Consider the following 72,089-nt stretch of genomic DNA (forward strand, 5'->3'; position numbering starts at 1 on the left):
ACAAACACACGCCTCAAAGTTGTGTGGAATCAGAAGTGACCCTGTATTGCTAAGAATTGCTAAAAAGAGAAACAAAACTAGGAGAAACACGTTGCCTTATTTCAAGGTTTACTCTGAAGCAATGATCACCAAGAGAGCATGGGACTGGCATAAAAGCAGACCCATAGACCAGTCTAACACAGTAGACAGCTCAGATATGGACCATCAAATCTATGGACAAATAATCTTCAAGAAAGCAAGGAAAAATATACAGTGGAAAAAAGAGAGTCTTCAATAAATGGTGCAGGATAACTGGGCAGCTCTATGTAGAAGAATGAAACTCGACCATCCTCTTACACCACACACAAAGATAAACTCATAATAGGTAAAAGACCTCAATGTGAGATAGGAATCTATCAGATTCCTAAGGAGAACATAGGCAGTATTCTCCTCAAATTCAGCCACAGTGACTTCTTTCAAGATATGCCTCCAACCCAAAGGAAACAGAAGCCAAAATAAACTTCTGGAACTTCATCAAAATCAAACGCTTCTGCAGTGCATAGGAAACAGTCAAGAAAGCAAAGAGGCAACCCACAGAATGCAATAAGATATTTTCAAATGACAGGACAGACAAAAAGTTCATATCCAGGATTTATGAAGAACTCCTCAAACTCAACACACACAAAATAGATAATCATATCAAAAAATGGGTAGAAGATATGAACAGACACTTCTTCATGAATACAAATGGCTATCAGACAGCTGAAGAAATGTACATCATCACTAGGCATCAGGGAGATTCAAATGAAAACCATATTAATTGTCACCTTACAGTTAGAATGGCGTAAATTAATAAGACGGGAAACAACATGTTTGGGAGAGGATGTGGAGAAAGGGGAATCCTCTTACACTGTGGGTGGGAAAGCAAGTTGGTGCAGCCTGTTTAGAGAACAGTGTGGATATTCCTCAAGAAATTAAAAATAGAACTTCCCTATAACCCTGCAATTACACTGAAGGGTTTGAAGTGGCATGGGGGTGGGAGGTTGGGGTACCAGGTGGTGGGTATTATAGAGGGCACAGATTGCATGGAGCACAGGGTGTGGTGAAAAAAAATAATGAATACTGTTATTCAGAAAAGAAATAAATTTAATTTAAAAAATATATGCAACAGTAAAAAAATTATCTGAGACATTGAAAGAGAGGGGTTGGGATGTTGGGGAAACACGTGGTGTGTAATAGAGAGGGCACGGATTGATGGAGCACTGGGTGTGGTGCTAAAACAATGAATACGGTTACACTGAAAAGAATTTGGAAAAAGAACACAAGTATATGCCAATAGCTAAGCAACCTAGGTGAAATGGATGCATTCCTAGAAAACTGTAAATACCAAAATTGAACCAGGAAGGAATGTACAACCTAAATGGACCATTATCCAGTAACGAGATTAAAGCAGTGATCAAAACCCTCCCAAATCAAGACCCTATGACCCGAAGGATGTCTTAGCGAATTCTACCAAACTTTATGTAAGAACTAACACCTCTTCTCCTGAAGCTCTTTCCAAAATATGAAGCAGAAGGAAAACTTCCAGACACTTTCTATGAAGCCAGCATTACCCTGATCCACAAACCAGGCAAAGTCCTCATCAAACAGGAGAATTTCAAACCAATATCACTGACGAATATGGATGCTAAGATTCTCAACAAGATTCTAGCTCTTAGGAACCTACAGTACATTAAAAAGTCTATCCACCATGACTGAGTAGGATCTATCCCTGGGTTGCAAGGTTGGTTCGACATTCACAAATCAATCAATGTCATAGAACCAATTAAGAAGTGAAGAGAGAAGAACCACATGGTCCTCTCAATTGGTGAAGAAAAAGATTTGGACAAAATCCAGCATTCGCTCCTGACTAAAACGCTGCAAAGTATAGGGATAGAGGGAATATTCGTCAACTTCATAAAATGTTTCTATGAAAAACCCACAGTGTATACCATCCTCAAAAGGTAAAAGCTGACAGGCTTTGCTTTGAAATCAGGAACATGACAGGGATGCCCACTAAACCACTCTAGTTCAACATAGGCTGTGAAGTCCGGCAACAGCCATCAGACACAAAGAGAAATAAAAGTTCTCCAAATTAGCAACGAAGAAGTCAAACTCTCCCTCCTCACAGATGACATACTTGATATGGAAAACGCAAAAGACTCCGCCCCCAAACTACCAGAACTCATACAGCAAATCAATAATGTGGCAGGATACAAGATCATGGTAGAGAAATCAGTGGCTTTCTTCTACATTATCAATGAAAATCCAGAAAAGGAAATTAGAGAATCAATTCCATTTACTACAGCACCCAAAACCTAAGATACCTGGGAATAAACCAAACAAAGAGTTAAAGGATTTGTACTCGACAAACTAGAGAACACTAATGAAAAAATGCAAGAAAACGAAAAACATGGAAAACCATTGCATTCTCATGGATGAAAAGAATAAACTTTGTTAAAATGTCTATACTGCCTACAGCAATCGATCCATTTAAGGCCATTCCAATCAAAATTCAACCGGTATCTTTCAAAGAGCTGGAACAAACACACACCTCAAATTTCTGTGGAATCAGAAGTGACCCCGTATGCTAAGAATTGCTGAAAAGAGAAACAAAATTGGGAGCACCACGTTGCCTGATTTCAAGTGATATTATGAAGCTGTGCTCACCAAGAAAGCATGGGACTGGCATAAAAACAGACCCATAGACCAGTGGAACACAGTAGAGAGCTCAGATATGGACCATCAACTCTATGGACAAATAATCTTCAAGAAATCAGGGGAAAAATATACAGTGGAAAAAAGACAGTCTCTTCAATAACTGGTGCAGGGAAAACTGAGCAGCTCTATAAAGAGGAATGAAACTCGACCATTCTCTTACACCATACACAAAGATAAACTCATAATGGGTAAAAGACCTCAATGTGAGACAGGAATCCATCAGAATCCTAGCGGAGAAAATAGGCGGTAATCTCTTCGATATCAGCCACAGCGACTTCTTTCAAGATATGTCTCCATAGGCAAAGAAAACAAAAGCAAAAATAAACTTCAGGGACTTCATCAAATTCAGAAGCTTCTGCGCTGCATAGGAAACAGTCAAGAAAGCAAAGAGGCAACCCACAGAATGCAATAAGATATTTGCAAATGACAGGACAGACAAAAGTTTGATATCCAGGATCTAGGAATAACTCCAAAACTCAATACGCAAAATACAGATAATCATATCAAAACATGGGCAGAAGATATGAACAGACACTTCTCCAATGAAGACATACAAATGGCTATCAGACACCTGAAAAAATGTTCATCATCAATAGGCATCAGGGAGATTCAAATGAAAACCACATTAAGATGTCACCTTGCACCAGTTAGGATGGCCTAAATTAGCAAGACGAGAAACAACATGTGTTGGAGAGGATGTGGAGAAAGAGGAAATCTCTTACACTGTTGGAGGGAATGCAAGTTGGTGCAGCCTCTTTGGAGAACAGTGGGGAGATTCCTAAAGAAATTAAAAATAGAACTTCCCTATAACCCTGCAATTGCACTTCTAGGTATTTACCCCAAATATAGAGATGGCGTGAAAGAAGGGCCATCTGTAATCCAATGTTTAGAGCATCAATGGCCATGGTTGCCAAACTGTGGAAAGAACCAAGATGCCCTTCAACGGAAGAATGGATAAGGAAGGTCCATATACACTATAGAGTATTATGCCTCCATCCAGAAAGGATGAGTACCCAACTTTGGTAGTAACATGGACAGGACTAGAAGAGATTCTGCTGAGTGAAATAAATCAAGCAGTGAGTGGCTATTATGATATGGTTTCATTTACATGTGGTGTGTAACAAACTGCATGGAGGACAAGGGGAGATGGAGAGAAGAAGGGAGTGGAGGGACATCGGAAGGGGAGAAAAACCATGAGAGACAATGGACTCTGAAAAATAACCTGAGGGCTTTGAAAGAGCGGGGGTGGGAGGTTGCGGAAACACCTGGTGGGTAATAGAGAGCACGGATTGCATGGAGGACTGGGTGTGGTGGTAAAACAATGAATACAGTTACACTGAAAAGAAATTGGGGGAAAAAACAATATATGCCAATTAGGAAAGCAACTTAGGTGAAATGGATGCATTCCTACAAAACTGTAAAATCCCAAAATTGAACCAGGAAGAAATGTACAACCTGAATGGACAATTATCCAGTAATGAGATAAATGCAGTGATCTAAAACCTCCCAAAAGACAAGATCCCGCAACCTGAAGGATGCCTTAGCGAATTATACCAATCTTTAAGAAAAGAACTAACACCTCTTCTCCTGAAGCGCTTTCCGAAATTTGTAGCAGAAGGAAAACTTTCAGACACTTTTTATGAAGCCAGCATTACCTGATCCACAAACCAGGCAAAGACATCAACAAAAAGAAGAATTTCAAGGCAATATCACTGATGAATATAGATGCTAAGAACTCAATAAGATTCTAGCTCCTAGGAACCTACTGTACATTAAACAGTCATTCCACCAAGACTGAGTAGGATCTATCCCTGGGTTGCAAGGTTGGTTCGACATTCACAAATCAATGTCATAGAACCTATTAAGAAGTGAAGAGAGAAGAACCACATGGTCCTCTCAATTGGTGAATAAAAAGCATTTGACAAAATCCAGCATCTGCTCCTGACTAAAACGCTGCAAAGTATAGGGATAGAGGAAATATTTGTCAACTTCGTAAAATGTTTCTACGAAAAACACACAGTGAATACAATCCTCAAATGGTAAAAGATCCCAGCCTTTGCTTTGAAATCAGGAACATGACAAGGACACCCACTCTCACAACCCTTGTTCAACATAGGCTGTGAAGTTCGGCAACAGCAATCAGACAGCAAAGAGAAATAAAAGGTATCCAAGTTGGCAACGAAGAAATCAAACTTTCTCTCCTCAAGCATGACATAATCGTTATGGAAATCCCAAAAGACTCCACCCCCAATCTATCAGACCTCAAATAGCAATTCAAGAATGTGGCAGGATACAAAATCATGATACAGAAATCAGTGGCTTTCTTCTACATTATCAATGAAAATACAGAAAGGGAAATTAGAGAATCAATGCCATTTATTACAGCACCCAAACCATAAGATACCTGGGAATAAACCAAATCAAAGAGGTAAAGGATTTATACTCGAGGAACTAGAGAACACTCATGACAGAAATGCAAGAAAACCAATGAGACGGAAAACCATTGATTTCTCATGGATCAGAAGAACAAACATTCTTAAAATGTGTATACTGCTTAGAGCAATTGATCCATTTAATGCCATTGCAATAAAAATTCCACCGATATCTTTCAAAGAGATGGAACAAGCACAAGCCTAAAATTTGTGTGGAATAGAAGCGACCCCGTATTGCTAAGAATTGCTGAAAAGAGAAACAAAAGGGGAGCACCACGTTGCCTGATTTCAAGGGTTATTATGAAGCTGTGATCACCAAGACAGCATGGTACTGGCATAAAAACAGACCCCTAGACCAGTGGAACACAATAGAGAGCTCAGATATGGACTATCAAATCTATGGACAAATAATCTTCAAGAAGGCAGGAAAAAATATACAGTGGGAAAAAGGCAGTCTCTTCAATAAATGGTGCAGGGAAAATTGGGCAGCTCTATGTAGAAGAAGGAAACTCGACCATCCTCTTACACCATACACAAAGAGGAAATCATAATGGATAAAAAGATTCCTGTCTCAAGGTGAGACAGGAATCCATCAGAATCCTAGAGGAGAACACAGGCAGTAATCTTTTGATGTCAACCACAGCGAATTCTTTCAAGATATGTCTTCAAGGGCAAAGGAAACAAAAGCCAAAATAAACTTCGGGGACTTCGTCAAAATCAGATATTTACAAATGACAGTACAGACAAAAGGTTGATATACAGGATCTATGAAGAACTCCTCAAAATCAACACACACAAAACAGATAATTATATCAAAAAATAGGCAGAAGTTATGAACAGACACTTCTCCAATGAAGACATACAAATGGCTGTCAGACACTTGAAAAAAATGTTCATCGTCACTAGGCATCAGTGAGATTCAATTTAAGATCATATTAAGATGTCACTTTACACCAGTTAGAATGACCTAAATTAGCAAGACGAGAAATAATATGTTTTAGAGAGGATGTGGAGAAAGGGGAATCCTCTTATACTGTGGGTGGGAATGCAAGGGGTGCAGCCTCTTTAGAGAATGGTGTGGAGATTCCTCAATAAATTAAAAATGGAACTTCCCTATAATCCTGCAATTACATTCCTAGGTATTTAACCCAAAGATACAGATGGCGTGAAAAGAAGGGCCATCTGTAACCCAAATTTATAGCAGCAATGGCCACGCTTTCCAAACTGTGGGAAGAACCAAGATGCCCTTGGAAGAATGGATAAAGAAGATGTGGTCCATATACACTATGAAGTATTATGCTTCCATTCAGAAAGGATGAATACCCAACTTTTGCAGCAACCTGGACGGGACTGGAAGAGATTCTGCTGAGTGAAATAAATCCATCAGAGAGAGTCAATTATCATAGGGTTTCACTTATGTGTGGAGTATAACAAATAGCATGGAGGGCAAGGGGAGATGGAGAGGAGAAGGGAGTGGAGGGAAATTGGAAGGGGAGGGGAACCATGAGAGACTATGGACTCTGAAAAAGAATCTAAGAGAGCATTGAAAGAGCAAGGGTGGGAGGTTGGGGAAATACCTGGTGGGTAATAGAGAGGGGACGGATTGCATGGAGCACTGGGTGTGGTGCTAAAACAATGAATATGGTTAAACTGAAAAGAAATTGGGAAAAAAGTATATGCAAATAAGCTAAGCAACCTAGGTGAAATGGATGCATTTCTAGAAAACTGTTAAATCCCAAAATTGAACAAGGAAGAAATGTACAACCCGAATAGACCGTTATCCAGTAACGGGTTTAAACAGTGATCAAAAGCCTACCAAACGACAAGACCCCAGGTCCTGAAGGATGTCCTAGCGAATTGCACCAAACTTTAAAAAAAGAACTAACACCTCTTCTCCTGAAGCTCTTTCCAAAATTTGAAACAGAAGGAATACATCCAGACACTTTTTTTGAGGCCAGCATTACCCTGATCCACACACCAGGCAAAGTCCTCATCAAGAAGGAGAATTTCAAACCAATATAATTGATGAATATGGATGCTACTATTCTCAGCAAGATCCTAGCTAATAGAATCCAACAGTACATTAAAAAGATTATCTGCCATGATCGGGTGAGATCTATGCCTAGGTTGCAAGGGTGGTTCAACATTTGCAAATCAATGTCATAGAACAAATTAATAAGAGAGGTGAGGGAACGACATGGTCCTCTCAATTGATGACGAAAAAGCATTTGGCAGCATCCATTCCTGATTAAAACGCTTCGAAGTATAGGGATAGAGGAAATATTTGTCAACCTCTTAAAATGTTTATATGAAAAATTCACAGTAAATATCCTCCTCAATGGGTAAAAGCTGACAGCCTTCCCTTTGAGATCAGGAACATGAGAAGGATGCCCACTCTCACCACTCTTGTTCAACATAGTATTTGAAGTCCTCACATCAGCAAACAGACAATAAAAAGAAATAAAATGTATCCAAATTGGCAATGAAGTCATCTCTCTCTTCACATTTGATATACTTTATATGGAATACCCAAAAGCCTCCACCCCCAAACTACTAGAATTCATTCAGCAATCCAATGATGTGGCAGGATACAAAATCATTGTACAGGAATCATTGGCTTTCTTACATTACCAATGAAAATACAGAAAGGGAAATTAGAGAATTGATTCCGTTAGCTACAACACCCAAACAAGAACATACCTGGGAATAAACAAAACCAAAGAGGTAAAGGATCTGTAAGTGAGGAACTATACAACACTCATGAAAGAAATTGAAGAAAACAAAAATGACAGAAGCCCATTGCATGCTTATGGATCAGAAGGATAAACATTGCTAAAATGTCTAGACATTTAATGTTAAGGGACTGCCTAGAGCAATTGATCCTTTTAATGCCATTCCAAAAAAATTCCACCGGTATGTTTTAAAGTGCTGGAGCCAACACAAGCCTAAAATTTGTGTAGAATCAGAGAGACACTGTATTGCTAAGGAAATGCCGAAAAGAAAAACAAAACTGGGAGCATCATGTTGTCTGATTTCCAGTGTTATACAAAGCTCTGATCACCAATACAGCATGGGACTCACACAAAAACAGAACCATAGACCAGTAGAACTGAGTAGAGAGCAATATGGGCAATAAACTCTACAGTCAAATAATCTTCAACAAAGTAGGAAAAATATACAGTGGAATAAAGGCAGTCTCTTCAATAAATGGTGCTGGGAAAATTGGGACAGCTATGTGTAGATGAATGAAACTCGACCATTCTCTTACACCAAACACAGAGAACTCGAAATGGATAAAAGACCTAAACTTGAGGTAGGAATCCATGAGAATCATAGAGGGGAACATAGGTAGGAACCTTTTCAACACTGGCCACAACAACTTCTTTCAAGATATGTCTCCAAAAACAAAGCGAACAAAAGCAAAGGTGAATTTTTGGACTTCATCAATTCAAAAGCTTCTGCACAGCAAAGGAAACAGTCAACAAAACACAGAGGCAACCCAGGGAATGGGAGAAGATATTTGCAAATGATAGTACAGACAACATGTTGATATCCAGGATCTATAAAGAACTCCTCAAACTGAACACACACAAAGCAGACAATCATATAAAAACATGGGCAGAATATAGGAACAGACATTTCTCCAATGAAGACATACAAATGGCTATCAGACACATGAAAAAATGTTCATCATCACTAGCCCTCATGGAGACTCAAATTAAAACACATTGAGATAGCACCTGACACCAGTTAGAACGGCCCAAATCAGCAAGATAGGAATCAACATGTGTTGGAGAGGACGTGGAGAAAGCGGAACCTGTATCTCAACTCTGCTCCAGGAATGCTCCTCTGCACTGGTGCCCCCAGGTGGGTCGCCTCATTTGTCACATTTTCCAGGTGTCCGTGACAAGTCCCAGGCAAGTAAGGGCCCAGGGCCACGGGGAGCAGGGTGAACCCCAAGGCTGCCCAATGCGAGCCAATTCTCAGGAGCGTTCTGCCCAACCGATCCTGGTTTGGGCAGCACGCTCCTGAGAATAGGCCGGAAAATAGGCCGAATTCGCTTCCAACGCCGCACGTCTGAAGGGCCGCAACCCCCTGCCCACCAGCCTGGCCCAGCATCGCGAGGGCTCGCGCCAGAACACGGTCAGGAAGCCCTCTGCGAGGCAGACTGTGTTGAGGCCGACTACTCCTGCTTCATGGCCTGCAGGGGTCCCCTTCCTGGCGCTGTCCCATGGGGCCGGGCCCACCACCAAGCCCATGCTCGAGCCATCGCCTGCATCCCCAGCCTTCTGCTTCCAGGGTCCTGTCCCTCGTGGCCTCCATATCGGGAACCCTGTGTCCCGCAGCCACACATCTCCCTACCACACCGGTGCCAACGGTGCCTTTCAGCACTTCGGACAACCCTCGGAGCGAGATAACCTGCCTGCCCACAATGAGGTCAGCCCCATCCTTGGGCGCCCCATCAGGCCGAAAAGACGGAGGCGAACGCCAGGCCGCCACCTGTCCTTCAAATTTGCTCTGGGAATGCTCCCCTGCACCAGGGCCCTCGGGCGGGCCACGTCATTTCCACGGTTTTTCCGGGCGGCCGGCCCATGCAACGGGCGAGAAAGGGCCCTGGGCCACGGAGAGCAGGGCGGTCCGCAGTGCTACCCAATGCCGGCCAATTCTCATATGTGTTCTGCCCAGACCAATCCCGGTTTGGGCAGAACGCTCGGGAGAATTGGTCGGACAACAACCAGCGAACTCGCTTCGGGTGAAGCACGTCTGCAGCCTTCCCCCACCGGGCCTGGCCTGGCATCGCGAGCACTCGAGCCGGAAACCGGCCAGGAAGCCCTCCATGAGGCAGGATGTGGTGAGGCCGAAGCCTGTTGATCCTCGGCCTGGGGTGGTTCCTTCCCTGGTGCTGTCCCATGGGGCCGGGCGTGGCACGAAGCCCGGACTCCAACCCTCGCCTGCTTCCCGAGCCTTCTGCTTCCGGTGTCCTACCTTCGTGGCCTCAGTATGGGGAACCCTGAGTCCCGCGGCCACTCATCTCCCTACCACCCCGGCGCCAAAGGTGCCTTTCGGCGCTTTGGACAAGCCTCAGAGTGAGAGAAACCTGCATGCCCCAACTGAGGTCAGACCCAATCTTGCGCGCCCCATCCGCCTGAAAGACGGAGGCGCACGCCCTACCGCCACCGGTCCTTCAACTCTGCTCTGGAAACGCTCCCATGCCCCGGGGACCCCTCATGGGCCACGTCCTTTCCGTGCCTTTTCTGGGCGGCTGCCCCATGCCCGGGCGAGAAAGGGCCCTGGGCCACGGAGAGCAGGGTGGTCCGCAGGGCTGCCCAATGCCGACCAATTCTCAAGAGCGTTCTGCCCAAACTGATCCCAGTTTGGGCAGAACGCTCCTGAAAACTGGCCGGAAAACGTCCAGCGAACTCGCTTTGGGTGTTGCACGTCTTTACAGCTGCCCCCATGGGCCTGGCCTGGCTTTTCGAGCAATTGCACCCGAACACTGGCAGGAAGCCCTACGTGGGGCAGGCTGCGGCGAGGCTGATGCCTCCTGCTCCTCGGCCTCTGAGGGTCCCCTCCTTGGAACTGTCCCATGGGGCCAGGGATGCCCTGAGACTCGGGCTCGAAATTTCACCTGCTTCCCAGCCTTCCGCTTCCGCTGTCCCTCCGTACCTCCATCTGGGGAAACCCGAGTCCCCTGGCTCCTCCTCCCCTTTCCACCCCGGCGCCAACGGTGCATTTTGGTGCTTCGGACAAGCCTAAGAGCGAGAGAAACCTCCATGCCCCAACTGAGGAGAGCCCCATCCTTGGGCGCCCCATCCCACCGAAAAGATGGAGGCGCACGCCCTGCCGGCACCCGTTCTTCAACTCTGCTCCGGGACCAGTCCCCTGCACCGGAGCCCCGCGTGGGCCGCATTGTTTCCGCACCTTTTCCGGGCTGCTGTCCCATGCCCCGGGCGAGAAAGGGCCCTGGATCACGGAGAACAGGGCTGTCCCCAGGGCTTCCCAACGCCGGCCAATTCTCAAGAGCATTCTTCCCAAACCGATTCTGTTTTGGGCAGAACGCTCGTGAGAATTGGCTAGAAAACATCCAGCTAACCCGCTTCGGGTGTCACATGTCTGCACGGCCGCCCCACTGGGCCTGGCCCGGCTTTTCGAGCAATTGCCCCACGAACACCGCCAGGAAGCCCTACGTGGGACAGGCTGCGGCGAGGCCGACGCCTCCAGCTCCTCAGCCTGCAGAAAACAACCGGAGAACTCGCTTTGGGCGCCGCTCCTCTGCAGGGCCGCCTCCCCCGGGCCTGGGCGGCATCACAAGCGCTCGAGCATGAACCTCGCCAGGAAGCCCTCCGCGAGGCAGGCTGCCGGGAGGCCGACGCCTCCTGCTCTTCAGCATGCGGGGGTCCCCTCCTTGGCACTGTCCCATGGGTCCAGGGCTGCCCCGAGACTCGGGCTCGAAATTTCACCTGCTTTTAAGCCTTCCGCTTCCAGGGTCCTGTCCCTCCGTGCCTCTATCTGGGGAAACCTGAGTCCCGAGGCCATGCCTCCCCCTCCAACCCCGGTACCAACGGTGCACTTTGCCTTTCGGACAAGCCTCGGAGTGAGAGAAACCTGCATGACCCAACTGAGGACAGCCCATCCTTGGGTGTCCTTTTCAGCCCGAAAAGACCGAGGCACACACCCTGCCACCACCCGACCTTCAACTCTCCTCCGGGAACAATCCCCTGTGCCGGGGGTCCCGCGTGGGCCGTGTTGCTTGCTGCCCCTTTTCCAGGCAGCCGCCCCATGCCCCAGGCGAGAAAGGGCCCTGGGCCACGGAGAGCAGGGCGGTGCGCAGGGCTGCCCAACGCCAGCCAATTCTCATGAGCTTTCTGCCCAAACCGATCCCAGTATGCCCAGCTACCACCCGTCCTTCAACTCTGCACTGGGAATGCTTCCCTGGCCAGGGCCTCCGGGTGGGCCTGGAGGAAACTCGTTTTGTTTCTGCGCGTTTTCCGGAAAGCCGACCCTTGCTCCAGTCGAGAAAGGGGCCTGTGTAATGGAGAGCAGGGTGCTGCGCAGGGCTGCCCATGGCCGGCCAATTCTCCCTATCCCAGTTTGGGCAGAACCCTCGTGAGAATTGGCTGGAAAATGCCTGGCGAACTCGCTTCGGGCACTGCACGTCTGCAGGGCCGCCCCACCTGGAATGGCCGGCATTGCGAGCGCTTGAGCACGCACATCGCCAGGAAGCCCTCCCCGAGCAGGCTGTAGTGAGGCCGACCTCACTGCTAATCCTCGACCTGGGGGGTCCCTTCCCTGGCGCTGTCCCATGGGGCCAGGCCTGCCATGAATCCCAGGCTCGAAATTTTGCCTGCTTCCCAGCCTTCTGCTTCCGGGGTCCTGTCCCTCGGTGCCTCCATCTGGGGATCCCTGAGTCCCACGGCCACGCCTCCCCCTCCCACACCGTCACCAAAGGTGCCTTTGGGCGCTTCGGACAGTCCTCGGAGAGAGAGAAATTTGCATGCCCCAACTGAGGTCAGCCCCATTCTTGGGCGCCCCATCCACCCTAAAGACGAAGACGTTCGCCCGGCGGCCTCCTGTCCTTCAACTCTGCTCCGGGAACACACCCCTGCGCCGGGGCCTCCGGGTGGGCCGCGTCGTTTCCCTGTGTTTTCCGGGCAAGAAAGAGCCCTGGTCCACGGAGAGCAGGGCTGTCGGCAGGGCTGCCAAACACGGGCCAATTCTCACGAACGCTCTGCCCAAAACAATCCCGGGTTGGGCAGAACTCTCGTGAGAATTGGTTGGAAAACGCCCGGCAAACATGCTTCGGGTGCCGCACGTCTGCAAGGCCGCCCCCCCCATCCCTGGGGCTTGGCACAGCATTGCTAGCAATCCAGTAGGAATCCCGCCAGGAAGCCTTCTGCGAGGCAGGCTACGGCGAGGCCGACGCCTCCTGCTAATCCTGGGCCTGCGGGGAGTCGCATCCCTGGTGCTGTTCCATGGGGCCAGGCCCGTCACGAAGCCCTGGCTCAAACTATCGCCTGCTTCCCCAGCCTTCTGCTTCCGGTGTCCTGTCCCTCATGGCCTCCATATCGGGAACCCTGAGTCCTGCAGCCACGCATCTCCCTACCACACCAGTGCCAATGGTGCCTTTTGGCATTTCGGACAACCCTGGGAGTGAGAAAACCAGCGTGCACACAATGAGGTCAGCCGCATCCTTAGGCGCCCCATCTGCCCGAAAGACGGAGGGGCACGCCTGGCCGCCACCTGTCCTTCAACTCTACTCCGGGAACGCTCCCCTGGGCCAGAGGCCCCGCGTGGGACACGTCGTTTCCGTGCGTTTTCCAGGTAGCCGACCCATGCCCCGGGCGAGAAAGGGCCCTGGGCCACGGAGAGCTGGGCGGTCCACAGGGCTGCCCAACACCGACCAATTCTCACGAGCATTCTGCCTAAACCGATCCTGGTTTGGGCAGAACGCTCCTGAGAATTGGCCCCAGTGCATAGGAGCGTTCCCAGAGCAGAGTTGAAGGACAGGTGACGGCCGGGCTTCCGCCTCCGTCTTTAGTGCGGATGGGGCGCCCAAGGATGGGGCTGACCTCAGTAGGGGCATGCAGGTTTCTCTTGCTCCGAGTCTTGTCCGAAGCAACCAAAGGCACCGTTGGCGCTGGGGTGGGAGGGGGAGGCGTGGCTGCGGGACCCAGGGTTCCCCAGATGGAGGCACCCAGGGACAGGACCCCGGAAACAGAAGGCTGGGAATCAGGCGAAATTTCGAGCCCTGTCTTCGTGGTGGGCCAGGCCTCATGAGACAGCACCAGGGAGGGAACCCCCCAGGCCGAGGATTAGCAGGAGGCGTCGGCCTCACTGCAGCCTGCCTCACGGAGGGCTTCCTGGTGAGGTGCATGCTCGACCGCTCGCAATGCCGGCCATGCGCGGTGGGGCTGCCCTTCAGACGCCTGGCGCCCGAAGAGAGTTTGCCGGGCGTTTTCCAGGCTCAGGGACAGGTTGTATCATAAGATGGTATTCCAAAACAGAACCCTGAGGGCAGATGCCTGAAAACCTAATCAGGTGTTCCAATGAGGTCCAATGGCATGTGAGGTTCAATCTTCTGACTCAGGACCATTGACGTGGCTGTCCATCTGAATGTAGCTAATCAGGTGTTTCATACTGTGCATTTGCATCTAGACAGCCGCCAAAATTGGAGTGGGCTCAGGGGCCTTGCAGGTTTCTCTTAATCTGGAAGGTTTGGGCACCGTTTCCTTGGGGAATTCAGCCACAGTCCTTTGGTGCACCTCGAGTGACTCCATCCAGGAGGGCATGTGAGCCATGGTTTTGGGAAAGAAGTCTGCAAACACAAATTCAGGTTCGGATTAGTCACGAGGTGATCACAGGCCAATTGCATAGACCTGGGTGTCAGCTCATCAGGAACTGTAATTCGGATGACTAGAAGACAGTAGCACAGACTTTTCCATCTGGATTGTGTGTCCAGAATGACCTCAGAATGTAGGTGAGGTCTCATGCATCCATGGGAGACTTTTTGTCTCTAAGGATACTGGCGGCTCCCCTTAGCTTGGTGGCTTTTTCAGGGAAAATAAGAGTGCTGTTTTACATCTTAGAGGTGCCCCAAAACAGGGATTTTAGATATGGGTTCTAAGTCTGGGTGCCTGGAAAATCCCACCAAGGGTTAGAATTTGGGGTTAGGGGAGTACCAGGCCTGCAATGCAGGAACCTTGTGGTGGAACTGAGAGAGTTTGTTTGAAAGCATACTTGGGTGAGGGTCACAATGCCTGTTTGTGCCCTGGGGAGCCATCAGGAGTTGGCGTGGTCACATTGGCCATGTACCTTGCTCCCACTTTGAGAGCTGGATACCCATTTCAACACCCAGGTGTCCTTCCATGGAAAAGGAGTAGAACTCTATAGTGTTTCAGGTTCCCCCATTGGAAGGATTTCAGCAAAATCTGGGGAAAGGTGCGAGAATATCAAGTATGGGTAGAGATGACAGACTTGGGCCATGGCCAGTCCCACATGCTAGATATGGGACCTGCACTCCCTGTGACTGACTCTAGGTCGGGACACAGGCTCTGTAAGACACAACACTAGTGGCCAGGGAAGTCTATAAATCGGGGTTCCCTCCAGGGCCAAGCAGACTGATCCTAATGTGGGGATTCTGGGCAGACTAACCAGGCACTTCTTCCTATGAGGGAGGCAGAATGCTGCATTGCGGCTCCAGAATTCAATATCAAGAGGCCTTGGGGAGCAGTAGGGTGAGGATGGAATTGTAGACACAAGCTACTGTCCAATTCAGTGCCAAGCGGAACGCAGTTCCAGTGTGAAGCATCTTTTTTGATATATCCAGCACCTGAGTAAGGACGGATGTCAGATGTTTGCTCACACTAGAGTTTGTGTCTACAATGACCAATAAATGGAGGGGTGGCATCAAGAGCCCATGGAGGATTTCCCACTCTGAGACTTGTGAGATGCTCCAAACAGCAAGGTTTCCTTCTACTGGACAGGTGGAGTCTGGTTTGTTTGCTCCACAGGACCCCATGTTTGGGTAGGAGAGCTCTTCGGCATGGATGCCTGGAAAGCACACCTCCATTGACCATTGCAGCTGAGGAATATGGCAGTTTTGTTCTGATGACTCTGGGGCGAAGTACCAAGGCCTTGAGTTGACATGGAATATCTTGCACATGGGTCACAATGCTGGTTTGTTACCAGGGAGATCTTACAATGCACTGTTGGCAAAGGGGCCTTGCAGGATTCTCCTACCCTGAGAGTTTGACACATGTCCAAGAGCACGGTTTCCTTCTGGGGACAAGAGTTGTTCTGTTGTGTGGCTCAGGGACCACATGTTGTATCATAAGTTTTTTTATTCCAGAATAGGCCTCTGAGGACAGATGCCTTAAAAACTAATGGGGGGTTCCAATGAGGTCCTGGTTCAATGTCTGGTTCAATATTCTGACTCAGGACCATTGACTTGGGTGTCTGACTGGACGTAGGGAATCAGGGTGTTTCAGAGTGTGCATTTGTATAGAGTGTCCTCCAATATTGGGGTGGGCTCAGGGACCTTGCAGGTTTCTCCTAATCTAGAGGTTTGGGGCAACTATGATGGGTGAAGTTTCCTTGGGAATGACAGGCACAGTCCTGTGGTGTGTCTCCAAAGACGAGATCCTGGAGGGCATGTGAGCTATGGTTTGGGAGAGACGTATGCAAAGAAAAACTTGGGTTAGAGTTAGTGTCAAGGCGATCGCAGGCCCAATGCATAGACCTGGAGAGCAGCTCATCAGGAACTGTAAAGAGGGTGATACTAATGCGGTAGTACAGGCTATTATATCTGAATTGTGTGTCCCGGATGGCCTTGGAATGCAGATGTGTTCTCATGGATACATGGGAAACTTTTCCTCTCTAAGGATTCTAGCGGCTCCCAATAGTTTGGTGGCCTTTTCACGGAAGGGAATAGGGCTGTTTTCCATATTAGGGGTGCCTCAAAACAGGGATTCAAGAGACGGGCTCTGGGCCTGAGTGCCTGGAATATCCCGCCAAGTGTTAGTATTTGGAACTAGGGGAGTACCAGGCCTGCAATGCGGTATCCTGGTGATGCAACTGAGAGGGCATATTTGAATGCATGCTCAGGCTTAGGGGCACAATGCCTGTTTGTGTCCAGGGTGGCACCCATGAGTGACAGTGGGCCCCACTCTGAAGGTTGGACACCCATCTCAACAGCCAGGTTTCCTGCCCTCAGGAATGAGGAGTTCTCCTGTGCTTCAGGTTCCCCCATAGGCAGGGATTTGAGCTATGGTCTAGGAAAGATGCCTGAATACTCATGTTGGATAGAGATCATGGTTTTTGGGCTATGACATGTCCCACCTAGAGGATATGGGGCCCACTGTCTGCGTGGCTGTCTGGAGGTCATGGCTCAAACTGTGTCAGACAGAGCCTGAGTGCCCATAGTGGCCTATGATATTAAGGTGCCGTCAAGGCCCAAGCAGGTGGATCCTCATGTGGGGTTTCAGGCAGACTCTACAGGCACGTCTTCTTTCTTTGTGGTAGGCAGAATGCAGCATTGTGGCTCCAAAGTTCTCTATCAAGAGGGTTTGGGGACAAGGAAGGTGAAGATGGACTTGTAAATATAATCTATGGTTCAATTCAGTGCCAAGCGAAAGACAGTTCCAGTGTGCAGCAGCTGATGTGAGGTACCCAGGACCTGAGTAAGGGCAGATGTCAGATGCTTGCTCACACTGGAGTTTGTGTCTACAATGACCGCCAAATGGAGGGGTGGTGTCACGAGGCCATGGAGGATTTCCCACCCTGAGGCTTGTGAGATGCTCCAAATAGCAAGGTTTCCTTCTACTGGACAGGGTGAGTCTGGTATGCTTGCTCCAGTGTCCCCCATATGGAAAGTTTGGGTGCAGAGCTCTCCCGCATGGATGACTGAAAAGCACAACTCCATTGACCACTGCAGGCAAGGAACATGGCAGGTTCGATCTGGTGGCTCTGGGGTGAGGTTACAAGCGGCCTGAGTTGACCTGGAGTTTCATGCTGTTGAATCACAATGCTGGTTTGTATCCAGGGAGACGTTAGAATGTTGGGGTGGTCAGAGGCCATGCAGGATTCTCCTACACTGAGACATGGACACAGCTACCAAAAGCAAGGTATACTTTTGGGGACAGAAGCGGTTCTGTTGTGTGGCTCAAGTAACACATGTTGGAATATAAGTCAGTATTGGAGAACAGGCCTCTGGGAACAGGTGCCTAAAAATCTAAACTGGGGTATCAATGAAGTCCTATAGTCATGGTAGGTTCAAACTTCTGACTCAGGCCCTTGGATTTGGATGTCTGCCTGGAGGCAGTGGCTGATTATGTGTCAGAATGTGCATTTGGGTCCAGAGCCTTCTTAGAAATTGAGGTGGGCTCAGGGGATTTTACTTTGCTCCTAATCTTCAGGGTTTGGGCAAACGTGAAAGGCAGAGTTTCCTTTGGGAGTGTAAGGAGAGTCATCTGGTGTGGCACCATAGGCCCCATCATGGGGGGGCATGTGGGCCAGCGCTTTGGGGAGAGATATCTGCAAAAGCAAACTAGGGTTAGAGTGAGGGCCGAGGTGATCACAGGTCCGATGTTCAGGCCCTGAGGGCAGCTCATAGTGTACTGAAATTAAGGTGTCATAGCGCAGGTTCTTCTGTCGGGTGTGTGTCCGGGATGGTCACGAAAGGTAGGTGTGGCTTCATGAGTCCATGAGAAATTCTTCACCTCTGGGGATTCTGCTCAGCTCCCAAGAGTTTGGTGTCTCTGAGGGAAGGGAAGAATGTTGTTTTCCGTCTCAGAGGACACCCAAATAGGGATTCCAGAGACAGGTTCTGGGTCTGGGTGCCTGGAAAACATGAACAAGGGTGAGGATTTGGCCTTAGGGACCTGGAAGTCCCACTCTGTGGGCTCCTGATCCAGCTACTGCGGGGTTTTGTTTGGAAGCAAGCTCACGCTGAGGATCACAATGCCTGTGTGTATCCAGGGAGTCTTCTATGTGTGACCGTGGTCTCATGGGCCATGCAGCTGGTTGCCACTCAAAGAGTTGGGAAGGAGGAGTACTCTTGTGCGTCAGGTTCCCCCATAGGAATGGATTTGAGCTACGGTCTGGGACAGAGGACTGAATATCCAGGTTGAGTAGAGATGTTGGTTTAAGGCCACAGGAAGTCACATCTTCAGGAAATGGGGCCCATCTCTGGGTGGCTGACTGGATGTCCTGGCTCAGTCTGTGTCACACAAAGCCTTCAGCCCAGGGAAACCTAAAGACGGAAGTCTGAGAACACAAGCTAGGCTTAGGTTTCTGGGTGAAGACATGTCAAGAACAATCTACAGACCTGAATCAAGATCTCGTGCATCTGAAGTCAGGGCGAGGATGAGACGATCACTCAGGTTGGAGCGAAATCCTCTTTGCCAGGCCATCCCCTGTGCCTGAGAGAGAAGCGCGGTGGCGCCTGTGGAAAGAGCCTTAAGGAAAAGGACACGTCTGTCACTGCAGAACGACGGAAGCTTGGCTGCTAAGGCAACATGAGGGGAAGATTAGGGGAGGGGAAAGGGCTCCACTCTGAGGAAGGAGTCTGGGCAGAAAGCATGCCTGTCCTGAGCCTTTGTCCCAAGGAGACAGCAGCTCCTTGGCCACCTGACCGTGGTGGAGCCAGGGGCTTGCCACCAGGCGCCTACTCTGAACACGAGAAACAACCCCCCAGAAAGACCTGGCCATCACAGGACGCGAACATGGAGCCCGGGAAAGCAAGGCCCAAGAGGCACAAGCTCTCCCGCAGCTCTTCTTCCCTAATGCGACTGTAGCCTTGCTGAGGAAGTAGAGGCGAAGTGCTGTTCACTGCAAACCAAAGCCTCTTCGAAGGCACAGCATTCTCTGAGAAATGTTCTGCGGGCTGCTGCTGCTTGCAGAGCCCAGTATCGCGTTGGGAGAAACCCTCATACAGCGAAACCTCTTTGTCTGGGCATCTCCCCTGGGAAAGCACAGCATTGGTTGGGAAACCAGAGTTGGGTTTGGGGATGCTGCTGCTGGCTTGCCTGAGCGAGTCTCCGCAGCACGGTGGATGATCCCCGCATGGAGCGAAATTCTCTTTGCCCTAGCATCTCCTCTGCCTGAGAGAGAAGCATGGTTGCACACGTCTGTCACCGCGCTCCCCAGGAGCAAGTGTGGCGAAGGCACAGCTCGCCGCCTCCGGGGAAGTGGAGGAGCCCTTGGCCTTGGGTTCGGGTAACGCTCGGGAAGCAGGATAGCCTGCCGTGGCACGCAGAGCAGGCCGGTGGCAAGACATGTGTCACCCGCTCCCCGTGCGGACAGATGAAAGCCTGCCTGCTAAGGAGACATGAGGGGACGACTAGGGCAGGGGCGCGTGCTCCACTCTGAGGAAGGAGTCTGGGCAGAACACAGGCCTGCCTGTGCCTCTGGTCCCAAAGGGAAAGCATCTCCTTGGCCACCTGTCCCAAGGGCAGACTTGGGCTTGCCACCAGGTTCCAAACCCGGAACTCGCAGAAACAACCCCATGGAGAAACGGGCAGTCAGATGCCACCTTCCACCAAGATGTGGCAGCATAGTGGGTGGCAGGGGGTGTGCCGGGGCAAGAGTGGAGACAGTCCCCCACAGTTCCCATCACAGTGCCCGGGTGGTTTGCAGGGATCCTGTCGCCTCCTCTCTCCTGTGGTGAAGGCACTGGCCTAGACCTCGAGTCTGCCTGAGTGCAGGAGCAAAAGGCAAAGCCTTACCTACGCCAGGAGATGGTAATAGGCCTAGAGTGCCATGCTAGGCCACGCAGCCTGCTGTAGGGTTGTGACTGTGTCTGCTTAGTTCGGCTTAGCAATGTGAACCCCGGGCGTGAACTTGGAGCCCTGGAAAGGAAGGCCAAGAGGCACCAGCTCTCCCGCGGCTCTTCTTCCCTGCCGCGACAGAGCAAACGACCAAAGCCTTGCTGAGGAAGCAGCAGCGAAGTGCGGTTCGCGCCAAGCGGAAAACGTCTGCGAAAGGATAGCAGTCGCTGGGAAATCAGAGTCGGTTCTGTGGGCTGCTTTTGTTGATTTCTTAGCCTAGTATTCGCAGCACGATGGGACAAACCCGCATAGGGCTAAAGCCTCTTTGCCGTGGCATCTCCTCTGGGAAAGCACAGCATTCTTTGGGAAATCAGAGTCGGGTCTGTGGGATGCTGCCTGCTGCTTGCCGGAACTAGTCTCCACAGCACGGTGTAATAAACCCGCATGGAGCGAAATCCTCTTTGCCTGGGCATCCCCTGTGCCTGAGAGAGAAGCGCGGTGGCGCCTGTGGAAAGAGCCTTAAGGAAAGGGACACGTCTGTCACTGCAGAACGACGGAAGCCAGGCTGCTAAGGCAACACGAGGGGAAGATTAGGGCAGGGGAAAGGGCTCCACTCTGAGGAAGGAGTCTGGGCAGAAAGCATGCCTGTCCTGAGCCTTTGTCCCAAGGAGACAGCAGCTCCTTGGCCACCTGTCCATGGTGGAGCCAGGGGCTTGCCACCAGGCGCCTACTCAGAACTAGAAAAACAACTCCCAGAAAGACCTGGCCATCACAGGACGCGAACATGGAGCCCGGGAAAGCAAGGCCCAAGAGGCACAAGCTCTCCCGCAGCTCTTCTTCCCTGATGTCGCGACTGTAGCCTTGCTGAGGAAGGAGCGGCGAAGTGCTGTTCACTGCAAACCAAAGCCTCTTCGAAAGCACAGCATTCGCTGAGAAATGTTCTGCGGGCTGCTGCTGCTTGCAGAGCCCTCTCATGGTGGGAGAAACCCTCATACAGCGAAAGCCTCTTTGTCTGGGCATCTCCCCTGGGAAAGCACAGCATTGGTTGGGAAACCAGAGTTGGGTTTGGGGATGCTGCTGCTGCTTGCCTGAGCGAGTCTCCGCAGCACGGTGGATGATCCCCGCATGGAGCGAAATCCTCTTTGCCCTAGCATCTCCTCTTCCTGAGAGAGAAGCATGGTTGCACACGTCTCTCACCGCGCTCCCCAGGAGCAAGTGTGGCGAAGGCACAGCTCGCCGACCCCGGGGAAGTGGAGGAGCCCTTGGCCTTGGGTTCGGGAAACGCTCGGGAAGCAGGATAGCCTACCGTGGCACGCACAGCAGGCCGGTGGCAAGACAAGTGTCACACGCTACCCGTGCGGAGAGGTGGAAGCCTGCCAGCTAAGGCGACATGAAGAGACGACTAGGGCAGGGGCGCGTGCTCCACTCTGAGGAAGGAGTCTGGGCAGAAGACAGGCCTGTCCTGTGCCTCTGGTCCCAAGGCGAAAGCATCTCCTTGGCCACCAGTCCCAGGGCAGACTTGGGCTTGCCACCAGGTTCCAAACCCGGAAAACGCAGAAACAACCCCATGGAGAAACGGGAAGTCAGATGCCACCTTCCACCGAGATGTGGCCGCATTGTTGTTGGCAGGGGGTGTGCCGGGGCAGGAGTGGAGACAGTCTCCCACTGTTCCCCAACCCAGTGCTCGGGGGGTTTGCAGGGATCCTGTCGCCTCCTCTCTCCTGTGGTGAAGGCACTGGCCTAGACCCCGAGTCCGCCTGAGCTCCTTACCTACGCCAGGAGATGGTAATAGGCATAGAGTGCCATGCTAGGCCACGCAGGCTGCTGCAGGTTTGTGACTGTGTCTGCTTAGTTCGGCTTAGCATGGTGAACCGCGGGCGCGAACTTGGAGCCCTGGAAAGGAAGGCCAAGAGGCACCAGCTCTCCCGCGGCTCTTCTTCCCTGCCGCGACAGAGCGAACGACCAAAGCCTTGCTGAGGAAGCAGCAGCGAAGTGCTGTTCGCGCCAAGCTGAAAACCTCTGCGAAAGCATAGCAGTCGCTGGGAAATCAGTGTCGTATCTGTGGGCTGCTTTTGTGGCTTGCCTTAGACTAGTACTCGCAGCAGATGGGACAAACCCGCAGAGAGCGAAAGCCTCTTTGCCAGGGCATCCCCTCTGGGAAAGCACAGCATTCTTTGGGAAATCAGAGTCGGGTGTGTGCGATGCTGCCTGCTGCTTGCCGGAGCTACTCTCCACAGCACGGTGTAATAAACCCGCATGGAGCGAAATCCTCTTGGCCCGGGCATCCCCTGTGCCTGAGAGAGAAGCGCGGTGGCGCCTGTGGAAAGAGCCTTAAGGAAAGGGACACGTCTGTCACTGCAGAACGACGGAAGCTTGGCTGCTAAGGCAACATGAGGGGAAGATTAGGGCAGGGGAAAGGGCTCCCCTCTGAGGAAGGAGTCTGGGCAGAAAGCATGCCTGTCCTGAGCCTTTGTCCCAAGGAGACAGCAGCTCCTTGGCCACCTGTCCGTGGTGGAGCCAGGGGCTTGCCACCAGGCGCCTACACTGAACTCGAGAAACAACCCCCAGAAAGACCTGGCCATCACAGGACGCGAACATGGAGCCCGGGAAAGCAAGGCCCAAGAGGCACAAGCTCTCCCGCAGCTCTTCTTCCCTGATGCGACTGTAGCCTTGCTGAGGAAGTAGCGGCGAAGTGCTGTTCACTGCAAACCAAAGCCTCTTCGAAAGCACAGCATTCGCTGAGAAATGTTCTGCGGGCTGCTGCTTCTTGCAGAGCCCAGTATCGCGTTGGGAGAAACCCTCATACAGTGAAAGCGTCTTTGCCTGGGCATCTCCCCTGGGAAAGCACATCATTTGTTGGGAAACCAGAGTTGGGTTTGGGGATGCTGCTGCTGCTTGCGTGAGCGAGTCTCCGCAGCACGGTGGATGATCCCCGCATGGAGCGAAATCCTCTTGGCCCTAGCATCTCCTCTGCCTGAGAGAGAAGCATGGTTGCATACGTCTGTCACCGCTCTCCCCAGGAGCAAGTGTGGGGAAGGCACAGCACGCCGCCCCCGGGGAAGAGAAGGAGCCCTTGGCCTTGGGTTCGGGAAACGCTGGGGAATCAGGATAACCTGCCGTGGCACGCACAGCAAGCCGGTGGCAAGACAGGTGTCACCCGCTCCCCGTGCAGAGAGATGGAAGCCTGCCTTCTAAGGAGACATGAGGGGACAACTAGGGCAGGCGCGCATGCTCCACTCTGAGGAAGGAGTTGGGCAGAAGACAGGCCTGTCCTGTGCCTCTGGTCCGAAAGGGAAAGCATCTCCTTGGCCACCTGTCCCAAGGGCAGACTTGGGCTTGCCACCAGGTTCCAAACCCAGAACTCGCAGAAACAACCCCATGGAGAATCGGGCAGTCAGATGCCACCTTCCACCAAGATGTTGCAGCATGGTGGGTGGCAGGGGGTGTGCCTGGGCAGGAGTGGAGACAGTCCCCCACAGTTCCCCATCCCAGTGCCCGGGCCATGTGCAGGGATCCTTTCGCCTCCTCTCTCCTGTGGTGAAAGCACTGGCCTAGACCCCGTGTCTGCCTGAGCGCCGGAGCAAAAGGCAAAGCCTTACCTACGCCAGGAGATGGTAATAGGCATAGAGTGCCATGCTAGGCCACGGAGGCTGCTGCAGGGTTGTGACTGTCTGCTTAGTTCAGCTTAGCAAGGTGAACCCCGGGCGCGAACTTGGAGCCCGGGAAAGAAAGGCCCAAGAGGCACCAGCTCTCCCGGGGCTCTTCCCTAGTCTCCACAGCACGGTGTAATAATCCCACGTGGAGCGAAATCCTCTTTGCCTGGGCATCTCCCCTGGGAAAGCACAGCATTCGTTGGGAAACCAGGGTTGGGTTTGGGGATGCTGCTGCTTGCCTGAGTTAGTTTCCGTAGCACTGTGGAAGATACCCGCATGGAGCGAAATACTCTTTGCCCTAGCTTCCCCTCTGCCTGAGAGAGAAGCATGGTTGCACACGTCTGTCACTACGCTCCCCAGGAGCAAGTCTGGGGAAGGCACAGCACGCCGCCGCCGGGGTAGAGAAGGAGTCGTTGGCCTTGGGGTTTGGAAAATTGAACAGCCACAAGCAGAAAAATGAAATTGGACCATTTCCTTACTCCATACATTAAAATAGTCTGGAAATGGATGAAGAAGCATAATGTGAGAAAGGAATCCATCATAGTCCTTGAGGAGAGAACAGGTAGCAACCTCTTTGACCTCAGCAGCAGCAACTTCTTCCTAGGAACATCGCCAAAGGCAAGGGAAGCAAGGGCAAGAATGAACTATTGGGATTTCATCAGATCAAAAAGCTTTTGCACTGCAAAGGAAACAGTTAACAAAGCCAAAAGATGACTGTCAGAAGTTATCTGGGAGAAGATATTTGCAAATGACATACCAGATAAAGGGCCAGTATCCAAAATCTATAAAGAGCTTATCAAACTCAACACCCTAAGAACAAATAATCCAATGAAGAAATGGGCAGAGGACATGAACAGACATTTCTGCAAAGAATACATCCAAATGGCCAACAGACACATGAAAAAATGCTCCACCTCACTCGGCATCAGGGAAATACAAATCAAAACCAGAATGAGATACCACCTCACACCGTTCAGAATGGCTAAAATGAACAAGTCAGTCAATGACAGATGCTGGCGAGGATGTGGAGAAAGGGCAACCCTCCTACACTGTACGTGGGAATGCAAGCTGGTGCAACCACTCTGGAAAACAGCGTGGACGTGCCTCAAAAAGCTGAAAATAGAACTACCCTATGACCCAGTGCTTGTAGTTCTGGGTATATACCCTACAGATACAAACGTGGCATTCTGAAGGGGCACATGCACCCAAATGTTTATAGCAGCAATGTCCACAATACTTAAACTATGGAAAGAACCTAAATGTACTTCAACAGATGAATCAATAAATAAGATGTGGTATATATGTACAATGGAATGCTATGCAGCCATCAAAAGAAATGAAATCCTGCTATTTGTGATGACGTGGATGGAACTAGAGGGTATTATGCTTGGCGAAATAAATCAATCTGAGAAAGACAACTATCATATGATCTCCCTGATATGATGAAGTGGAGATGCAACATAGGCGGTTTCGGGCGTATGAAAAGAAAAATAAAAGAAGATGGGATTGGGTGGGAGACAAACCATAAAAGACTGAATCTCACAAAACAGACTGAGGGTTGCTGGGGGGAGGTGTGTTGGGAGAGGATGGTGGGGGTATGGACATTGGGGAGGGCAGGTGCTATGGTGAGTGATGGTGAGTGCTGTGAAATGTGTGAACCTGGTGTTTTACCCCTAGGGATAAAAACACATTATATGTTTATAAAAAAATTTTAAAAAATAATTTAAAAAATCCATTAAAGAAAAAACACATATTGCAAGCCCAGAGCTAATCTCATATTCAATCAAAAACGTTTGAAAGTTTTCCCCTTAAAGATCAGAAGAAAGACAAGTGTTTCCACTTTCACTACTCTCATTTGACATAGTACTGGATGTCCTAGCCAGAGAAACAAGGAACACAAAGAAATAAGAGACTCCAAAAAAAAAAGGAAGAAATAAAATTTTCTTTTTTTTGGATAACATGAACTTACATGTTAAAAAATCCTAAAAACTTCACAAAAAAATTTGAATAAACAAATTTAGTAAAGCTGCCAAATACAAGATCAATATATAAAAGACAAGAATTTTGTTTTGTTTCATTTTTTTTAATATGGAATGCTTCCCAGTTTTTCATGTCATCCTTGTTCAGTGATCACGCTAATCTTCTCTGCATCATTCCAATTTTAGTATATGTGCTGCCAAAGTAAGCACAAGACAGGAGCATTTTAACACTCTAATGATGAACTATCTGAAAAAAATAAAGAAAACATTCTAATTCACAATAGCATCAAAAGTAAAAAATACTTAGGAATAGATTTAACTAAGAAGATGAAAGATCTGTACTCCATAAACTATGACATTGATAAAGAAATTGAAGGAGACACAAATGGAAAGATAGCTCATATTTATGAATGGTAAGAATTAACATTGTTAAAATGTCCATACTACCGAAAACCATCTGTAAATCCAATTCCTATAAAAAATCCAATGTTAGGGGTGCCTGGGTGGCTCAGTGGGTTGAGCCGCTGCCTTCGGCTCAGGTCATGATCCCAGGGTCCTGGGATCGAGCCCCGCATCAGGCTCTCTGCTCAGCAGGAAGCCTGCTTCCTCTTCTCTATCTGCCTGCCTCTCTGCCTGCTTGTCATCTCTCTCTGTCAAATAAATAAATTAAAAATCTTAAAAAAAAATCCAACATTATTTTTTTACAGAAGTAAGTAAAGAATCCTAAAATTTATATGAGACCATAAAAGACAACAAATAATCAAAGCAGTTCTGAGAAAGAATGAAGATGGGAAATTACACTTCTTGATTTGAAACTATACTACAAAGCCCTCATGCTCAAAACAAGAAAGTATACTGGCATAAAAACAGACCAATAAACAAGTAGAACAGAATTGAGAGTCCAGAAATAAATCCTTTCATACAGTCAGCTAATATTTGACAGGGGCCAACATATCTAATGGGTAAAGATAGTCTGTACAATAAATGATATTTAAAACTGAATAGTCACATAAACAGTATGGAACTGGAACCTTATATCACTCATAAGTCTTAACTTGAAATAGATTAAAGACTTAAAGGTGATGCATGAAACTAAATTTCCTAAAGGAAAACATAGGAAGAATTCTCCTTGACAGTGGTCTTGCCAATAGTTTTTTGGATACCAGACCAAAAACACAAGCAAAAAAAGCAAAAATAAATAAATGGTATTACATCAAACTAAAGTTTCTGCATAGCCAAAAAAAAGAGAGAGAGAATGAAAACACAATCCACAGAATGTAAGAAAATACTTCCAAATCTTATATCTGAAAAGAGGTTAATAACCAACAGATACAAATAGAAAAAAATATATAATTTAAAAAATAGCAAAAGGATCTCAATAGACTTTTTTTTTTCAAAAAAGTTATATAAATGACCAACAGGAGCATTAAAAAGTGCTCAACGTAAAAATCTCAGGGCAAAGTCCTTATGTTGTTGTTGTTGTTTACCTCTGAAAAACACAGCAAGATATTAGAATATATACTACCAAAAAATTGAAACTAACAAATTTTGGTAAATATTGGGGAAAATGGGGAACTTATGCACTGTGATAGGGATATAAATTTGTATGGAAAACAGTATGGAGATGATTCATATTATTAAAAGTAAAATTACCATATGATTCAGTAATCCCACTTCTACGTATCTATCTAAAGGAAACGAAGTCACTGTTCAAAGACATATCTGCACTCTTATGTTCATTTATAAAATTATTAACTCTAAGCAAGAGATGGAAATAACTTCAGTATCCATTAATGGATGAATGAATAAAATAAGTATGGTAAATATATACTATGGAATACTACTTAACCATGAAAAATTAAGAAATACTACCATTTACAACAGCATGGATGGATCTTGAAGTTATTATACTAAGTGAAATATTTCATAGATTTTATATATTTTTTTAATTTATGTATTATGATATCCCTTACATACAGAATCTGAGGAAAAGGAAAACTAATGGAAACTTAGAGTTGAGTTGACAAGGGGTGAACCTGGGGTGGAGTAAGGTGGTCAAAGGGTGCAAACTTGCAACTATAATATGAAAAAGTTCTGGGGATCTAATGTACAGCATGATGATCATAGTTAATAAAATATACATACTTTTTTAATTGTGCTTCCCTTCATTAAACTTTGCATATATCACATTCTTACAAGTTGAAAGTTTATAGCAATCTTGTATAAAAGAGGCCTGCTGCCACCATTTTTCTAACAACATTTGTTCATTTTGTGTCTCTCTGTCACATGTTGGTAATTCTTGCAATATTTCAAGTTTTTTCATTATTATTGTATTTGTTATGGTGATCTGTGATCAGTAATTATGACCCACTGAAAACTCAGAACTAGTTTACTTAAGGTATATACATTGTTTTTCTTTTTAAAAAAATGCTTTTGAGCAGTACAGTATAGTGTTTATTTTTTATATGCACTGGGAAACATAATTTTTTATATGCACTGGGAAACCAAAAAAAATAATCATTTGACTTAGTTTATTGAGATAATCACTTTATTGAGGCAGTCTGGAACAAAACCCACAAGACCTCTGAAGTTTAACTCTACTGTACTATATACATAAAAGTTGCTAAGAGAGTAGATCTTAAAATTCCTTACGATACATGCATGAAAAACAGTGGCAACTATACGAGATAGTAGATGTATTAACATTTTTATGTAGATTATATTGCAATAAAGATGTATACCAATTTATCAAATTGTACAAAATTTACACAATGTTAAAAGTTTGCAATGTTATAAGAAATCATTTCTTAAATTTACAAATTATAATATGTTGTTTTTTTTTTTCAATAAAGCTGGAAAAAACTTTTTGTAGAATTAATCTATTTTTCAAAAAAGGAAGTAAGGCTGTAGAAACTGCAACTAACTCTGAAATAATAGAATATAAAATCCATTTTCGTTATATACACTGTGACAAAAACTATTACTTAGTTTACAATGGAGCAGTACTTATGAAGCATGAAGGATGGTCTATAAATAAGGCTGAAAGAGCTCAGTTTTAAGGTTTAAATTTAAAATCTTCTTTTGAAATACTAAACTGACCACCCAGTTTTCCAAACATCAATGTCTTAATTGCATGAATTTATTTCATACAACTCTATAATCTAGTTTCATAAGAAAGCAGCATGCAAATTTTGAATAAGACAGACTTGCTTAAGTTTCTTTATGTTCAACAGTAAAGGATACCTCCCTAAAAATAAATAGAAGAAAAATCAGCATATTTATTATGATAATTATTATTCATAATGAGATTCATATTGAATTAGGGAATATATCTCCTCACAGGGGGTAAAGTAAAATGAAATTTATTTTGGTAAATGAATAGCCAATACAATGCCTCAATATAAATGAATATTACCATTTTGAACAATATAATTACTATTACTAGAATTATTATAAGTATAAAAATAGCTATCATTTTAGCATGGAATAGGAGACTCTCATGCTCCATGCTTCATCACATCCACACAACAACGCTGCATAATAAGTATTATCATCACCATTTCATGGGTGAAAAAACTGAGGCTAACGCATTTAGATAACTGGTTTATGATTACATGGCTAGTAAAGATGCATCACACTAGTTTAGGCTTTATGATTTCAGAATTGTACTCTTTCCACTGCACATTCTATTACTCTGTAAATACTTGGTCTCTTTTCATTTGGTTCTTTAATTTTATTCATGTGGTGATGGCTTAAAGCTTCATTTAAAGGAAGCTTAAAAATTTCATGTAACCAAAAGTTCCCAAGAATTAAAAATGTCATGGATCTAATGTAGACATGGATATCATTAGTTAATGGGTAACTATATATTTTCCACTCTAGTGAGATAACAATCAGAGTATTTTTCTAAGTTTTAGTCTCTCAGTGTTAAAAAGGATTTTGTTAAAATAGAAATATTTAGACAAAGGTGATCAAAAGTCTGGATCAGGTCACCTTAAGATAAATATTAGGAAACTGAGGAAACAAATGGAGATTTGAACACTGAGCTAGGATATAATGAATGGTTTCAAGTATTTAGTAGAGTATAGAAAAGCCCTTTAAAGCCTGGTCTTAGCCTAGCATTGCAGCTTCTGGGATATCTGTCTATCTATCATCTATCTATCTAGATATAAATTTGAAAACTTTTTTAACTTAAAGATTTTGAGAAATAGAACATAATCAGCACCATAGAAGATCCGTTTATGATAACAACCTAGCCCCTCCTCCCAGTTTGTTTATATTCTCTCTTATTTAATGTAACATTGTGCAAATAGACCGCTACTGATCTGCCGTTATGAATGAAATAGCTATAATCATCTGTTTGCATATCCTGGTGAAAATATTCATTGAGTTCCATGTTGTATTTCTAGGAATGGACCAAATTTTTATTTTTATTTTTAAGTTTTCTAAATATTGTCCAACTTACCTCAAATATTTTTATTATGGGCACTTTCATTCTTTCACATTCTTGCAAGGCAATTATACTGTTGTCCAATATGGTAACTGTGTAATAGTATGTCATTTTAGGTTTTAATTTATTTTTAATTTAATTTAATTTAATTCCAGATTCATAATAAAGATAAACAGTTTTTATATATGAGTGGTCATTTGGATTACCCTTTCTGTAAAGTATGTGCTCAAATCTTTTGATATCTTAACATTGTGTCATACTGACTTCTTTAATAGTAGATTTTCTGAATGAACTTTTAGCTGTGTAGGTCTTCTCTATTTTATTTTGAACTTGTTTTCATTTCAAAATCTTTATATATATTTTCATAATCTGCTTTTATTTTGCTTTGTCTATTATCTATCTATCTATTTATTTGCAAGCAAGAGAGAGTGAGCAAGTGAGAGCGCAGGGAGGGATAGAAAAAGAAGGGAAAAGAATCTTAAGCAGGCTCCAGGCTCAGCACAGAGCCCAACTCTGGGCTCTATTTCACAACCCTGACATCATGACCTGAGCCAAATTAAAGAGATAAAATAAAATTAAGGTGTTAAAAAAAAAGGAAAAAGAATTGGAGGTTTAATTAAGTGAGCCACCCAGGCACCCCTGCGGTATCTTAAATTAGCTGTCATATCTTTAAAGTTCTAGAGTATCCATTTGGTTAATTTATAAAACCTTTCACAATATCATTTTTCGTTTCAGTTTTTTGTTCAATTTGCTTCCCCTCTCATTTCTTTGAGCAGAGTAATCAAGCCATTTTACAATCTTTATTGATCATTTTAACATCATACTTAATCCCATTTTGTCTATCAAATCTTGTTAATGGTTTTTCTTTGTGTGCTTTGTTACATTTTGCTATGTTCAAGACATTATATTTGAAACTCTTTTTGAGTAGGGATAATTAAGAGCTATAGTAATGGTATGGTCCCCCTTGGCAGGATTTTCTCTTATATCTGAGACTCTACAAGACAATCATACTCCAAATTCAGTGATTGGCTTTCTCAGTTTACACAGAAGGCAAGGTAGGCTATAGTCTTATTTCTGCTTCTCCTTGTGCTTTGGGGATCTCAACTTAAATTTGGGTTGTACCAAAGTCCTCAAATTTGATTGCTGCTGGATTTTGAATTTTGTTTCTCTAGTATCAAGAGTCTATTAACAACACAGCTCAGTGTGTTTTAGCTGTTTCAAATGCTCTCATAGCTAAAATGGCTTCAGGGCATATATCTCTAGGCTCTCATTGTATTTCATATTTTGGCCCAGTAATCCCTCACTTATTTTTATAATCATCCTGATATTTTTAACCTTAAAAGCTATTTTGTCTGGATTTTTAGTTGTCTTAAGTAGGAGTTTTTAGATCACCATTACTAGAAGCAACAACAAATATACATGAAAATATCTGCAGTAGTTTATCACATCTTTATGGCTTTGAACTTCCATAAGCTGAGGCATCCTTCTCTAATCACTTAGGCAAACTCCAATTTACCCTTTAATACAACACAAGAATTGCTTCATTTAAGAACATGTTCAGGGATGACTCTTCCCCACTGTTCTTACCAACATTCCCACACACTCTTTGCTACCTACACCTTGTTTATGAACTTTCGTTAGGTATATCAGCGTGACCAGAATTTTGCTCTATTGTATTTTTGTCCTTTAGAGCTTTAATTAAATATGAATTCCATAGAAAGTCTGTCCCTTTTCTTTCAAACCTGGGTTAGTTATTTCTTCTCATTCTTTGTCAGAAGTTATTTTATTAGAGAAACTTATAGCTCTATTGTGACTTTGGAGCCTTTACAGTTTTTCGACTGGAAAAATCACCCATCCCTGAGATTTTTACGCAGCTTCCTAGCTGATATTATTCAGAAATCTGTTCAAAACAGACTTTTTCAGGGAGGCCCTTTCGGACCACTCAGTTAAAAAACCTCTTCTCAATCACTGCTCTTTTTAAAATGTGCTTATTTAGTTCAAATATGCATCTCTATTAAAGAAAAACCAGTACGATTTTTTTTTAAGTTGGCTTACCTATTATCTATCTCTCCCATTAAAATGATTCCTCTGGGCTGGGGTTTTATTGTGCTCATCGTAGGCCAGGCACTCAATAAATTGTCTCTGAGTGATTGAATTGTTTGACTCCCTTGCTAGATTCTCAACTTCATGAGGCCAAGGATTGTTCTATTCAGTCCTTCTTTATCCTCAATGTCTGTTATATTGTAGTCACTTACGTGACTAATGGGAAAAATCACAGAAAGAAAGAGCTAAAACTACAGAAAAACCCTGTAGGTTCAATAACACAAAGCTTTCTAAAATTATTTAGCCCAGGAATTGAATACTGGCTGCACTTTTGATTTTTTTTTTACAATACCATTGTATTGAATTTAATTTAAATGGAAATACTTGAATGGTAGAATAATAAAAAAATTATAAAAGCAACTTGCTCCTTAAAGTAAGAATTATATGGGGCATCTCTTCTAGAAGCAAAGTTTTCAAATGTCAAACATCTGAAAGCATAGAAGGAGAAGTAAGAGTGTGAATTGTACTTCAATGCTCTTTTCTTTATATTCAGCAAACAGCTTCATTCACACCTTTCCAATTTTTTCAACTCTTTTGACAAAGCCTTCAGAGGAGTTACTGCTGATGACAACCATCACAGCCTAACAGGAGAAATTTTATAAAGAAAAATAATAGCATGTTTTTCCCAAATTGTTAAGGATATGGTGAAGCTCTGTCAGTTTCAAAGGAGGAATGTGCAATTCCATGCTTATATAATCATAACTTATTTTAATAGTGGCTTTGCAATTTTTCAGATATATCCATTTACTGAAACCACTATCAAATAAACAAAAACAAACAAATTAACAGGGGTTCGAGACAGAAATTATCTAATCTAAAAATAGCACATGTTCACAGAAGACACAACACATATCCCAAGTACTACTATAGGTTTCAGGTAATAGTCAAAACAATAGTAAAAATGATTCAGACCCTACCAGTCAAATCATAAATGGGACCTTAACTGTAAATCCTTATCTTTAGATCAAAGCAGGTAATTGGGTGCTGAAGATACATTACAGAACTAATATGTTATAGAACTCCTCTGAAATGAGTCATTTATTCCATCACTTTTCCTGCACAGCTGCTGACCCATGTTTTGGTTCCTGGAAACAGCTGCTACCCTGTCATACTTCTTAAAAGCACATATATTGATAACTCTACTCATTCCTCCATTCCTCTGTGACTGTCACTGTGTTAAAATGTGGAGTCAGCTGACTCACTTGTGGTGGTAATAAAGTAGATGCGTTTGCAAAGTATTTTGTTATATCTAAAAATGCAAAAACCAAATTACATTGAAATCATAAGGGGTGTTTCAGGGAGAGCTGTAGGATGTGGTTTCTTGTGTAATCCACAGAGATTAGCTCCAACACATATTTAAACTCTCCTCTAGGAGCAACCTTAGTGGTAAAGCAAGAAGATAAACAGATGTATACACACCCTGGCACAAAATTATCACTTATGTTTGGCTTCCTAGTCTCCTCGTGTTACTTATTTATCTTAACTTCTCTCTGAAATCAGGGAACACAGAATCTCAATCAGTTGACATTTTTCTACTGAATTACCCAATAGTCTGATCATACCCCTAAGACTTTTTTAAATTATTTCACTCATAATCCCAAATCTGCTTTGCTTCCTCATCTTAGTACACTGTAATTTGATTTCAAAATGAGGACAGTTGTCAGTAATGCCACATTCATTAATCTATTTTACAATTCCATGTGCTTATAACTATGAAGATATGTTAATAACATCCATTCCAATAAGCCACCCTAAATTTATTATCATGAAATAAGACCTCAAGAAAGAGAATTCAAAATCATCCATGTATTTGCAACTTATTGCAATAAAGCCTATATCAATAGACTTCCCTGTGCACATGGTGGGCAAATTGCTGGTGAAAACCAGCCAGATCTATTACAAGCTTTCTCATGGCTTCTAGGTAACCCAAGTGAGCCTTTATTGATACTGGGAAGGAATAAAGCAGGGAAGAGATAAACAGTGCTGTAAGAATTGGCTAGACAAAAGTAATGACTCTCATTACAAAGTGAGTATTTTAAAGCAAAAGAGCCTGTTGGGAATATTGTTTTATAAAATAGTGGTTTTTTAAATTAACTTTTTAAAATTCAATTAGGTAACATATAGAGTACCATTCGTTTCAAATGTAGATTTCAGTTATTCATCCATAGCATATAATAGCTAATGCTCAGTACTTACTGTTATAGCTTCATGAAAGCAGAATTTTAACCCACTGAGCCACCCAGGCGCCCTTGAAAGCAGAGTTTTAGATCACATTTTCTGATTACTTCCATGTCGTACAACACTTTCCTGCTAGCAACCTTCAAAACATACTGTTTGTTAGAGGAATTTCTTTAATAATAAATAAATAGGAATTTATTTAAATTTATAAATATATAAAATAAATAGGAATTTATTTAAATTTATTTAAATATTGCACACTGTTTCATTGTTCATAAATAGGTGATGATATTATAGCCATTAGTTGGTAGCACTGATATATCACTTTCTTTTTACTTCTCAGTGCGTTCTCTTTACACAAAATAGATATATCTTTTAAAAGAATCTGAATCTGTGGCAAATTTTTAAAAACCCTATACAGTAAAGTTTATCATTTTAAGTAATCTCAATTATCTTCCTCAATTGTGATATCCTTCTATTTAGGCCAGATATTGTATGAGGGATTTGAAGAGACATACTTTTCTAAATTTCACTTTTCTCATCTGCAAAATGCTTATCATGATCCTACAATTTTTTGATGAAAATTCATTTATTTATTTTAAGATTTTTTTTTATATAATTTTTTATTTTTTATAAACATGTATTTTTATCCCCAGTGGTACAGGTCTGTGAATCACCAGGTTTACACACTTCACAGCACTCACCAAAGCACATACCCTCCCCAATGTCCATAATACCACCCCCTTCTCCCAAACCCCCTCCCCCCAGCAACCCTCAGTTTGTTTTGTGAGATTAAGAGTCACTTATGGTTTGTCTCCCTCCCAATCCCATCTTCTTTCATTTATTCTTCTCGTACCCACTTGAGTCCCCATGTTGCAACACCACTTCCTCATATCAGGGAGATCATATGATAGTTGGCTTTCTCCGCCTGACTTATTTCGCTAAGCATGATACTCTCTAGTTCCATCCATGTTCATTTCTTTTGATGGCTGCATAGTATTCCATTGTGTATATATTCCACTTCTTCTTGATCCATTCATCTGTTGATGGACATCTAGGTTCTTTCCATAGTTTGGCTATTGTGGACATTGCTGCTATAAACATTCGAGTACACGTGCCCCTTTGGATCACTATGTTTGTATCTTTAGGGTAAATACCCAATAGTGCAATTGCTGGGTCATAGGGCAGTTCTATTTTCAACATTTTGAGGAACCTCCATGCTGTTTTCCAGAGAGGTTGCACCAGCTTGCATTCCCACCAACAGTGTAGGAGGGTGCCCCTTTCTCCGCATCTTCACCAGCATCTGTCATTTCCTGACTTGTTGATTTTAGCCATTCTGACTGGTGTGAGGTGATATCGCATTGTGGTTTTGATTTGTATTTCCCTGATGCCGAGTGATATGGAGCACTTTTTCATGTGTCTGTTGGCCATCTGGATGTCTTCTTTGCAGAAATGTCTGTTCATGTCCTCTGCCCATTTCTTCATTGGATTATTTGTTCTTTGGCTGTTGAGTTTCCTAAGCTCTTTATAGATTCTGGACACTAGTCCTTTATCTGATATGTCGCTTGCAAATATCTTCTCCCATTCTGTCAGTTGTCTTTTGATTTTGTGAACTGTTTCCTTTGCTGTGCAAAAGCTTTTGATCTTGATGAAATCCCAATAGTTCATTTTTGCCCTTGCTTCCCTTGCCTTTTGCGTTGTTCCTAGGAAGATGTTGCTGCGGCTGAGGTCGAAGAGGTTGCTGCCTGTGTTCTCCTCAAGGATTTTGATGGATTCCTTTCGCACATTGAGGTCCTTCATCCATTTTGAGTCTATTTTCGTGTGTGGTGTAAGGAAATGGTCCAATTTCATTTTTCTGCATGTGGCTGTCCAATTTTCCCAGCACCATTTATTGAAAAGGCTGTCTTTTTTCCATTGGACATTCTTTCCTGCTTTGTCGAAGATTAGTTGACCATAGAGTTGAGAGTCTATTTCTGGGCTCTCTATTCTGTTCCATTGATCTATGGGTCTTTTTTTGTGCCAGTACCATGCTGTCTTGATGATGACAGCTTTGTAATAGAGCTTGAAGTCCGGGATTGTGATGCCACCAACGTTGGCTTTCTTTTTCAATATCCCTTTAGCTATTCGAGGTCTTTTCTGGTTCCATATAAATTTTAGAATTATTTGTTCCATTTCTTTGAAAAAGATGGATGATACTTTGATAGGAATTGCATTAAATGTGTAGATTGCTTTAGGTAGCATAGACATTTTCACAATATTTATTCTTCCAATCCATGAGCATGGAACATTTTTCCATTTCTTTGTGTCTTCCTCAATTTCTTTCATGAGTACTTTATAGTTTTCTGAGTATAGATTCTGTGTCTCTTTGGTTAGGTTTATTCCTAGGTATCTTATGGTTTTGGGTGCAATTGTAAATGGGATTGATTCCTTAATTTCCATTTCTTCTGTCTTGCTGTTGGTGTAGAGAAATGCAACTGATTTCTGTGCATTGATTTTATATCCTGACACTTTACTGAATTCCTGTATAAGTTCTAGCAGTTTTGGAGTGGAGTCTTTTGGGTTTTCCACATATAGTATCATATCATCTGCGAAGAGTGATAATTTGACTTCTTCTTTGCCGATTTGGATGCCTTTAATTTCCTTTTGTTGTCTGATTGCTGAGGCTAGGACCTCTAGTACAATGTTGAATAGCAGTGGTGATAATGGACATCCCTGCCGTGTTCCTGACTTAGCGGAAAAGCTTTCAGTTTTTCTCCATTGAGAATGATATTTGCGGTGGGTTTTTCATAGATGGCTTTGATGATATTGAGGTATGTGCCCTCTATCCCTACACTTTGAAGAGTTTTGATCAGGAAGGGATGTTGTACTTTGTCAAATGCTTTTTCAGCATCTATTGAGAGTATCATATGGTTCTTGTTCTTACTTTTATTGATGTGTTGTATCACATTGACTGATTTGCGGATGTTGAACCAACCTTGCAGCCCCGGAATAAATCCCACTTGGTCGTGGTGAATAATCTTTTTAATGTACTGTTGAATCCTATTGGCTAGTATTTTGTTGAGTATTTTCGCATCTGTGTTCATCAAGGATATTGGTCTATAGCTCTCTTTTTTGGTGGGATCCTTGTCTGGTTTTGGGATCAAGGTGATGCTGGCCTCATAAAATGAGTTTGGAAGTTTTCCTTCCATTTCTATTTTTTGGAACAGTTTTAGGAGAATAGGAATTAGTTCTTCTTTAAATGTTTGGTAGAATTCCCCCGGGAAGCCGTCTGGCCCTGGGCTTTTGTTTGTTTGGAGATTTTTAATGACTGTTTCAATCTCCTTACTGGTTATGGGTCTGTTCAGGCTTTCTATTTCTTCCTGGTTCAGTTGTGGTAGTTTATATGTTTCTAGGAATGCATCCATTTCTTCCAGATTGTCAAATTTATTGCTGTAGAGTTGCTCATAGTATGTTCTTATAATACTTTGTATTTCTTTGGTGTTAGTTGTGATCTCTCCTCTTTCATTCATGATTTTATTTATTTGGGCCCTTTCTCTTTTCTTTTTGATAAGTCGGGCCAGGGGTTTATCAATTTTATTAATTCTTTCTAAGAACCAGCTCCTACTTTCGTTGATTTGTTCTATTGTTTTTTTGGTTTCTATTTCATTGATTTCTGCTCTGATCTTTATGATTTCTCTTCTCCTGCTAGGCTTAGGGTTTTTTTCTTGTTCTTTCTCCAGCTCCTTTAGGTGTAGGGTTAGATTGTGTACCTGAGACCTTTCTTGTTTCTTGAGAAAGGCTTGTACCGCTATATATTTTCCTCTCAGGACTGCCTTTGTTGTGTCCCACAGATTTTGAACCGTTGTATTTTCATTATCATTTGTTTCCATGATTTTTTTCAATTCTTCTTTAATTTCCCGGTTGACCCATTCATTCTTTAGAAGGATGCTGTTTAGTCTCCATGTATTTGGGTTCTTTTCAAACTTCTTTTTGTGGTTGAGTTCTAGCTTTAGAGCATTGTGGTCTGAAAATATGCAGGGAATGATCCCAATCTTTTGATACCGGTTGAGTCCTGATTTAGGACCGAGGATGTGATCTATTCTGGAGAATGTTCCATGTGCACTAGAGAAGAATGTATATTCTGTTGCTTTGGGATGAAATGTTCTGAATATATCTGTGATGTCCATCTGGTCCAGTGTGTCGTTTAAGGCCTTTATTTCCTTGCTGATCTTTTGCTTGGATGATCTGTCCATTTCAGTGAGGGGAGTGTTAAAGTCCCCTACTATTATTGTATGATTGTTGATGTGTTTCTTTGATTTTGTTATTAATTGGTTTATATAGTTGGCTGCTCCCATGTTGGGGGCATAGATATTTAAAATTGTTAAATCTTCTTGTTGGACAGACCCTTTGAGTATGATATAGTGTCCTTCCTCATCTCTTATTATAGTCTTTGGCTTAAAATCTAATTGATCTGATATAAGGATTGCCACTCCTGCTTTCTTCTGATGTCCATTAGCATGGTAAATTCTTTTCCACCCCCTCACTTTAAATCTGGAGGTGTCTTCGGGCTTAAAATGAGTTTCTTGGAGGCAACATATAGATGGATTTTGTTTTTTTATCCATTCTGATACCCTGTGTCTTTGACAGGGGCATTTAGCCCATTAACATTCAAGGTAACTATTGAGAGATATGAATTTAGTGCCATTGTTTTGCCTGTAAGGTGACTGTTACTGTATATGGTCTCTGTTCCTTTCTGATCTACCACTTGTAGGCTCTCTCTTTGCTTAGAGGACCCCTTTCAAGATTTCCTGTAGAGCTGGTTTGGTATTTGCAAATTCTTTCAGTTGTTGTTTGTCCTGGAAGCTTTTAATCTCTCCTTCTATTTTCAATGATAGCCTAGCTGGATATAGTATTCTTGGCTGCATGTTTTTCTCATTTAGTGCTCTGAAAATATCATGCCAGCTCTTTCTGGCCTGCCAGGTCTCTGTGGATAAGTCAGCTGCCAATCTAATATTTTTACCATTGTATGTTACAGACTTCTTTTCCCGGGCTGCTTTCAGGATTTTCTCTTTGTCACTGAGACTTGTAAATTTTACTATTAGGTGACGGGGTGTGGGCCTATTCTTATTGATTTTGAGGGGCGTTCTCTGAACCTCCTGAATTTTGATGCTCGTTCCCTTTGCCATATTGGGGAAATTCTCCCCAATAATTCTCTCTAGTATACCTTCTGCTCCCCTCTCTCTTTCTTCTTCTTCTGGAATCCCAATTATTCTAATGTTGTTTCGTCTTATGGTGTCACTTATCTCTCGAATTCTCCCCTCGTGGTCCAGTAGCTGTTTGTCCCTCTTTTGCTCAGCTTCTTTATTCTCTGTCATTTGGTCTTCTATATCACTAATTCTTTCTTCTGCCTCATTTATCCTAGCAGTGAGAGCCTCCATTTTTGATTGCACCTCATTAGTAGCTTTTTTGATTTCAACTTGGTTAGATTTTAGTTCTTTTATTTCTCCAGAAAGGGCTTTTATATCTCTCGAGAGGGTTTCTCTAATATCTTCCATGCCTTTTTCGAGCCCGGCTAGAACCTTGAGAATTGTCATTCTGAAATCTAGATCTGACATATCACCAATGTCTGTATTGATTAGGTCCCTAGCCTTCGGTACTGCCTCTTGTTCTTTTTTTTGAGTTGAATTTTTCTGTCTTGTCATTTTGTCCTGAGAAGAGTATATGAAGGGGCAAGTAAAATACTAAAAGGGTGGCAACAACCCCAGGAAAATATGCTTTAACCAAATTAGAAGAGATCCCAAATCATGAGGGGGGAGAAAGGGGATAAAAAGAGGTTCAAAAAGGAAGAAAGAAAAAAAAAAGAAAAAAAAAAGAAAAAAGAAAAAAAAGAAAAGAATTTAAAAGAAAAGAAAACACCTAAGAAAAATATAAAAAAAGAAAATATATATATATTAGATAAACTAGTTAAAAATCGTTAAAAAAGAAAAAGTAACAGTTAAAAAAAAATTTACCCGAAGGCGAGAAAAAAAAAAACAAAAAATCAAAAAGAAAAAAATTAAATTAACTGCAAGACTAAAAAAAAATCACAGGGAAAAAGCCATGAGTTCCGTGCTTTGCTTTCTCCTCCTCTAGAATTCTGCTGCTCTCCTTGGTATTGAAACCGCACTCTTTGGTAGGTGAACTTGGTCTCGGCTGGATTTCTTGTTGATCTTCTGGGGGAGGGGCTTGTTGTAGTGATTCTCAAGTGTCTTTGCCCCAGGCGGAATTGCACCGCCCTTACCCGGGGCCGGGGTGAGTAATCTGCTTGGGTTTGCTTTCAGGAGCTTTTGTTCCCTGAGTGGTTTCCGTAGAGTTCCGGAGGACAGGAATACAAATGGCGGCCTCCTGGTCTCCGGCCCTGGAGGAGCCGAGAGCCCAGGGCCGCACTCCTCAGTGCGCGCTCAGAGAACCGCGCCCAGGTACTCCCGTCTGCCTGACCTCCGGCCGCGCTCTGAGCTCACCAAGCCTGCGACCGGTTCAAGGTCACCCCGAGCTGCGAGCTTACTGTCGGCTCTGTCTCTGTAGCCGGCTTTCCCGTTCCAATACCCACAAGCTCTGCGACACTCAGACACCCCCGATCCTTCCGTGACCCTGCGGGATCTGAGGCCACGCTGACCCCGCGTGGGCTTCGCCCCGGGTAGCCTCTGGAGCGATGTCCCTCAGCGGAACAGACTTTTAAAAGTCCTGATTTTGTGCGCGGTTGCTCCGCCGCTTGCCGGGAGCCGGCCCCTCCCCCCGGGGTCTATCTTCCCGTCGCTTTGGATTCACTTCTCCGCAGGTCCTACCTTTCAGAAAGTGGTTGTTTTTCTGTTTCCAGAATTGCTGTTCTTCTTCTCTTCGATCTCCGATGGATTTTCAGGTGTTTGCAATCTTTAGATAAGCTATCTAGCTGATCTCCGGCTAGCTGAAGTAGTCTCAGCCAGCTACTTCCCCGCCATCTTGACTCCTCCTATTTATTTTAAGATTTTATTTCTTTATCAGAGAGAGTGGGCGAGAGAGCAAGCACAGGCAGACAGAATGGCAGGCAGAGGCAGAGGGAGAAGCAGGCTCCTGGCCGAGCAAGGAGCCCGATGCGGCACTTGATCCCAGGACGCTGGGATCATGACCTGAGCCAAAGGCAGCTGCTTAACCAACTGAGCCACCCCGGCGTCCCTTTTCATGAAAATTTAATCTGTATAAACAATATATTTGCTGTAATGCGTGGTTCATGGAAAACATCTTATTTAATTATAAGCAACAACAGTATTAGAAATTAAGTAAATGTGTCTATAATATTTAAAGTTTTAACACATAATTCCAGTGCTTTGCCTTATTTTCTCAAATCCCTTTACCACTTTCACTGACAGAGTCAAATGTACTTTTTCTACTAGTAGCCAGCTCTTTGTCTTTTGTCAGAAAGATGCCCTTGTGAATTATTTATAATAGAGATATTAGCAATAATAATAATAACAATAATAATAAATAGCAATGAAAATGTTAAAAAAAAAGTTTTCTTAACTAATTAGGGTTCCTAGTCTCCTCAATTAGAGGAACCACCTCTGGCAAGCAAATTAATCTGCAAGACATTCCCAGAATTAACAAGTCAGTCAGATATAGGGTTGTCCATAGACTGAAAGGTGAAGCAAAAGGACTAGGTTTGGAAAATAGGTAAGGACAGTGAAAAAATTGATCAAATTTTTGGGCAAAATAAATTCTTAGGTGTCCTTTCTTTTTTTTTTTTTTAAAGATTTTTTCTTTATTTATCTGACAGAGATCACAAGTAGGCAGAGAGGCAGGCAGAGAGAGAGGAGGAAGCAGGCTACCTGCAGAGCAGAAAGCCCGATGTGGGGTTCGATCCAGGACCCCGGGATCATGAACCGAGCCGAAGGCAGAGGCCTAACCCACTGAGCCACCCAGGTGCCCCCTCTTAGGTGTCCTTTCAATGGAGTCCTGTTCATTATGTAGCAGAAACTCTGGAGATTATCTCAATCCATTGGAGTCACCCCGTTTATTAGCTTGCTATTGACAAAGTTATTTACAAACTGTAGAGCAAGAGGTTATAATGTAGAAAACTGATGGTAATGCACAAGATTCTTGTTAACAATAATGCAAGTTAGTGATTTTTCATTAGAAAACATAAATTCTATAACCCAAATTATGGGCCCAGAGCACTTCTGCTGCACAACCCTGCTTATATCCCAAATAACCATGTGAACTAGTTTTAATATCTGCTTCTCTTATTAATTTTTGAATAAAAATTCTTGACACAAGTATTTTATAATTGTGTGATAATCATGCATTTAATTTCTTGGAGAACAAAACACACTTTAGTATAACTAGGTTCGTTCACAGAACCAGCCTTAATAACACACTTCTATATGTTAGAAATGATGTAAGAAATGTAGAATATTGGGCACTTGTTTGGTATTCTTTGCCATGTTTTGCACTATCTAAAAAGAGATCAGTGAACTTGGACTGGAGTTAGTAGACATGGAAGAAAATAAAATATTACAGAGAAGAATACTCTGTGGTCCACAACCTAAACGGGCTGGGATTCCCATCATTTGGATCCCTGTAGCTTTACAAAAGTCAATTAAATTTTTGTATCTCCGATTAAAGTTGATTCCCCAGTACTTTTTCAAACATCTCTTGTAAAGTATTGTTTCCCAGAAAAAAAGGGATTTTGCAAATGTATCTGCCTTTGTCTCTGGTCATGATCTCAGTCAGGATCCTGGGATCGAGCCCCATATCGGGCTTCCTGCTCATTAGGGAGTATACTTCTCAGTCTCTCTCTGCAGCTACATCCCCCTGCCCCACTCATGCCCTCTCTCTCTCTCAAATAAATAAATACAATCTTTAATTTTTTAATTAAAAATAAGATAAATAAAATAAAATAAAAAGTCTGGTCTTACTGCCCCATTTAGCTCCTTTTTTTTTTTTGAGTTGTATTTAAAGCAGCATGAGAGAGCATGAGGCTCTCAAACTTTAAAAAAAAAGAAAAAATTGAGTTTTGTTAGGATTTAAGATCTTGTTTGCTCAACAAAAACGTTGGCTTTGTTAACATGTGAAAATTAACAAAAGAGAATAAGATGGAATTCTAATGATTTTTTGTAGAAAATAAAATTTCCTCCAACCCAATTACATACAGACCCATTAAGTAAATTCATTCCAAACCAACCTTTTCTAATAGTAATGCATCTGTGTAAACAGGGTCAACCCAAGGAATAAATAAATATTATTATTTTTTTCCTGTCTCTTCCACAGTCACATCTGGGTATATTGGTAGCAAGCCAATTATCTATCTTATAAGACATGATATCATAAGGAAGGGTATTCTGTCCATTTGGAACAACTGAAAACCATTGTAATTTTATCTTGGTGCAGTGACTTGAGATGGCACAGTGTGGGTTATGAATATATTTTATTTTTTTTACTGGGAAGAAGAGATTATAGAGATATTGGTTATCCAAGAGAGACTGACAGGTGTTGATAGTTGCCAGGTCAATATCCATCTACTTTTTCCCTTAATATCAGAAAGCACTGAGGGATTGACAACAAGGAAACTTAAAACAACATCAAATATTTTATTGTCTCTTTTCTAGTTACATTGTAACCATATGACAAAGTATCAGTCGTACAAGATATCATTCTCTTTTACCTCTATCTTTCTGCCAGAAATGTGGGCTTAATAGTGAGAACTCCAACAGCAATTTTTGCAACTATGAATAAAAAGCCATGAAAACCTCTAAGATAGTTCACTTGACTTTCTTAAGACTCTGAACCAACACCAGAAAACACTCTGTAGTCTTCTTGTTAAATGAAAAAATATGGTTAAACCACTTTTGACAGTCTACTACCTACAGCAAAATGTAAATCTTAATTGAAATATGTCCTCTCAGCTGTGCTTAAGCAACTGAGTCCTGAGCTTTTCAGGTTTTCAGTCTGAAAGAGTACACCTCTGGTGCTCTGAAAGAGAAGAGAAAGGACACCCTGTTCTCCATATAAATTAAAGAAGAGAAATCTGTGCATTTAAGTGGGCCATATAAAATTTATCAAGCAATTATCTCCTAACTCCTTCCTATCCAAATTACCTGATATGCTCTCCCTACTCCTTTATTCCACGTTACTGCCTTTTCCAGGATTCTGTCTCACGTCACAACATGTCTTCTGTTATTTCCTTCTTGCAAGCTAGTTTTGTTTTCTCCATCTAAAAAAATCAACAATCATTGTGTATTTCAATTCCCATTTTCCTCAAATGCATTGATTCTTCTTATCTATTACTCTTTTCTCATACTCAGTGTCTTTGTCTTTATGGGGTTTGTACTTTGCTTTTCCCCATATTTTACTGCCATTATATAATCAAATCTAATAACTTCTTAGAGAAAGTTAGAAATTCCTGCATAGCCACACGTGAACACAAAGTCACTGATTTTTAGCAAACCTATAAGATAGTCAGACATCCATTCAATTTCTTTTTTTAAAGATTTTATTTATTTATTTATTTGACAGAGAGAGATGACAAGCAGGCAGAGAGGCAGGCATAGAGAGAGGAGGAAGCAGGCTCCCTGCTGAGCAGAGAGCCTGATTTGGGGCTCGGTCCCAGGACCCTGGGACCATGACCTGAGCCGAAGGCAGTGGCTTAACCCACTGAGCCACCCAGGCGTCCCTCCATTCAATTTCTTAACTGAGTCCCAAATGCATCCTGACTTCTAACCTAAACCTAAGTTCTACTTCTTACACGTTGTTATATGACCAATTTCTTTCAGTTCAGTATTTTGTAACATTTAAATATTAATCAATTGATGCTTTGTTTGTGTATTTCTATGAAAATAATTTGAATACTGTAGATTTATTGTTATATTTATAGATTTATAATCAAAGTTATCAGTTGAAGTTTTTGGAAATTTCAGATATAATGATTAACCTAAAATGATACTGCCTCAAATCCCTCTGATATCAAGGCCCAACACCTGATTATAGCCAAACCTGTGGTGGATAGTTCCATGGGAAATTGCAGTTACTTAACACTGATAGCATCTCATGTTCTCTCTCTCATTTTAGAATGTCTCCAACATAACCCAAAAGTGTAGGAGAGTTAATGTCCTCTGAGGACAGCTCTCAGTGAAGTGGAAATAAGAACCATAGGTAAAATGGTCAGTTTTCAGGTCTTCATGAGGACAACTTAAAGAAGTTTCTCAGGACCTTTCAGTAAAAGCAAGCCTTCATTTTCTATCCACAACAATTATATCAACAATGTACCTCTTTGACAAAGTTGCTTCTTCACAGTATCACTTTCCCATTCTTTTCTACCTTGGATAATCTCCCAGATAAACTAACAGTACTCAAATCCTTTGTCCTACTCTTTGCTCTCAGGATAAATGGAGCCAAAAGACTTAGATTAATATCAAGTTCTGAATGGGATCTTAGAGCTATTTCTGTCCAGATTTTCATAAACATAGGGACCTTTGAATTATCAGGCTATAAATAAGTTCTAAATGGAGGGAGCAAAAGCAAAAAGTAGAAGTTTTTATGTTTGATTTTTAATCATGATTAATTGACTTTATTGATTATTAAAAATACTAACATTATAAAAGTGTGGATCATTGTAAAACAATGTCATAATGTAAGAAAGAAGTTGCATAGTCCTTTTGAGAATATTAAACCAAGTGTTCAGGTGCCATCTAATTTCTTGTTTAATCCAGAACTTTGGTGTGCATCATCTTGAGGAATAGGATTTTGAAGTCCAGACAGACTAACAGAAAACTGATCCAAATGTGTGTGTTTATATTTCTGCTTTTGTTGTAAAAATCAAAGTGCGATTGCTGGTTTAAAATGGTAAAACTAATAATGTTCATGGACTCTATTATAAATTTTCTAATTGTATGGGAAGAATCCAAGAAACATAGAATTAATTGATTTGCAAATCCTCAAAGAGCTACAGGATTAGGTAGTGGTATGTTCTGATTCAACAGCATCATAATGCAGCATTTTATATGTGTGGCTAATGGATATTTTCATGAATGTTTGCTAGCTAGTCAGCCAATACAGAGAAATATTAGGTAGGTTAATTACTCACAGTTGTGTTTAATAAAATGAGAGAAAATTATCAAATGACACTAATAAGAATAATCCTATAGCAGGCTAAATAATTCAATGATAATTACAAGTATTAATCTAGTTTTCTTCCCTGATTATGACTCTTCTCTCCTTTATCATAATGGGAGTAGCTGATTGTCTGCAATGAATTGTGAAAACCCAGCAGTGACTTTGGCAGTGAAGGCCTCCCATCAATTTTGATAGGTTAAAATTATTCTGGTTGGTCTTTAGCAAATGTGTCAATTATTTTTTCTGTGTGTGTCATAAAAGAAAGAGGCAATAGTAAATTCTTGCTGTTATTCCATGGAGCCAATAAAATCATACTGCCAACAAGAGGCTGTTGACACCGTAAGTGTAGTTAACTGTCTTGAAATACTAGGCCTGGAAATAAAATTCCAATATTTCACATAACCTCTTTTTTTTTTAAAGAAAAAAACAAAACAACTATACTGCTTACATTTAGGGCCCTGCTGTTGTGTAACTATTTTTGAACATGTCTACTGTAAGTGTATATATATATATATTTTTTTCTGTGCAATAAATTCATTTAGAGATAAATTTGGATTGCAAATTATTTTGGGGGAGGCATGGTATTTGTGGCTAGTCTTACAAGTAAAAAGGACTAAAAGAAAGAAGAAAAACATTTTTTATTACAGCATACTTACATCTGTCCAAAGTACTTATTTACTATAATACTGACTAATGTATAATACTGTACACAAAGAAAGAAGTTAAATGAGTTATAATTCAGTCGAAGTATAGCTGGCCATTTTAAAACTTACCACTGAATCTTTCTGGTATGAAATGTGATATCTGGCAATCTGGTCCAGTTCATTACATCAGGTCATTTGTATGTTCTTATTACCATTTTGATAGCATAGCACATTTTATAACCCAGACATTTTACAATGGAACTATGATGCATGTATTTTCAAAAGTATAGACATACATGAAGCTATGAGGTCAAAAAAGATGAATGTCCGTAGTACCATATAGACTCAACAAATAAAAGTGTCCAAGGCTCTGAGTGAGATTTATGAATATTGTATAAGATTAGGCCAACATGTGGTTTTGATATAAATAATCTGTTCTTAAATTAGAATTACAATCGTTGAGTACAGTGTTGAAAATGGCAGATAGATTTTAGCTATTTTTGCTCACTAGGGAAAATGGAAAAATGTTTAGTTGGGTCAGATTTTCACTTAACTTCTGAAAAATCTTACGTTTGAGAGAACCCTTCTGAAATAAGAATCCTTAAAGACATAACCCCTTTGGCACAAGTTTTCAAGAAACTTGTTTGATGTTGTAGACAATTATATGGCACACGTACTGTTCTAGATGTTTCATGCCAATAATATGTAAGCCATACCAAGGCTACATATACATATAGAGATGTTCCTCAGCTTACAAGGGGGCTATGTACAGAGAAACACATAAAAAATTGAAAATGCATTTAATACCCCTAAACTATCAAATATCATAGCTTACCTTAAGCTTATTTAAACATACTCAGAACACTTACATTTGCCTGCATTTGGGCAAAATCATCTTAAGCAAAGCCTATTTTATAACAAAGTATCAAATATCACATGCAATTTATTAAATATTACCCTAAAAAAAGAAGAATGGTTATATATAGAATGCTTGTAAGAATATCAGGTGTTCACCCCTGTAATCTTCTAGCTGACTGGGAGCTGTGGCTCACTGCTGCTGCCCAGCATCACAAGATGGCACCATACCACATGTCACTGGCCCTTTTTATAAAGACCCAAATTCAAAATTCAAAGTACAGTTTCTACCGAATCACTTTCACTTTCACATCATTGCCAAATATATCATAAGTTGAATCATTGTAAATCAGGAGCCATCTTATTTGAAAGTTAAATCACAGTCACCCATATACACACAAAAAAAGGCCTTCATGTAGGGCCATCTATGGAACTCTAAACAACATAGCATGATATATCAACAGCAAAAAATGGATGTGAAGGGGACAATTGCTTGGCATCAGTACTCTGAGCAGTAACATACATGGCCTTACTCACCTAGCAGAACTCCAGAGCTAGCTGATGGCAAGGAATTTTACAAATGTTTGCTGAACAGATTAACCACTATTATTTTTAAATTAGTGTGCATATCCGTTTTCTAAAGATATGTTAATTTATTTTATTGACTTATTACAAAACAAAATAATTTCCTCTTATTTAAGTGGCAGGTAAATAGAATTCTTTTTAATTTAAATCAAATGGCTTTTTAGGGAAAATATACTAAAAATTCTGAAACTTGTATTGCTTATGAATCTTTTATTGGAATCCTTATCAAGTTGTATTTTTCAAGTTTTTCCAAAATAATCTTCAATGAATTGAAAATATTTTTTGGAGTTTATTCAAGGCTATTAACACACAATTTCACTTTGTTAAATATAGTGCTAAACTTTCAACCAAAACGTTGTGTCTTTTTTTTTTTCCACTACCACATCCTCCATCTACTGACTGGATTCTCTCCCCAACTAGCACATATATACCATTGTCTATCTTTAGGATGAGTAAGGGTCATCTTTTGTCTTTATTGTATTCCTCATATGCTTCTGAACTTGTTGAATTTTAATATAGTCACACCATAAGCATCACATATTGGATTCCCCTTTAAATAGTAAACAGTACACAACCAGAGCATACCTTCAAAGCTATCAATATACTTACTCTGATATATTATTTTTGTATTTTTGTAAATTAAAATAATTAAATTATAGAACAAGAGTTTCAGGTGGTAGGTGTTGTAAGTTTTACCCAAACTGACTTTGGTCAAACTCGTTTTTGTCATCATATATGTCAAGTAGTTTTCTCGGTTTTATTTTTAGAATATCCTTGTATAATGAATATTTACACTGATATCTAGTATAAAAATCTTGCAATTTATTTTAGAAACATTAAGATATTGAAAATCAATCTATTTCTTTAATTCATTGAAGACATTTTTGGCTTGTTTCCAGTACTTTCTTACTGGTTAAAAAATGAATTTGAAGTAGTCTGGATTTCATTATTATATGGCACTTTCCCTTTGATGAATACAAAGACGATATTCTATATTAGCTATCTGAGAAGAATTTATTTTTTTAATTTTATTTATTTGTAAGAGAGAGAGTGAGAGAGAGCACAAGCAGGGGGAGCAGCAGGGTGAGGGAGAAGCAAACTCCGGGCTAAGCAGGGAATCTGTTGCAGAACTGAGTACCAGGACCCTAAGATCATGACTCGAGCTAAACGCTCAGGCGTTTAACTGACTGAGCCACACAGGTGTCCCAATCTGAGAAGAGTTCTGTATGTTATTCCTATTAATATGCAGGTTAAATCTAGGTAATTAACTTAATATTTTAGTGGCTATTACATAGATAGCACTATGTTCCAGGCAGAGAGGAAGAAAGAAATATTAAATCAACCATATTCTATGCATTCTAAATGAAAATAGTTAACCAATCATAATAAATCCTTCTATTTATGGAATATCAACTTATAAGCTTTCCTCCATATGAACAATGCCAAATACCAGAATAAAGGGTCATCTAATACAAATAAAGGATAGAATTAAAGAATTCTGGTAAGCCATTTAATTTTGAAAAATGGTGTTCTATTGTTGCTGAGTTGTGGTTTTCAGTTACATAATATCTGATAAGTGTAGAAGTAACATGAGTGTTACGTGAGATGAGAAATGGTATATAATTAAGATATTTTTAAAAGTACAGATAAATACAAATTTGTAAACATAGCATTATGGAGGAGTAAAAAGAAATGATAGCTACACACACTAAAGTGAATAAAACTTGGAAAGCTAATAGAGAAGTAAAACAAGGAGAGTGCAAAAAGTATGGTACATTTTTATGAAGTTCAAACAAATTCTGTGAAACCATAGATGGACTTAAAGATACTATTATGTATCAAATATTGTAAAAATTAAGCAAGGAAATAGCAAACATAAAACAACCAAAGCATACAAACTTGGGTAGATACAATAGGTGTGATCATGTTCTACTTCATAAAGAGATGAGTTAATAGATAAATAGAAGTAACTAGACTTTTTAGAAGTTAATAAAACTTTGCCTGTTATTTTTTAGTAATATAAAATATATGGTTTTCTAACAAAAACGTTTATCTTAAAAATATTTAAAAATAAATTTCAGGCTACTCCTAAGGTTCTATTTACTTTTCCACTGAAGGAAAAGCTGGTTGTTGTAGTTGTAGTTGTAGTTGTTTGTTTGTTTTAGTCTCCTCCTAGTTTTTATTATTATAATGTGGAATGAGGAATGTTAGATTGAAAAGTGACTTATTTTATAGACAAAAATCATTACTTGATTCACCTCCTGGTACAGGAGATGGAACTCCTGAAAATATGCCCTTTTGCCTTATGGAAGAGTAACAGTTATGCTTACTTCTGAAACATACTTGGTGGTGGCCCTAAATAGTGACACCATAGTAAACATTTTGAATATTTGCAATTAATTTTTGTAGTCATAGGGCTCCAAAAGGCACTGCTGGTATCTTAGCAGGTATTTTATTAAAGCTAAAAGGTGCCTGACTGTTTAAAAATATTAACAAGGCACAAAACATGGCAGAAGTATTGTCCTCAGATATTATTTTTTTCCATATGCTCCTGATTCCAGACATGACAAGTTATTTTTTTTAATATTTTTTATAAAATATTTTATTTATTTATTTGACAGAGATCACAATTAGGCAGAGTCAGGCAGAGAGAGAGACGAGGAAGCAGGCTCCCTGCTGAGCTGAGAGCCCGATGTGGGACTCGATCCAAGGATCCTGGGATCATGACCTGAGCCGAAGGCAGAGGCTTTAAACCACTGAGCCACCCAGGCATCCCCATGACAAGTTATTTTTGATAGATATATATAGAATGTATTTTCCAGTTATAAGAAAAATGGTTCTGCTATTTTTAACCTTTTTTAAAAATTACATAATTTTTTTCATTAAAATTTTATTTTTTAATGTTTTACTTTTCTTTTCTTTTTATTTTATTAAGATTTTATTTATTTATTTGATAGAGATCACAAGTAGGCAGAGAGGCAGGCGAGAGAGAGAGAGAGAGAGAGAGAGAGAGGGAAGCAGGCTCCCTGCAGAGCAGAGAGCCCGATGTGGGGCTCAATCCCAGGACCCTGAGATCATGACCCGAGGTGAAGGCAGCAGCCCCACCCACTGAGCCACTCAGGTGCCCCAATGTTTTACTTTTCAATATACTACTTAGAATATAAAACCTATTCCATTTTGTAAGAAGTTTACCATTTAAAAAATGGTAATTTTCTCATTGTGTCTTCCCCTCACATTGCTTTATTTTGAATAAAAAATTTCACAATAAACATAACTGATGCTTTCCTTCTGATGGTCCCTCTGTTGGTCATATTGTATATGAGCCATGACAATTAGTTTTACAAAATTTATTGATGTTTGTTGATATGTTTTATCATAACTAATTTTCCCTCCCTTATCTAGATTCCCCAGCTTTCAGACAGGTGGACACTTCAATAAACCATACCCAAGGGATGTATTAAGTACTTCTTAGACATTCTCTCAGATCCTTGAGGTCTCATTTTGCCTAGGGATTTGCAATAGGTTCTGCCAGAGGCACCACTGTGACAACTGATGTCCATGGTCTATCTCCTGCTAAGCTCAAGAGGTCACTGGTTTCCAAGTTTATCTATACAATTAATGCATTCCAGCAAGTTCTTTTTTTTAATATTAACAAACTTATTTTAAAGTTTATATGGAGAGGCAAAGACTCAAGATAGTCAACATAGTGTTGAAGGAGAACAAAGACTGAGGACTGATTTCAAAGTTTACCATAATGATGGGGCACCTAGGTGGCTCAGTGGGTTAACCCTCTGCCTTCGGCTCAGGTCATGATCCCAGGGGCCTGGGATCGAGTCCCGTATTGGGCTCTCTGCTCAGCAGGGAGCCTGCTTCTCCTCATCTCTCTCTCTGGCTGTCTCTCTGCCCATTTGTGATATCTCTCTCTGTCAAATAAATGAACAAAATCTTAAAAAAAGTTTACCATAACGATAATTGTAAGCAAGATATTGTAATACCACAGAAAGACTAGATTAAAGCAACAGAATATATATTATCAATTATGTTTTATATTTAATAGAAAAGCAAAAGCAATACAAGAGAGCAAAATACAATCTTTTAAACAAATGGTTCTGGAGTAATGGTGAAGCTAAATGTAAAAATATAAAATAAAATAAAATAATAAAATAAAATAAATCCAGGCAGATATCATACACTCTTCACAAAAATGAACTCAGATTGGATTATAAACCTAAACATGAAACATGTAGAAGGTAATATAGAAGAAAATTTAAATAACCTTGGTTTTGGAAATAACTTTAGCTACAAAAGCACAAGCACTGAATTTAAAAATGTCTACTCTGTGAAACACAATGCCAAGAGAATGAAAAGGCAAAGCACAGACTATGAGAAAAAATTTGCAAAATACACATCTGGCAAAGGACTGTTAATCAAAAATACACAAAGACCCCTTAAAACTCAACAATGGGGGAAAACCCTGATTAAAAATGAGCCAAAGACCTTAGCAGATACCTCACAAAAGAAAATATTACAGATGGCAAATAAGCATATAAAAAGATGCTTCACATCATATGTCATATGTCCCTCTTTTTATCTTTTAAATTAAAATGTTTTCTTTTTACTATTTTTTTTATTTGAGTGTAGTTGATACTTAGTGTTACATTGGTTTCAGGTTTTCAGTATCTCCATACATTATTCTATGATCACTACAAATATAGCCACCATCTGTCACCATATAACACTATTATAATATCATTGACTATATTCTCTACACTGTCCCATATCTCTTTTTAAAATCTCTGATTTTTATGTTTTCTGTTATTCCAATTTTCGACCATCATTTTACTTGGTTACTTTAATAAAATATGCCTGATTACACACTCTTTGCTGAAAACCATAGCATTTGATTTATAGTAGTCTTCTTCTTCTTCTTCTTCTTCTTCTTTTTAATTAACATATAATGTATTATTAGCCCCAGGGGTACAGGTCTGTGAATCGCCAAGTTTACACACTTCACAGCACTCACCACAGCACATACGCTCCCCATGTTCATAACCCCACCACCCTCTCCCTACCCTCCCCACCCCCCCGGCAACTCTCAGTTTGTTTTGTGAGATTAAGAGTCTCTTATGGTTTGTCTCCCTCCCGATCCCATCTTGTTTCATTTACTCTTTTCCTGTCCCCCAAACCCCCCACATTGCACCTCCATTTCCTCATATCAGGGAGATCATATGATAGTGTCTTTCTCTGGTTGACTTATTTTGCTAAGCATAATACCCTCCAGTTCCATCCATGTCAACGCAAATGGCAAGATTTCATTTCTTTTTATGGCTGCATAGTATTCCATCGTGTGTATGTATATATATATATATATATATATGATTCATTTGTTGATGGACATCTAGGTTCTTTCCATAGTTTGGCTATTGTGGATATTACTGCTATAAATATTTGGTGCACGTGCCCCTTTGGATCATATAGCAGTCTTCTTTACCTCTATCAGGACCCCACATAAACAAATGATCCAATACAACGTTTTTTGATGTTCAAATGTATTATAATGTCTTACCGCTTAACACTATGCTTACTGCTCTCTTTCACTGTCTGACTAAATCCTCATCATCACTATGCCATTTAATGAGAAAGAACCTTTGAACTCAGAGTTCTCTCCATATCAGGGAATGAAGACTCCACACTTCTGTTTGTGCAGGTAAAATAAATGTTGATATTGTCTGTCCTGCACATACCCCATCCTGTTCACCAGAATATTCACCATCAAAATATATACAAAATGAAAACCATACCTCACCACTTCTATTACCACCCAGCATGCTCAAAACACCATCATATGTTCCTGAATTATTGACTTGATTGATAACCCCACTTCCACACATACTGCACTCCTTTCTCCCTGCAAATTTATTTTGGTACAGCAATTTAACCTAAAAATCAAGTCAGATGATTTTATTCTGCTGTTGAAAGTCTTTTGGTATCTTCCCCTTTCATATTAAATAAAAACTGAAGGTGTTTCAATGTACTAGAAGGTCATACATCAATACGTTCTTCCTCTCTCCACCACTATGAACTCCTCATTGGCCTCCTTGCTTTTCCTCAAAAGTAACAGACAAGCTGTTCACACAAAGTCTATATACTTACTTGCTCTGCCTAGAGCAATCTTTTCCTTTAATATTTGCATAACACTCTCCTTCACTTCCTGGGTCTTTGTGCAAATAACATCTCATAAATGAGATATAACCACCCAACACAAAATAAAATTAACTTTCATCCCAGCATTCTCCAATGGCTTTAACCTTTCTTGTATTTCTTTGTAACACTTATCACCATCAACCATCAATCATTATTCTATTACTGGTTTATTTTCTTATTTGAGACAGAGAGAGAGAGAATTGGGAGGGTGCACAGAGGAAGAAGAAAACACCCCACTGCCTAGAAAGCCTGCTGGGGAGTTACATCCCAGGACCCTGAGATCATGACCCAAGCCAAAGGCAGTCACCCAAAGGACTGAGCCACCGAGGTACCCCTCTATTATGGGTTTATTTCACTATTATATTTCAAAAGAATGTAAGCTCTTTGTGGTCAGGTATTTTATATGTTTTATTAATTGAAGTATTCCCAGAAAGGTAGCTGGCAGATTGTAAGGGCTCACTAAACTGTATTTTGTTGTTATTATTGGGCTCCTTTATGGGCTTTACCTCTTACGCTAGAAGTCTATCCTTCAGATATAAGCAATCAGAATAGAGCCCTGCTGCCTGTTCAAATGTGTAAAAAGCTTGTATTAAGTGGATATTTTAAAAGCTAAATGAATGGCTTAATTTGTTGTATATAGGGGGAAAGAGAACATATTTTCCACAGTTTAGAAGTGGAGTTCTTTATAGAGTTCTTGTACAAGCCTACACTATTGAACGATAATGGGCAGTTGTACATTACAATTATACAAACACTTTGGTAATTTATATCCTTTTTTTGTAATTCATGACTGGATCATTTAATTCCTTAGGAGCATTATAGCATTTCAACTTTTCATGTTCAATAAACTTATTGGGGTTGCTACCTTTTTTATTCAAATGGAGAAATAGTCATGATTTAATCTAAATGAAGTGTTATTGATTGTGTTGTTTTTGAGGAATGAGTCGCACATGCTAGTTTAAAAGTTTTGTTAAATTCCCAAGTCTGTCACTGATAAAACCCTTTTGTAGATTAGTAACTTGATCAAAACGGAAAAGTTATGTAACACCAATTGTTATACTATCTTTGTTTCCATCTTGCATTGTAATAACACCCATCTTAACTCTATTTAAGACAAATCATTGCCAGATGGATTGCTGGCATTGATTGCATGATATGAAATCTAGTATAACAAAAAGTTTTGGTTTTAGTAGCATATAAATCCATTTAGAAAAATATATGTATTTGAATATAAGATAAAGTTTTAAATTATTTGGCAATAGTAAACTAAACTTTTTTTTGTAAATCTTTATTTTCTAAAATTTCATTGAGCTCTTTTGCAATAAGAAACAAGTTACAAAAATTAAGGTTTATTTACCCCAATTCAAAATTATTAGGAATATAATCATAGAGGTTGAAGTATTTAAAATATTGAACCCAAAATATTTTATTAGGTAAATTTATGAATGCTGAGCATTCACTGTTAAAATATACTAATACTATTGATAGACTGGTAGAAGCCTAAAATCAAATTTTTATTAAATATTTATATCCATATCTTTTCATAGCTTGGTAATTCATTTCTCTAGCATTAAATAATATTCCATTGTTTGCATGTACTACACTTTATTTGACCTTTCACTTATGGAAGGATATCTTGGTTGCTTCCAAGCTTTTGTCACTTATGAATAAAACTACTATAGACATCTTTGTGGGTATAGATTTCATCTTCTTTGGATAAATACCAAGAGCTGCTACTGCTGAATCATCTGGCAAGAATATGTTTAGTTTTGTAAGAAACTGCCAAGTTGTTTTCCATTCTTTATTCTCAATAGACATGGAAGAACATTCCTGTTGCTCCACATCATCACCAACATTTCGTGTTCTGTTGTCAGTGCTCTGGATTCTGGGTATGTACTGGTGTCTCTTTTTTGTTTTAATTTGCATTTTCCTGATGACATATGATGTGAAGCATCTTTTTATATGCTTATTTGCCATCTGTAATATTTTCTTTTGTGAGGTATCTGCTAAGGTCTTTGGCTCATTTTTAATCAGGGTTTTCCCCCATTGTTGAGTTTTAAGGGGTCTTTGTGTATTTTTGATTAACAGTCCTTTGCCAGATGTGTATTTTGCAAATTTTTTCTCATAGTCTGTGCTTTGCCTTTTCATTCTCTTGGCATTGTGTTTCACAGAGTAGACATTTTTAAATTCAGTGCTTGTGCTTTTGTAGCTAAAGTTATTTCCAAAACCAAGGTTATTTAAATTTTCTTCTATATTACCTTCTACATGTTTCATGTTTAGGTTTATAATCCAATCTGAGTTCATTTTTGTGAAGAGTGTATGATATCTGCCTGGATTTATTTTATTTTATTATTTTATTTTATTTTATATTTTTACATTTAGCTTCACCATTACTCCAGAACCATTTGTTTAAAAGATTGTATTTTGCTCTCTTGTATTGCTTTTGCTTTTCTATTAAATATAAAACATAATTGATAATATATATTCTGTTGCTTTAATCTAGTCTTTCTGTGGTATTACAATATCTTGCTTACAATTATCGTTATGGTAAACTTTTTTTAAGATTTTATTTATTTATTTGACAGAGAGAGAGAGATCACAAATGGGCAGAGAGACAGCCAGAGAGAGAGATGAGGAGAAGCAGGCTCCCTGCTGAGCAGAGAGCCCAATACGGGACTCGATCCCAGGCCCCTGGGATCATGACCTGAGCCGAAGGCAGAGGCTTAACCCACTGAGCCACCCAGGCGCCCCATCATTATGGTAAACTTTGAAATCAGTCCTCAGTCTTTGTTCTCCTTCAACACTATGTTGACTATCTTAGTCTTTGCCTCTCCATATAAACTTTAAAATAAGTTTGTTAATATTAAAAAAAAAAAGAACTTGCTGGAATGCATTAATTGTATAGATAAACTTGGAAACCAGTGACCTCTTGAGCTTAGCAGGAGATAGACCATGGACATCAGTTGTCACAGTGGTGCCTCTGGCAGAACCTATTGCAAATCCCTAGGCAAAATGAGACCTCAAGGATCTGAGAGAATGTCTAAGAAGTACTTGATACATCCCTTGGGTATGGTTTATTGAAGTGTCCACCTGTCTGAAAGCTGGGGAATCTAGATAAGGGAGGGAAAATTAGTTATGATAAAACATATCAACAAACATCAATAAATTTTGTAAAACTAATTGTCATGGCTCATATACAATATGACCAACAGAGGGACCATCAGAAGGAAAGCATCAGTTATGTTTATTGTGAAATTTTTTATTCAAAATAAAGCAATGTGAGGGGAAGACACAATGAGAAAATTACCATTTTTTAAATGGTAAACTTCTTACAAAATGGAATAGGTTTTATATTCTAAGTAGTATATTGAAAAGTAAAACATTGGGGCGCCTGGGTGGCTCAGTGGGTTGGGCTGCGGCCTTCGGCTCGGGTCATGATCTCAGGGTCCTGGGATTGAGCCCCGCATCGGGCTCTCTGCTCCGCCTGGAGCCTGCTTCCCTCTCTCTCTCTCTCTCTCTGCCTGCCTCTCTGCCTACTTGTGATCTCTGTCTGTCAAATAAATAAATAAAATCTTAAAAAAATAAAAAGAAAAGAAAAGTAAAACATTAAAAAATAAAATTTTAATGAAAAAATTATGTAATTTTAAAAAAGGTTAAAAATAGCAGAACCATTTTTCTTATAACTGGAAAATACATTCTATATATATCTATCAAGAGTAACTTGTCATGGGGACGCCTGGGTGGCTCAGTGGGTTAAAGCCTCTGCCTTTGGCTCAGGTCATGATCCCAGGATCCTTGGATCGAGTCCCACATCGGGCTCTCAGCTCAGCAGGGAGCCTGCTTCCTCCTCTCTCTCTCAGCCTGACACTGCCTAATTGTGATCTCTGTCAAATAAATAAATAAAATCTTTTATAAAAAATATTTTAAAAAATAACTTGTCATGTCTGGAATCAGGAGCATATGGATAAAAATAATATCTGAGGACAATACTTCTGCCATGTTTTGTGCCTTGTTAATATTTTTAAACAGTCAGGCAACTTTTAGCTTTATTGAAATACCTGCTAAATTACCAGCAGTGCCTTTTGGAGCCCTATGACTATAAAAATTAATTGCAAATATTCAAAATGTTTACTATGGTGTCACTATTTAGGGCCACCACCAAGTATGTTTCAGAAGTAAGCATAACTGTTACTCTTCATTAAGGCAAAAGGGCATATTTTCAGGAGTTCCATCTGCTGTACCAGGAGGTGAATCAAGTAATGATTTTTGTCTATAAAATAAGTCACTTTTCAATCTAACATTCCTCGTTCCACATTATAATAATAAAAAATAGGAGGAGACTAAAACAAACAAACAACTACAACTACAACTACAACAACCAGCTTTTCCTTCAGTGGAAAAGTAAATAGAACCTTAGGAGTAGCCTGAAATTTATTTTTAAATATTTTTAAGATAAACGTTTTTGTTAGAAAACCATATATTTTATATTACTAAGAAATAACAGGCAAAGTTTTATCAATTTCTAAAAAGTCTAGTTACTTCTATTTATCTATAAACTCATCTCTTTATGAAGTAGAACATGATCACACCTATTGTATCTACCCAAGCTTGTATGCTTTGGTTATTTTATGTTTGCAATTTCCTTGCTTAATTTTTACAATATTTGATACATAATAGTATCTTTAAGTCCATCTATGGTTTCACAGAATTTGTTTGAACTTCATAAAAATGTACCGTACTTTTTGCACTCTCCTTGTTTTACTTCTCTATTAGCTTTCCAGGTTTTATTCACTTTAGAGTGTGTAGCTATCATTTCTTTTTACTCCTCCATAATGCTATGTTTACAAATTTGTATTTATCTGTACTTTTAAAAATATCTTAATTATATACCATTTCTCATCTCACGTAACACTCATGTTACTTCTACACTTATCAGATATTATGTAACTGAAAACCACAACTCAGCAACAATAGAACACCATTTTTCAAAATTAAATGGCTTACCAGAATTCTTTAATTCTAACCTTTATTTGTATTAGATGACCCTTTATTCTGGTATTTGGCATTGTTCATATGGAGGAAAGCTTATAAGTTGATATTCCATAAATAGAAGGATTTATTATGATTGGTTAACTATTTTCATTTAGAATGCATAGAATATGGTTGATTTAATATTTCTTTCTTCCTCTCTGCCTGGAACATAGTGCTATCTATGTAATAGCCACTAAAATATTAAGTTAATTACCTAGACTTTAAACTGCATATTAATAGGAATAACATACAGAACTCTTCTCAGATAGGGACACCTGGATGGCTCAGTCAGTTAAACGCCTGAGCCTTTAGCTCGGGTCATGATCTTAGGGTCCTGGGACTCAGTTCTGCAACAGACTCCCTGCTTAGCCGGGAGTTTGCTTCTCCGTCACCCTGCTGCTCCCCCTGCTTGTGCTCTCTCTCACTCTCTCTCTTAAAAATAAATAAAATTAAAAATGTGAAAATATGAACTCTTTCTCTTTATTCTGTCTTACTAGAATAAGAATCCTTGAAATTTTATGGACATTTGAACTCTCAGTTATTAGCAGAAATTCTATCACACAGTAAGTTTCCAAATATAAAAGACAGAGTTTTACAATGACTTCTAAGCTTTTACATGATCTAGCCACTCATTTAACCTCTGTGACCTCTTTCCCTGCTACTCTTCAGTCACTCACAGTGGCCTCCTTGCTATTCCTCAGATATGCCAGGCATGATCCAACCTGATGGCCTTCAGGATAGCCAATTCCTTTGTCTGGAGTGACCTTATTGCCGATAGTTCTGGGCAAATTCATCACCTTTCCATACCTTTGTTCAATTGTCAGCTTCATTGTAACTACCCTGATCTTCCTATTAAAAATTTTAACTCCCCATCCCCTGCCTAGCAACCTTGATTTTTCTCACCCTGATAGAATTTTTCTTTTTCTCCATTGTACTCATCCTTTTTGAATGCACTATGCAATTTTTATTAAGGTTTATAGCTTTTAATTGTCTCACCCATTAAAATAAAATTTCTACAAAGCCAATTATTTCATTTACCAGTGTAGTCTGAAGAAATATCTGCCATATAATAGGTTCAGTAGACAACTGGTAAATTTCAGAATAAATTAATGTTGAGAGTATACTGAATATCATAAGTCATTTCAATATTTTTTCCAAAAAATAAACTACGTAAAACATAATTTAAATTTACTTTCAAAATATTTTATAGCATATAATGGACAATATACATAAGCCTTAAAGAAACAATCCTATAAATAGCCATTTCATACCTACTTAAAAACTGCATAATACCACACTGCTAGATCAGCTCTGAACGTTCTAAAATAACCCTTCAAAGGAAATACATTTTTAAAAATAACAGATGTTTTGTCAAATAATTTAATAAAATAAAAGTTTCATTCATCTATGTAGATCATAATAAATGTTTTTAATAAGCATGAAATTATAACTCTGAAGTGTGCTAAAATGAAACCACCTGCTAAGGGTGAGAGAACAAAAATAAACATCATTTTTCCAAATTAGAGGAATTTATTACCTTTGAATCAAAGCATGTGGATTTGTTCAAACTGGAATTAAAGGAATATGGAGACACAAACCATAGAAAGTCATATTTTAGATTTCTAAAAGACTTCGAAGTGAAGAGTATACATTTTTTAATTGCTACATAATGCTACATATTGACAAGATGACAGGTTGTGACAAATAGCATTTTAAAAGCTCTACTCATAATGGAACGGAAGGTGTCATTTCCCTATAATTTTATATATGTCATTAAATTACTATATCTGGATACAACATATTACCAAACAGATGTTCATCAAAGACTAAATCATTTTTAATGGAACATAATAATTTGAACCTACATCTATTAATCATTTTTTCGATCTAACATTTATAGTCTCGCTAAACATTTTATCAGTTGTCGACAAAATTTAAAAAAAAATAGGATAAAAGTCGTGTTTGGAAAAGTAGATTTTTTTTCAAATTTGCATTTAAATGAAAATATTTGCTGATATTTTTAAAACTTTAAATGTAATTTTATATATATCTGACCTATCAGATGATATAAAATTTTTGGAGAAAATATGACATATTTTTTTATCTTGGTTGAAGGTATTAATAAAGAGCAACTGTTTGTATTATTTGTATTGTGATATCTTAGTTAATAAACATGAATAACTGGTATAAAATATGTTTTTTTAAAAATTTTATTTATTTACTTGACAGAGATCACAGGAAGGCAGAGAGGCAGCCCGAGAGAGAGAAGAATGGAAACAGGCTCCCTTCTGAGAAGAGAGCCCACTGTGGTACTCAATCCCAGGAACCTGGAATCATGACCTGAGCCGAAGGCAGAGATTTTAACTCACTGAGCCACCCAGGCGCCCTAAAATATGATTTTTTTAATATAGAATTATAGTTCTTGCCAAATTATGGAACTAGCTGGAACTGAATGCCTCCTTCAAAGTCAGCTCTGGAGAAATTATGCAAGTGTAATATGGAACTATTTCAGATATTAACCAAAAACAAAGAAATGATGATAAACTCCTTAAAAGACACAAAGTTGCTCTTGACTGGTATGTTTCAAGCTCTATTCCTGGTTTGAAGACAGGTTTTAACAGGCCTGTCACTGTAGAAATCCGCTGGATGTTTAGAAGCTATCAGAATTGTACAAAAACCTTGAAGGGGTAAAGACTTGAAAATTCTTTAGAGAGATTAGCTCCCTAAGGCATTATTCCTCCACACATTTTCCTCCAATCAATTAAGACTGATGGATGAGGGGCACCTGAGTGGCTCTCTCATCACGTGGGTGGTGGGTTAAGCCTCTGCCTTCATCTCAAGTCATGGTCTCTGGGTCCTGGGATCCAGCCCCACATCGGGCTCTGCTCAAAAGGAAGCCTGCTTCCCTCCCTGCTTGCCTGCCTCTCTGCTTACTTGTGATCTCTCTCTCTCTCTCTTTCTCTCTCTCTGTGTCCAATAAATAAATAAAATCTTTTAAAAAAAGGCTGATGGATGATAAATTATGAAGACTGCTCCCTCCAAATGATGCTTCTTCATAAGGATTTAAGAATTTAAAATTGTAAGAATTTAAAATTGAAACTTGACCGTAGGATTTATCTTAAAGAATAACATCAAGTGAAGGCAGTTATTATTAGTTCTGTAGTATTTGTGATTCTGAATTCTTGGCCTCATTAGTAAATTTATTTTTAAATTCTCCCATGGAGTGGTGATTGGCCTTCAGTCTTTCATTGATGTACATCATTGGGTCAAATGAGATGTGTGTGCCCAGAACTATATATAATCTTATTTGTATTTCACTGGAGATGGCATTTCTGAGTTTTGTTCCATTGAATTTCGACAGATGTTTTAATAGTCACTTATAGAGTTGGCCCTGGAGAATATCTTCCTTTTTTTCTCTTCCCGATTCTATGAAAAACCCTAATTCACATTATCACAGTGATATCACAATTCAAGTTTTTCCAAACACTATAGCTGCAAAATAGAAGGAAGCTACTCAGAATGTAATACTATTGTGAATGATTGAGAAAGAAAACATTATTATAATTAAACTACCAGGTTTCAATGTATTTTATTGTTGCTTAGAAAATCCTAGCATACCCAGACTTTACAGAAATTTGATGATCCTAAGAGGAGCTGAACTCATGGACCAAAATAACTATGCACATAAAAAGTACAATTACTTTCCTAAAAAAGATGATGTGGTTAACTTTATATGGCAATCCAAGTGTTATTGGAACAGGAATTAAAAAAATAGCTTAGGGGCGCCTAGGTGGCGCAGTGGATTAAGCCACTGCCTTCAGCTCAGTGTAACCGTATTCATTGTTTTAGCACCACACCCAGTGCTCCATCAATCCGTGCCCTCTCTATTACACACCACGTGTTTCCCCAACATCCCAACCCCTCTCTTTCAATGTCTCAGATAATTTTTTTACTGTTGCATATATTTTTTAAATTAAATTTATTTCTTTTCTGAATAATAGTATTCATTATTTTTTTTCACCACACCCTGTGCTCCATGCAATCTGTGCCCTCTATAATACCCACCACCTGGTACCCCAACCTCCCACCCCCATGCCACTTCAAACCCCTCAGTGTAATTGCAGGTTATAGGGAAGTTCTATTTTTAATTTCTTGAGGAATATCCACACTGTTCTCTAAACAGGCTGCACCAACTTGCTTTCCCACCCACAGTGTAAGAGGATTCCCCTTTCTCCACATCCTCTCCCAAACATGTTGTTTCCCGTCTTACTAATTTACGCCATTCTAACTGTAAGGTGACAATTAATATGGTTTTCATTTGAATCTCCCTGATGCCTAGTGATGATGTACATTTCTTCAGCTGTCTGATAGCCATTTGTATTTCTTCATGAAGAAGTGTCTGTTCATATCTTCTACCCATTTTTTGATATGATTATCTGTTTTGTGTGTGTTGAGTTTGAGGAGTTCTTCATAAATCCTGGATATGAACTTTTTGTCTGTCCTGTCATTTGAAAATATCTTATTGCATTCTGTGGGTTGCCTCTTTGCTTTCTTGACTGTTTCCTATGCACTGCAGAAGCTTTTGATTTTGATGAAGTTCCAGAAGTTTATTTTGGCTTCTGTTTCCTTTGGGTTGGAGGCATATCTTGAAAGAAGTCACTGTGGCTGAATTTGAGGAGAATACTGCCTATGCTCTCCTTAGGAATCTGATGGATTCCTATCTCACATTGAGGTCTTTTACCCATTATGAGTTTATCTTTGTGTGTGGTGTAAGAGGATGGTCGAGTTTCATTCTTCTACATAGAGCTGCCCAATTATCCTGCACCATTTATTGAAGACTCTCTTTTTTCCACTGTATATTTTTCCTTGCTTTCTTGAAGATTATTTGGCCATAGATTTGATGGTCCATATATGAGCTGTCTACTGTGTTCCACTGGTCTATGGGTCTGTTTTTATGCCAGTCCCATGCTCTCTTGGTGATCATTGCTTCATAGTAACCCTTGAAATAAGGCAACGTGTTTCTCCTAGTTTTGTTTCTCTTTTTAGCAATTCTTAGCAATACGGGGTCACTTCTGATTCCACACAAATTTGAGGCGTGTGTTTGTTCCAGCTCTTTGAAAGATTCCAGTGCAATTTTGATTGCAATGGCATTAAATGGACCAATTGCTCTAAGCAGTATAGACATTTTAACAATGTTTATTCTTCTGATCCATGAGAATGAATGGCTTTCCGTCTTTTTGGATTTCTTGCATTTCTTTCATGAGTGTTCTCTAGTATCTCGAGTACAAATCCTTTACCTCTTTGGTTTGGTTTATTCCCAGGTTTCTTATGGTTTGGGTGCTGTATCAATGGAATTGATTCTCTAAATTCCCTTTCTGTATTTTCATTGATAATGTAGGAGATAGCCACTGATTTCGGTTCTATGATTTTATATCCTGCCACATTATTGAATTGCGGTATGAGTTCTGAGAGTTTGGGGGCAGAGTCTTTTTGGTTTTCCATATCAAGTATGTCCTGTGAGGAGAAAGAGTTTGATTTCTTGGTTGCCAACTTGGATACCTTTTATCCTCTTTGTTGTCTGATTGCTGTTGCTAGGACTTCACATCCTATGTTGATCAAGAGTGGTGAGAGTGGGCATCCTTGTCATGTTCCTGATTTCAAAGCTTAGGCTGTCAGCTTTTACCCTTTGGGGATGATATTCACTGTGGGTTTTTCCTAGAAACATTTTATGAAGTTGACGAATATTCCTTCTATCCCTATACTTTGCAGCATTTCAGTCAGTAGCAGATGCTGGATATTGGAAATGCTTTTTCTTCACCAATTGAGAGGACCATGTGTTTCTCTAATCTCCACATCTTAAATTGTTCTATGACATTGATTGATTTGCGGATGTTGAACCAATCTTGCAACCCAGGGATGGATCCTACTCGGTCATGGTAGATAAATGTTTTAATGTACTGTAAGTTCCTAGGAGCTAGAATCTTGTTGAATATCTTAGCATCCATATTCACCAGTGATATTGGTTTGAAATTCTCCTTTTTGATGAGGTCTTTGCCTGGTTCATGGATCAGGGTAATGCTGGCTTTATAAAAAGTATCTGGAAGTATTCCTTCTGCTTCAAATTTTGGAAAGATCTTCAGGAGAAGAGGTGTTAGTTTTCTTCTTAATGTTTGGTGGAATTCGCTCGGGCATCCTTCAGGTCCCGGGGTCTTGTCTTTTGGTACGTTTTTGATTACTGCTTTAATCCCTTAACTGGATAATGGTCTGTTCAGGTTGTACATTTCTTCCTGGTTCAATTTTGGAATTTTACAGTTTTCTAGGAATGCATCCATTTCACCTAGGTTGCTTCGCTTATTGGCATATACTTTTTTTTCCACTTTCTTTTTAGTGTAACCGTATTCATTGTTTTAGCACCACACCCAGTACTCCATGCAATCCGTGCCCTCTCTATTACCTACCACGTCTTTCCCCAACCTCCCACGCCAGCTCATTCAATGCCCTCTTAGGTTCTTTTTCAGAGTCCATAGTCTCTCATGGTTTCCCTCCCCTTCCAATTTCTCTCCTGTCCCTTCTCCTCTCCATCTCCCCTTGTCCTCCATGCTATTTGTTATACTCCACACAGAAGTGAAACCATATGATAATTAACTCTCTCTGATGGATTTATTTCACTCAGCAGAATTTCTTCCAGTCCCGTCCATGTTGCTACCAAAGTTGGGTATCCATCCTTTCTGAATGGAGGCATAATACTCCATAGTGTATATGGACCACATCTTCCTTATCCATTCTTCCGTTGAAGGGCATCTTGGTTTTTCCACAGTTTGGCAAGCGTGGCCATTGCTGCTATAAATTTGGGTTACAGATGGCCCTTCTTTTCACGCCATCTGTATCTTTTAGGTGAATTCCTAGGAGTATAATTGCAAGGTTATAGGGAAGTTCTATTTTTAATTTCTTGAGGAATATCCACACTCTTCTCTAAAGAGTCTGCACCACCTTGCATTCTCACCCCACAGTGTAAGCGGATTCCCCTTTCTCCACATCCTTTCTAACACATGTTGTTTCCCGTCTTCCTAATTTAGGCCATTCTAACTGGTGTAAAGTGACATCTTAATATGGTCTTCATTTGAATCTCCATGATGCCTAGTGATGATGAACATTGTTTTCAGGTGTCTGATAGCTATTTATATGTCTTCATTGGAGAAGTGTCTGTTCATATCTCCTGCCTATTTTTTGATATAATTATCTGTTTTATGTGTGTTGAGGTTGAGGATTTCTTCATAGATCCTGGATATGAACCTTTTTTCTATACGGTCAGTTTTAAATATCTTATCGCATTCCATGTGTTGCCTCTTTGCTTTCTTACTGTTTCATATGCAGTGCAGAAGCTTTTGGTTTGGATGACGTCCCAGAAGTTTATTTTGGCTTTTATTTCCTTTGGTTTGGAGTCATATCTTGAAAGAAGTCGCTCTGGCTGATATCAAAGAGATTACTGCCTATGTTCTCCTCTAAGATTCTGATGGATTACTGTGTCACGTTGAGGTCTTTTATCCATTATGAGTTTAACTTTGTGTATGGTGTAAGAAGATGTCGAGTTTCATTCTTCTATATAGAGCTGCCCAGTTTTCACTGTACCAGTTATTGAAGAGCCTGTCTTTTTTCCACTGTATATTTTTTTCCTGCTTTCTTGAAGATTATTTAGCCATAGATTTGATGGTCCATATCTGAGCTGTCTACTGTGTTCCACTGGTCTATGGGTCTGTTTTTATGCCAGTCCCCTGCTGTCTTGGTGATCACGGCTTCATAGCAACCCTTGAAATCAGACAACATGTAGCTCCCAGTTTTGTTTCTCTTTTCAGCAATTCTTAGCAATACGGGGTCGCATCTGATTCCACACAAATTTGAGGCATGTGTTTGTTCCAACTCTTTTAAAGATGCTCGTGGAATTTTGATTGGAATGCATTAAATGTATCGATTTCTCTAGTCAGTATAGACATTTTAACAATGTTTATTCTTCTGATCCATGAGAATGCAATGATTTTCCGTCTTTTCAGTTTTCTTCCATTTCTTTCATGAGTGTTCTTTAGTTCCTCAAGTAAAAATCCTTTACCTCTTTGGTTTGGTTTATTCCAAGGTTTCTTATGGTTTGGATGCTGTAGTAAATGGAATTGATTCTCTAAATTCCCTTTCTGTATTTTCATTGATAATGTAGGAGATAGTCACTGATTTCAGTACTATGATTTTATATCCTGCCACATTATTGAATTGCAGTATGAGTTCTGAGAGTTTGGGGGTGGAGTCTTTTGTGTTTTCCATATCAAGTATGTCATCTGTGAGGACAAAGAGTTCGACTTCTTGGTTGCCAACTTGGATATCTTTTTTTTCTCTTTGTTGTCTGATTGCTGTTGCTAGGACTTCACAAGCTATGTTGAACAAGATTCGTGAGAGTGGGCATCCTTGTCTTGTTCCTGATTTGAAAGCGATGGCTGTCAGCTTTTACCCTTTAAGGATGGTATTCACTGTGGGTTTTTCATAGAAACATTTTATGAAGTTGACGAATATTCCCTCTATCCCTATACTTTGCAGCTTTTTAGTCAGGGACAGATGCTGGATATTGTCCAGTGTTTTTTCTTCATCAATTGAGAGTACCATGTGGTTCTCTAATTTTCACTTCTTAATTTGTTCTATGACATTGATTGATTTGCGAATGTCGAACCAACCTTGCAACCCAGGGATAGATCCTACTCGGTCATGGTAGATAAACGTTTTAATGTACTGTAGGTTCCTAGGAGCTAGAATCTCGTTGAGAATCTTAGCATCCATATTCATCAGTGATATTGGTTTGAAATTCTCCTTTTTGGTGACGCCTTTGCTTGGTTTGTGGATCAGGGTAATGCTGGCATCAAAAAAAGTGTCTGCTTCAAATTTTGGAAGGAGCCTCAGGAAAAGAGGTGTTAGTTCTTTTCTTAAAGTTTGGTAGAATTTGCAAGGGCATCCTTCAGGTCCTGGGGTCTTCCTTTTGGGAGGTTTTTGATCACTGCTTTAATCTCGTTACTGGATAACAGTCTATCCAGGTTGTAAATTTCTCCCTGGATCACTTTTGGGATTTTACAGTTTTCTAGGAATGCATCCATTCCACCTAGGTTTCTTAGCTTATTGGCATATACTTGTTTTTTTTTTTTTCCCATTTCTTTTCAGTGTAACCGTATTCATTGTTTTAGCATCACACCCAGTGATTCATGCAATCTGTGCCCTCTCTATTACCCACCACGTGTTTCCCCTACCTCCCACCCCCTCTCTATCAATGCCTCAGATAATTTTTTTTACTGTTGCATATATTTTTAAAATTTATTTATTTATTTATTTTCTGCATATCAGTATTCGTTATTTTTTTCACCACACCCCGTGCTCCATGTAATCCATGCCCGCTATAATACCCACCACCTGGTACCCCTACCTCCCTCCCCCATGCCACTTTAAACACCTCAGATTGTTTTTCAAGCAAAGACCCTACCAAAAAGGAGAATTTCAGACCAATATCACTGATGAATATAGATGCTAAGATTCTCAAGAAGATCCTAACAAATGGGATCCTATAGCACATTAAAAAGATTATCCACCATGACCAGGTGGAATTCATCCCTGGGCTACAAGGATGGTTAAACGTTCACAAATCAAACAATGTGATAGACAAATTAATTTGAGAAGAGAAGAACCACATGATCCTCTCAATTGATGAAGAAAAAGCATTTGACAAATTCCACCATCCATTCTTGATTAAATTGATTCAAAGTATAAGGATAGAGGGAACATTCCTGGACTTCATCAAATCTATCTATGAAAGACCAAAGCAAATATCATCCTCAATGGGATAAAGTTTTCAGCATTCCCGTTGAGATCAGGAACAAGACAAGAATGCCCACTTTCACCCCTCTTGTTCAACATAGTATTAGAAGTACTAGCAACAGGAATCAGACAACAAAGAGAAATAAAAGGTGCCCTCAGATTCTTTTTCAGAGTCCATAGTCTCTCATAATTCCCCTCCTCTTCCAATTTCCCTCCACTCCCTTCTCCTCTCCATCTCCCCTTGTCCTCCATGCTATTTGTTATACTCCACACAGAAGTGAAACCATATGATAATTGACTCTCTCTGATGGATTTATTTCACTCAGCAGAATCTCTCAGTCCCGTCCATGTTGCTACCAAAGTTGGGTATTCATCCTTTCTGAATGGAGGCATAATACTCCATAGTGTATATGGACCACATCTTCCTTATCCATTCTTCTGTTGAAGGGCATCTTCGTTCTTTCCACAGTTTGGCAAGCGTGGCCATTGCTGCTATACATTTGGGCTACAGACGGCCCTTCTTTTCACAGCATCTATATCTTTGGGGTAAAAACGTAGGAGTGTAATTGCAGGGTTATATTGAAGTTCTATTTTTAATTTCTTGAGGAATCTCTACACTGTTCTCCAAAGAGACTGCACCAACTGGCATTCCCACCCACAGTGTAAGAGGATTCCCCTTTCTCCACATCCTCTCCAACACATGTTGTTTCCCGTCTTGCTAATTTAGGCCATCCTAACTGGTGTAAAGTGACATCTTAATGTGGTTTTCATTTGAATCTCCCTGATACCTAGTGATGATGGACATTTTTTCAGGTGTCTGGTAGCCATTTGTATGTCTTCATTGAAGAAGTGTCTTTTCATGTCTTCTGCCCATTTTTTGATATGATTATCTGTTTTGTTTGTGTTGAGTTTGAGGAGTACTTCATAGATCCTTGAAATCAACCTTTTGTCTGTCCTGTCATTTGCCAATATCTTATCTTATTCCATGGGAAGTCACTGTGGCTGATTTTGAAGAGATACTGCCTATGTTCTCTAGGATTCTGATGGATTCCTGTCTCACGTTGAAGTCTTTTATCCATTATGAGTTTATCTTTGTGTATGGTGTAAGAGGCTGGTCGATTTTCATTCTTCTAAATAGAGCTGCCCAGTTTCCTGTGCAACATTTATTGAAGAGACTGTCTTTTTTCCACTGTATATTTTTTCCTGCTTTCTTGAAGATTATTTGGCCATGGAGTTGATGGTCCATATATGAGCTGTCTACTGTTTTTCACTGGTCTATGGGTCTGTTTTTATGCCAGTCCCATGCTGTAATGGTGATCAGGGAGGCTCTCCTGGGACTTGGGACTTAAGCCCCTGTCCCTAGCTGCCCCGATTCCCACAATTTCCCCCCGCGATCCTTTGCTCTTTTGGAGTGCTTTCAACCAGTCTCCAAGTTAATGCTGGTCCCCAGAAGCAGGGCACTCTTGCTCATATTGGGGTATTACTTTCCAACCAATCACCTTTGGTGGCTCCCTCCCCGTTTTGTTTATCTTCCGATATCAGTCGCCATTCCCACTCTGCTTTACTTGCCCACTGGTGTATTCTGCCCCAGTAGAGATCCAACGTGTATAATTCTGATCTCAGGCTGATTTCATGGGTGATCGGAGTTCTTTGGTAGGTAATCAGCTCACTTTGGTGTAAGGGCTGAAAAGGCGCCTCCTCTTACTTCCCTGCTATCTTGTCCCTCTGAATACCCAACTTTTATATTAACATAGATGGGACAGGAGGAGATTAAGCTGAGTGAAATAAGTCAAGCAGAGAAAGTCAATTATCATATGGTTTCACTTACTTGTGTAACATAAGGAATATCACGGAGGACATTTGGAGAAGGAAAGGAAATGTGAATTGGGATAAATCGGACGGGGAGATGAACCATGAGAGACTGTGGACTCTGAGAAATAAACTTAGGGTTTTGGAGGGGATGTTCAGAATGTTCTATAAGACAGATCTGAGATATTATTTAAAAACACTCAGCTCAGCCTCTTCTAC

The 72,089-nt window shown here is 40.9% G+C and overlaps 1 non-coding gene across 1 annotated transcript; it reads right to left on the bottom strand.

The window, feature by feature from the left end:
• Positions 1 to 26,172: 26,172 nt before the first annotated feature.
• On the bottom strand, positions 26,173 to 26,279 carry LOC131840009 (U6 spliceosomal RNA). Its single transcript, XR_009357129.1, has one exon. It is a non-coding gene; the product is annotated as a U6 spliceosomal RNA (small nuclear RNA).
• Between the last annotated feature and the right edge of the window lie 45,810 nt (positions 26,280 to 72,089).

The sequence above is a fragment of the Mustela lutreola genome, chromosome 8, assembly GCF_030435805.1.
Source record: "Mustela lutreola isolate mMusLut2 chromosome 8, mMusLut2.pri, whole genome shotgun sequence".
Classification (NCBI taxonomy): domain Eukaryota; kingdom Metazoa; phylum Chordata; class Mammalia; order Carnivora; family Mustelidae; genus Mustela; species Mustela lutreola.